Below are 72,089 nucleotides of genomic sequence, written 5' to 3'. Positions count from 1 at the left end.
GGCTGCAGCACTATGCTCAACATCTTTGAAAACACCTGCCAAATAGATGCGTGGCATGCACATCTAAAAACAGGTCGCTTAAAACACATTCATGTTTGTAAATTAAATTCTATCCATTTATGTAGCAATTTGTTTAATTTAAAAACCCACTATTATAAAAATTCATTAGAGGAATTCCTTCAACAACTAATGAACACTAATTTTAAAAGGCACACTTTTGAAGGCCCCTATTGCCATGAAGTACCAGACTAGAGGAAATCCAAAGGAAAGATTGGAGGCCAAAACTAGCGGTGAGTGGTGGAGTTTTATGTGAATTCCAATTCAGTCACCATCTTCTTATCCCTCACCATTCTCTTCATCCTTGTAGCTATTTCGAGACATCCACTGAGAGGGTTAGTTTAGACACTTCTAGAGTATTCTAGTGTCTTCTTCAACAGCAGAGATAGCACTATGTTTATGGTATCTCATCACCTAGAGATTTCTAAAAATTTGTTATTTTATTGGGAAAATATCCTCCTGTCTCACTAATTGCACATCCATCATCTTATATATTTCTCTCTTTTTATTTGGTGAGAACATTTAAGTTTTGCTCTTAGCAAATTTTACCATTCTTTATGTTAAATCCTTAGATTTTATTCATTTTATAGCTGAAATTTTATCATCTTTTATCAACTTCTCCCTGTTTCTTACATCACCCACTGACAACCACTTCTTTAACTTATGCATATATGAGTTTAATTTTTTTTCCCAAATAACACATATAAGTGATACATTCCAGTATTGGGGTTACCAGACATTTGGTTCTGTCCAAATATTGAACATAAGACATCTGGCCCACACTAAAAGATCCTTGAAATTTGGTTCTATCAAAAATGCCCATGAATAATTTGGTCCATGGCAAATGGTTTTGGACAGGACTGAATATTGAAGACTGTTTGGCCTGGACCAAATACAGTAAGCCCTCTACATACAAACCATCAAGTTGCGACCTTTCAAAGATGTGAACATGTGTTTGTATGTCCAGTTATGTAAAGCATGACTGAAGTTGCAGCTTGTCTTCCATCTGTGATTGCTAATGATCCTTCGGCTGTGCAATCTCCCAGCCCCTCTCCCTCCTCCAAACAGTGACTCTTCTTGCCTGTTCACTAGATACCAGCCCCTGGGCGCCGGTTGTCATACTGTCCTACTGTACTTTTCAAGGCACAGTAAGTTTAAAAGTGCTATCTTTTGTTGTTGGTGTGTGTGTTTTATGTGTTATTTGTCCAAAAAGTATTTCAAACCTATTACACTATAGTACCATATAGCTGATTGTGTTACTTGGGCACCTCAGCTAACTTTTTGACCTTATGAACAAAGTTAGACTTAAACATGTACTCTCAGAATGGAACTCATTTGCACATAGGGGACTTACTGTAGCTATCTTATGGATATTTGGGACAGGGCAAAATGTCCTGCAAGGAGCATTTTCCTTTTTCTTTCTGACCTATTTTATTTAGCATAATGCCCTCAATGTCTACCCATGTTGTCACAAATGGCAGGCTTTGTTTTTTCTCACAGATGAGAAATATTTCACTATATATATATATATGTGCACAAATTTACTCTTTTATTAAGCGATGGTCCACACAGATTTTCTCCATTAGTTATTTATTATGAATAATACTGTACAAAGTTATCATCATTTCAAATTAATATTTCTTTCTCTGAACTAAGTTATCAGTTTCACAAAACATTTTGAATTTATTGAACACCTATTGGATGAGTGCTTCACTTGAAAATACACAGAGCAATTTTATTTTACTTCACAGAACTTATTGTACATGTTATAGCATCACCAACTCAATGGACATGAGTTTGAGCAAGCTCTGGGAGTTAGTGATGGATAGGGAAGCCTGGCATGCTGCAGTCCATGGGGTTGCAGAGCCAGGCACGACTGAGCAACTGAACTGAAACTTTACTATAAAACATGCTATAATTTGAAAAGGGATCAGTCACAGGGAAAACAGGACTAGGAGATAAATGTATCAGAGAAGAATAGAGAATTTTTCTTAGATGTGGGGTCTCCATATTCCTGTCCAGTTCATATATGAACCAATAGTACTTAGAATGTTTTCATGTGTAAATGGTCCTGAGGGAGTGTACTGTAGCAGATGTGTTATGGTAACCAGGAAGCCAAGATCTTATGTCAATGAGATATGTTTATGATGTATTGGCTTTGTATCCTATATGTGGTTCTAGTAGCTGCTTTTGCTTTTAGGATTATAGGAAATTGAAGTTCCTTGCCCAGAGATGTTGGGCCATGTGACTTGTTAGAGATTGTAGTCAGGCTCTTGAATGGAAATGGTAATTTTCTCTCTGTAGTTAACTGTGTATTAGCCTGAAAGCCTGGAAAGCAAGAATGTTCCTTGACTTCACTTTTTTTTAGAAGGAAGGAAGACACTTGGAAGCCCCCTGCTTCCTCTCCCCAGTATCCTGGCTCCATGCACTGAATATCCCCAGGGTTGGCCAACAGTACCCTACTCCACATTCACAAGTTCTTTCTAACTGGATTCTCAAGTATTGTTAGCATTTTATGTTCCCCAAATTCCTTAACTTTCATTACAATTTTTATGGTAAATTTATAGCATGTATTATGATTTAATTTCATTCACCACAACTACACCTAAATCTTAAGAATGGGCAGGACACAATATACTTTGATAAAGATATTTATTTTCTTCCAACTGCAAAAATTTTGCTATTGTGTTCAGACTTTCTTGAAGCTTCTTTCTTTTCTTACAATTAGTTATTTTCTAAGCTGCTTCTTATTCTGCATGCAAATATTTCTTATACATTACAACCATCATGTTTAAAACTATACTCACCATATTTTACTTAAATCTTCAGACCTTATACTTCTTATAGCTGAAAATATATGTGCTTTTACTAATCTCACACTACCCACCCCCCACCCACAACCCTGGGCAACTGCTTTTCTACTTTCTGCTTTTATGGGTCTGACTTTCCTTTTGCTGTTGTTGCTGTTTTTCTTAGATTCCACATATAACTTGTATTTAAAGTTAATTATAAAAAACATAAAGAGCCTAGAGCCTGTTCCCTAAAATCTTCTATCTTTCTCTATCTGAGCTTTCCTGGTAGCTCAGTTGGTAAGGAATCTACCTGCAATGCGGTGACACTGCTTTAATTCCTGGGTCAGAAAGATCCACTGGAGAAGGGATAGGCTAACCACTCCAGTATTCTTGGGCTTCTCTTGTGGTTCAGCTGGTAAAGAATCTGCCTGCAACGTGGGAGACCTGGATTCGATCCCTGGGTTGGGAAGATCCCCTCGGGAAGGGAATGGCTACCCAATCCAGTATTCTGGACTGGAGAATTCCATTGCCTGTATAGTCCATGGAGTCACAAAGAGTCGGACATGACTGCACGACTTTCTATCTGGGGTTCCCTGCTGGTTCAGATGGTAAAGAATGTGATGGCCATTCAAAACACTTGGGTTCAGTCCCCAAGTCAGGAAGATCCCCTGGAGAAAGGAATGGCTACCCACTCCAGTATTCTTGCCTGGACAACTCCATGAACAGAGTAATTCACGGGGGCCACAAAAATTCAGACACAATTGAGTGACTAACAATTATTTTTCACTTAGTTTTCTATTTAATCCTGTTAAAACAATAATTCACTTCTATCTTCTGTTATATTTTACCTTCCATTAAAATGATAAATTGTATTCTCTGAATAAAATAAAATACTTTGGTAAACATGCACAGTGAGCATTAATTAAAAACTAGAAATTTCTATACTTATATTTTAAAATCCATTTTATGATGAAAACAGATAGCACACACTGGGTTGACCCAGAGGGGTGGGAAGTGGAGGGAGGTGGGAGAGGGGTTCAGGATGTGGAACACAGGCACACCCATGGAGAATTCAAGTCAATTAGGTCAAAACCAATACAATCTTGTAAGGTAAAATTAATTAATTAATTAATTAAAAATAACGAAAAAAGAAAACAGATTGCACATATTATATGATTTTGTTTAATTAAAGTTCATTATATATATCGTCTTGATGCGCCCTCATAACAAGTGAATAACATAAAAATTATTATTATTATTATTTTCAGTCCCATTTTACAGAAAAACATTGAGACCTAGGATTTCATCTATCTTTCCTGAAGCTACAGGGCTGTAAAATTGTAGAGCCAGGGTTTGGATTAATGCAGTCTGAGTCCAGAGATTCTTCTATTAGTTGTTATAGTCTGCCACCCATCTTGAAGCTAGCTAATGTAAGTGCAGTTCATGAACACTGCATCAATTCCTAATGTTTCCTGAGTATTAACCCAAGTTGCAGATATTCGAAAGAAAAAATAAAGTGAATTAGAGGTATTTATTACTGGCTTAGAAGACTTATATAAGAGGTTTAAAACTTTTCTTATGGTATTTCTTAGCAGAACAATGTCAAATATTTGTTTACTTCTCTAATCTTTATATTTATAATATGTACACTTTAAATACACAGACATAATTTTGTACTATTTTTGTGAGATAGAGGGATGATAACAAAAAGCACTGGGAACATATCAGGCATTCTATTTCTTAAAATGAAATGACACTTAGAATTTCCATAGTTTCTCATTTAGGTAAATCACTTTTGAATTTGGATGCTAACTGCAATGGTATAATTGGATGGATATTGTATCTCAGGAAATTAAAAGAATCATGCATTGTTTTCAGTTTCAGCTTGACTACAAGTACTTTGAGTGACAGAGGATGAGACAGTTGGATGACATCACCGACTGAATGGACAGACCTGCCTGCTTGTGTGCATGCCAAGTCACTTCAGTTGTGTCCAGATCTTTGCAACCTTATGGACTATAGCCTGCCAGGCTCCTCTGTCCGTGGGATTCTCCAGTCAAGACCCAGAGGAATCGGGTGGAGAGGGAGGGGGGAGGGGGGATCGGGATGGGGAATACGTGTAAATCTATTGCTGATTCATGTCAATGTATGACAAAACCCACTGAAAAAATAAATAAATAAATTAAAAAAAAAGAATACTGAAGTGGGTTACCATTCCCTTCTCCAGGGGATCTTCCAGACCCAGGGATTGAACCCAAGTCTTTTATGTCTCCTGCATTGGCAAGCAATTTCTTTACCACTAGTGACCCCTGGGAAGCCCCAGTGGACATGAGTTTGAACAAACTCAGGGAGATAGTAAAGGACAGGGAAGCCCAGTGTGCTGCAGTCACAAAGAGTTAGGCTTGGTGACTGAACAACTTTGAGCCCTATAAACCTTCTAAGTATTTTTTTTTCATGTTTAACTTCTATATAACCTATTCCATTAACTTACTTCACATTTCCAAAAAGCTATTAGCTTGTTTTATTTTCTTTTATAGCTGCTACCTTCATTCATTCATTCCTTCATTCCTCTGGAATCCAAATAATCTTAAACCCTTGTATAGTGGTGTGTGTGTTTGTGTGTATTCATGCTAGTGTTATAGAGGTGTAGATAAAATTCATTTTATGAGGGAATCACACACACACACACACACACACACACACACATCTCCTCCCTCAAGCATGACATGTAAACACTGAACTTTGTAATTTCCTAGAAATTAAAATAAATTAGAATAAGAAAACTCATTTCATTTTACTAAATTCATTTCAAAATAAACTTTACAAGGGGACATGGGTTAGAATTGATAGATTTGGAGGACTAGCCCCAAGTCTAGGACCAAATGAGATTGTGACTACAATAGTGATTACTGCAGTGTTTGTGTAATGATCTTCTGGGTTGATGAACTCATGAAGGTGCTGGGATAATTGCACCTGGAAAGGTCATAGATGTTTCACACCCTCTCTCTACAGGATCTCTAAATATCTCTTTTATCTGGCACTTGTAGACTTCCATATACTATACTTCTGTCAATCAAATTTATTTGAGGAGAGCTGCCCAGATGAGAGTAAAAGGATCCTCAAAAATTCACCTCCTCTCATAAAAACACCAAAATCATGAGTAATTGCAGAACAAACTGGAACCTATCATAAATCACGTCTCAGCACCGAGACCTGGCCCCACCCAACAGCCTATAGACTCCATTGCTGGGACACCCTAGGCTGAACAACAAGTGAGTATAAGACACAGCAGACAAGCTGTCTAAAGACTTTATGAGTCCACAGCCACCTCTGGACTTGCTCTCTAGACATAGTTCTGCACATCAGAGGTCCAAGTCCTACTTTGACCCACCAGTCATCAGGCACCTGCTCCTCCCACCAGGAAACCTCCAGGAGCCTCTAGACCACGCTCACGCAGTCTGGTGTAACAGTCTAACAGTCCTGAGACCACTGGCTTCCAGCCCTTGGGTAATGAGATTCGAGTCCACTGCTGGGACACAAAGGACATCTTCTACAGAGGACCACTCCTCCAAGGTTGAGAATCCTCACTGACCTACTACATATAAAAATATAAACAGAAATTTAGACAAAGATGAGGTAATGGAGGAATATGTTTCCAATGAAAGCACAAGATAAAACCTCAGAAGAACAACAAAGTGATGTGGAAATAAGAAACCCATCCTCAAAAGAGATCAGAGTAGTGACAGTAAAGATAAATAACTTGAGAAGAAAATGAATGCACAGAGTGAGAAATAATAAATTTTTAACAGACAATTATAAAATATGAAGACCAGTCAAGCAGAATTAAAGAATGCAATTAAGGAAATGAAAAATACACTAGAAGCATAAAGACTAGACTGAATGAGACAAAAGAATGAATCAGTGGGTCAGAAGAAAGAGAGGTAGTAATCACTGCAGCCAAACAGAAAACAAACAAGCAAAAAATAATGGAAAGAGATGAGGACAGTTTAAGAGTCCTCTGAGACAATATCAAGCATGCTAATATTCACATTATAGGGGTCCCAGGACAAGAAGAGTGAGAGAAATGGCCTGAGAAAATATCTGACATTAAAATGCTCTTTTTATTGAAATCACCACTCTTACTGATGGCTTTCTGAGCCTAAGTTTGTGATATGAACAATGGAGAATGATACTTAATGTTCAAAGAAAATTTATAAATAATGTAATACTTGTCATTTACCTTTAGAGGTTAAATGGCTTATTGTTTTTCATTCTAAAGTAGTTTCATACCATAGTGTTATTGTCAATTACCACCAAAAATGCTGTGTACAAATTTGTAAATATTTAATTTAAAAAAATAGAATTTAGTTATATGTAATGGGCTTCTCAGGTGGCTGAGTGGTAAAGAATCTGCCTGCCAATGCAAGAGATGTTGGTTCATTCCTGGGTGGGGAGGTACCCTGGAGAAGGAAATGGCAATCCACTCCAGTATTCTTGCCTGGAAAATCCCATGGACAGAGGAGCCTGGCAGGCTACAGTTCATGGGGTTGCAAGAATCAGACATGACTTAGCGACTAAACTACCACCATGCATAATAAAATGGTGTGTGCATATCTATCTATCTATCTATTTATACTATTGTATATATAACTAATGTATATATGCCAATTTTTATTAAAATAGCATATATGTGTATATAGACAGAAAGATGGATATATAGTCACTTACAGTCCCTGTCTCAATAAATGGTAACTGGTATAATCATCCCACCATTTTATCATCATTGCCTGGCCATAGACTACAGCAGTTAATAACATGATCTGGAAAAAAAAAAAAAAAAAAAACTTGGTCTGAGAGGTCAGTTAGATTCCAGTTACAGGTTTTTCATTATATTTCTGTTTTGGAACATAGTCCTTTCTATTTGCTTACACACCTGTAAAATGGGGATGATAGCAGTGTCTACCTCTTTATATTGTTATAGAGATTGCAGCTGAATATTAATATAATAATATTTCTATTGTGATGAAAGCTTATGAATCCATATACAATAATGAAGCCAGTAAAACTAGAATACAATTTGGCAGAACTTTCCAAATACGCAAACACTAGTCCCAGGTTAGGTTTGTCTTTCTTTACCTGAAACCATTTCTTCTCTTCACCTTGCAGAATGTATGATTTGTAGGTTTTATTTATTTTTTTTTAATCTCATAGGTATTCTTAGCCTAAGTTACAAATAATATCCTTTTGATCCTTGCATCAGCTGAATGAATGTTGGGTTTCTCAAACATCTTATTGATCACCTGAAATCACTTTCCTACTACACAATTTCCTAATGGCATTTTTCATCTGGTCATTTCTCAAAGTATAGATTAAGGGATTTAACATGGGCGTTATCATAGTGTAGAATACAGCAACTGCTTTATCAATAGGTAAGCTAGTTGCTGGTCTCAGGTACTCAAATATGCAAGGTAAAAAGAAAAATACGACTGCTGTGATATGGGAGACACAGGTGGAGAGAGCTTTTTGTCGAGCTTCCAAACTCTGGGTTTTTAAGGAGTGCAGAATGACTGCATAGGAGCCAATCAAGAGGAGAAAGTTTAGCAGACAGATGAAACCACTGTTGGCAGCAACAAAGAGCCCTAGAGTGTGGGTATCAGTGCAGGCAAGATCGAGCAAAGGGTTCAGATCGCACATAAAGTGGTCTATGACATTAGGGCCACAGAAAGGTAATTTGATGATGAAGAGAATCTGTATAGTTGCATGAAGAAAGCCTCCCACCCATGACACTCCTACTAAAAGGCCACAAACTTGCCAGTTCATGATAGTAGTATAATGCAAGGGCTTACAGATGGCCACATAGCGGTCATATGCCATCGCAGTAAGCAGAATGATGTCAGCACCTGCAAACAAATGTTCCCCAAAGATCTGCATCATGCATTCATAGAAAGGACTCGTTTTCTTTTCATAGAGTGAATCTATGATCACTTTAGGGGTATTGACACAGGAATAGCAGGCATCAATGAACGAGAGATGAGCCAGGAAATAGTACATGGGGGACTCCAATAATGAACTGGCTTTGATGGTGACCATAGTGAGCACATTTCCCACAATAGAGACAATATAGACAATCAAAAACACAACAAATATGGTTTTCTGCATCTTTGGATTCTGTGAGAGCCCCAAGAGAACAAACTCTGTCACATTGTTTCTATTCTCCATGTATCTCAGGTTAAGATTAATTCATGTTACTTGAAAAAGTCACATTTCATTAACTCAACCTTGAATTCATTGTCTGTCAACGTTATAAACAGTAAATGCCTAAATTCTATTAAGTACATAATGCTTATGAAATTTTTTTGAGATAGAAAAACTGGTCTGATCTCTTGAAGATTACTCAAAGTCTCTCCTGGGTAATGGGATTTTTATAGTATAGACATAAGATCGTGATGCAGAGGCAGGAGTTGATCTGTGGACACTTAATTATGTAAGATGACTCTGAGCGTAAGGTGAAACAGTAGATCTTCCACATAGTGGGAGACTGAAAAGAGAGGTAGAAAATATGTGTGTAAGGCTATGCATGCAAAGCTAAGGAATTTTCCTTTTATTTTTAGGAAAGGGGAAATCAGAAATGGTAATTGATAATATGAGTATAAAAACAAAGAGGGGCTGAAAAAGTGGAAATCACCAATATAACTTCCATGTTCATGTGACTAAATGAAGTGGGCTGAGATTCTGTTTGGAGATATAAACCAGAGAAAGGAACCCCAGTACCATACTCTTTATACGTGTTGACATAAAGTGTAATAGGTTATTGCTGTGTGTTTTTTGTGTGCCTAGATGCCTCAGTTGTCTGACTCTTTGTGACCCTATGGACCATAGCCTGCCAGGCTCCTCTGTCCATGGGATTCTCAGGCAAGAATACTGGAGTGGGTTGCCATGCCCTCCTCCAGTGAATTTTCCTGACCCAGGGATTGAACCTGTATCTCCTGCATGGCAGGTGGATTCTTGACCACTGAACCACTGGGGAAGCCAGGGTATTGCTGATGGGAAAGTAATGAAAGAATACAGGAGCTACTGCAATAGATTTGATGAAGCATGTTGCCTAAACCCAACAACTTTATAAGAGCTAACATAATTTTAATGATAGATTGCTATATGCACAGCGTGGTAGAAACCTGTATGGGTGATATTATTTCACTGTTTTGCAAGTGAGAAGCAATGTCAGAAAATCATGATGATGATAATAATAATTGAAACTTACTGAGCAGTTACTGTGCTTTCAGTTATTGAAGACATTGAGGGTTTAATTCTTATAACAAACTTCTTAGACAGTTACTACTGTCACTTTATGCTCATTTTACACATTAAGAAATAGAAGCATAGAGAACTTAAGGATCTTGCCCAAGAGCAAGCAAATAATAAAGACTTAACCATGATTAGATCTTTTTCTTCTACATTCTTAACCCATGCTCTGTATTATTATGTCATAATAAACAAGACTTAACTAGTGAACTAAATTTTATATGACCACATTGACTAAGTGCTTTAGTAAAATTTCAGGGGCAAGTATCTAGGAAGCAAATTCATCAACAGATACACAAATACCCATACATACACACAATGCACACACACAGAGCAGAATATTTAACCTCAAATGTTAGTAACCATGTGGTGTTGCTTTTGTGGTAGATCCATTTTATCTCTGTTTTCCTTCACCTCATTTCTTCTCTCTCCAGTTCCCTTCCAAAGCATAATCCTCCAGACTCTTCTGCAAAATATGAAAAATGACAATCTCAGTGCTGAGATGTGTTGTTCTGTGAATCAGAAAGGCCAGATAAGAATCTTGCTTTTCCCCACTTTCAACTTCTTGTATCTAAGATGTGTTTCTTGGCACTTTACATCCTTTTTTTGTCTAAAATAAAGTGAGCACAGTATCCACCTCATTGGCTATAATGAGAACTGACTGAGGAAACATATCCCCCACACTGCTGAGGACAGACAAAGGAACTTCACTTATTTTTATGACTGTTTATTCACCCAGGAGTGGGAACAATTGACATTCTGAGCAATAATACAGGGAAACATCTAACCATGTAACAAACTAAGGAAGAATCATCTTCAATTTTACTTTTCACTCAGTTGTGTCCAACACTTTGTGACCCTGTGGACAGTAGCCCACAAGGCTCCTGTCTGTAGGATTCTCCAGGCAGAATACTGGACTGAGTGGATTGCCATGGCCTCTTCCACGGGATCTTCCCAACCCAGGGATCGAATCCAGGTCTGCCACATTGCAGGAAGATTTTTTACCTTCTGATCCACCAGGGAAGCCCCAAAGAAGCCACAGAGATCCATACTGTTCACAACAGTTGATCTCAAGAAAAGTTCTTCATGTTTGGGTTTCAAATAAACAGGTTATGATTTCTATCATTTAATATTCACATTATATATTTTTGTGTGGGAAAATATTTTTTGTATTTATATGTTTTTGATTCTCCTAATTGGTTTCAGTTACTAAAGGCAGTATCTTAGGATGAAAGAAAGGTATGTGGTGTTAGGGAGCTGGATTTTAAAATTTCTTAATCTCTATGAGTCCCAACATTTTCATTTGTCAAATTAGTTTATGTATATTTACCAACTATTTCTTGAAGAATGGGGTAGAGGTAAAATGCTCTATTAGTATATTTGAGAAGTGTGGAAACATAATGCTAACTCTGTATGAAAGCTAACAATCTTTTATAGTCTTCAGCACTGTTGAAAATCTTACCTTTTACTGCTAGAAGAACTTATGGATAATTGTGAGTGCTCAAATATAATCCCATCTTCAAGCTGACCTCCTCTTGAGATAAGTAACTTGCAGTATTTAGATAGTTCAGTTCAGTCACTTAGTTGTGTCTGACTCTTTGCAACCCCATGGACTGCAGCACACCAGGCTACCCAGTCCATCACCAACTCTCTGAGTCATCTAAAGATATTTAGATAATTTCACATCAAATCAATGGTTGAAAAATGTCTTTTTGTAAGTCTAAATATTTTCTTCTAGCCCAAAGCCTCAAAAAGTTTTTTACAGAAAACCCTGGACTTGCATTTAGAATGGGCTTATTTGGAACACTGAGGAGAAATGATCTTCCATAGATGACTCTGGACCCATAGGCAGGAGGTAGTATATGTGGTGAAAACACATTCAAATGGCTCGCTCTACCTGTGATGAATCTCTCTCTGTAGATGTAAACAGTCAAAGAAAACATTTTAACATGTAATGCATGGATATTTAAAGAAGTTCCACTAAGGTTCAAGAAGCTTGTCTTGTAGCTTCTACTTTCCCTCCCAGGAATAAATTATATCCATTGATGGAATGGCTTTGTCTTAGAAGCTAGTATTCTGGAGAGACATACTTGAAAAACATTCATTCTTGAGTGGGGAATTGTATTCCCTGCACTTGCAACCAAAATGTGTGAGTTCCCTTTCTCTATCTGAACCAGGCTTTCTAAGAAGGCTGAATGTTATGTGAATAGTAATTATGGCATAATTCCAGCATGGGGGCCTGTGATATAGTTAAACTGTGCACTCATGTCAGAGAGAGAACTTCTATTTTATTCATATTAGAATCTAGTATCTACTAGCTGAGAGCCCAAGTGGTGAGGGCACAAATTAATGGCATCAGTTTTGTTTCTTTAATTTACTTTTAATGGGAGTAGTTGCTTTACAACATCATGTTACTTTCTGCTATACAGTAAAGTGAATTGGGTATGCATACACATATCCCCACTTTATTTATTTATTTACTTTTAAATTTCCTTTCCACTTAATATAGATATGCCCTTCTGAATTTCCCAATTCAGCCCACCATCCCTTCCCCTCCTTGGTATCTGTATGTTTGTTTCCATGCCTATACCTCAGTTTCAGCTACTTATTTTGCAAATAAGTTCATCTGTATTATTTTTCTAAATTACACTCATAAGCAATATTATATGATATTTGTGTTTCTCTTTCTGACATACTTCACCCTATGTGACAGTTTCTAGTTCCATCCATGCCTCTGAAAATGGCACAAGCTCATTCCTTTTTATGGCTGAATAATATTCCATTGTAAATATGTACCACATCTTCTTTATTCATTCTTCTGTTGATGGGCTTCCATGTCCTGGGTATTGTAAATAGTGCTGCAAGAACATTGGAGTGCCTGTCTTTCAGAATTATGGTTTTCTCTGGGTATAGGCCCAAGAGTACAATTACTGTGGTAGGTCTATTTTCAGATTTTTATGCAACCAGTACACTGTTCTCCATGGTGGTTGCATCAATTTACATTCCCACCACATCCTCTCCAACACTTATTTTTTTGTAGATTTTTAGGAGATAGCCATTTTGACTAGTATGAGGTGAGAACTCATTGTAGTTTTGATTTGCATTTCTCTAATAATTAGTGCCATTGAGCATTCTCTCATGTGTGTGTTGGCCATTTGTATGCCTTCTTTGGAAAAATATATGTTTAGTTTTTCTGCTCATTTTTTGATAGAGTTGTTTGCTTTTTTGATATTGAGTTGCATGAGATCTTTGTGTATTTTGTAGATTAATCCTTTGACAGGTACTTCATTTGTGAACATTTTCTCCCATTTTGAGAGTTTTTGTCTTTTCATCTTATTTATGATTTCCATTGTTGTGCAAAAACTGAAGTTTAATTAGGTTTCATTTGTTTATTTTTGTTTTCATTTCCATTAATCTGGGGGGGGGGTGGCGGTCAAAAAAGATCTTGCTGTGATTTTTGTCAAACAATGTAATGCCTATGTTTTCCTCAAAGAGTTTTATAGAGTCCAGCTTTTCATTTAGGCATTTGATCCATTTTGAGTTTATTTTTGTGTATAGTGTTAAGAAGCATCCCGATTTCATTCTTTTACAAGAAGTTCCCCAGTTTTAGCACTACTTAATGAAGAGATTCTCTTTTCTCTGTTGTGCATATTCTTGCCTGCTTTATCGTAGAGTGACTATGGTGTGTGGGTTTAACTCTGAGCTTTCTATCATATTCTATCTATCTATATTCCTTTCTTGTGCCAGTACCATGCTGTGTTGATTACTGTAGCTTTGTAGTGTAGTCTGAAGTCAGGGAGCATGATTCTTCTCACTTTGTTTTTCTTTCTCAAGTTTGCTTTGGCTACTCAAGGTCTTTTGTGATTCCAGACACATTGAATATTTTTTTTTTTTTCTAATTCTGTGAAAAATGCCATTGGTAATTTGATAGAGATTGCATTGAATCTGAAGATTCCTTTGGGTACTATAGTTATTTTCACAATACTGAAAGGTTGCTGCTGAACGATAAGACGCAGGATTCTTGGCCTCCGGAGGAGACGAATTCAATCCGGGGCCAGAGACGAGGCTGGATCGCTCAGAGCTTTTGTGTAATAAAGTTTTATTAAAGTATAGAGAAAGCTTCTGACATAGGCATCAGAAGGGGGCAAAAGAGTACCCCCCTCCTAGTCTTTAGCTGTATGTTATATAGTCACTCACAGTCTGTTAATGAAATGAAAGGAATGTGATAAAATTTAGAATGGCACCAGATAATTCATCCCAGGCCATAAAACGATTGACTTGAATCTTGTAGAAGGGCAGAATACCAACAAATAGTTCCATTTACATAGATTAGTGGAACAATACCTGAGTAAGTAAGTTAGGCCGTTTGGCGGAACCAACTTGAAGATAGAGTCTGGGGTTCATTAACATAGCTTAAGACAACATTTCCATAAGAAAAAGAAATGTATTGGTTAACTCAAGGTTTGAGAATAGTTAGCTTTAGGTGAGACCAGGTGTCATGGCAACACAGAATGTTAAGAGAAACCTCCTTTTAAATTTGTATAGAGAAGGAAAAACAGATCGCTGGTTTGTTTCTTCCTGCCGCTTAAGAGAGATAAAAATGTCTGGCACTTACAACCTCTTTCCTCCATTTGGAGACCCCTGGCCTTCCTGCCTGTTACCCTCTCAATACTGATTCTTCCAATCCAAGAACATGGTATATCTCTCCATCTGTTTGTGAATCTTGATTGCTTTTATCAGTATCTTATACTTTTCCGAAAACAGTATTTTTGCCTCCTTAGGTATTTTTATTCCTAGATATTTCATTCATTTTGTTGCAGTAGTAACTGGGATTGTTTCTTTAATTTCTCTTTCTGAACTTTCGTTGTTACTGTATAGGGATGCAAGAGATTTCTGTGTATTAATTTTGTACCCTCAACTTTACCAAATGTATTGATTAGTTCTAATACTTTTCTTTTGGCATCTTGTAGATTTTCTATGTACAGTATCAAATCATCTGCAAACAGTCCCAGGTTTTCTTCTTTTCCCATTTGGATACCTTTTATTTATTTTCTCTCTGACTATCATGGCTAGGACTACCAAAACTCTGTTGAATAATAGTGGTGAGAGTGGACATCCTTGTCTTGTTAATGATCTGAGAAGAAATGTTTTCAGTTTTTCACCACTGAGAATGCCTTTTACTGCATTTTGTTTGTTTGTTTTTTGTATATGGCCTTCATTATGTTGAGGTATATTCCCTCTGTGGCCACTTTCAGGACATTTTTTATTGTAAATGATTGCTGAATTTTGTCCAAAGGTTTTTTCCTGCATCTTTGGAGATGACAATATGGTTTTTATTCTTCAATTACTTTATATGTTATATCACATTGATTGATTTCCATACAGTGAAGAATTCTTGCATTCCTCAGATAAACCCACATGATCATGGTGTATAATCCTTTTAATGTGTTGTTGGATTTAATTAATGAGTATTTTGTTGAGGCTTTATTTAAAATTTAACAACTGGAATATAGAGTACAATGGAAAAGAGAATTTAGAGGGGGCAGACTTGTCTTATTTCCAGATGCTCTTTATCAGATTGAGTAAATTTCCCTTTCCCCACTTGGTAACATATTTTTTTTTTTTTTAATTCATAAATCTAAATAGAACTACAGTAGCTAGTAAACATCTATTGAAATTATCTTGCTATTCTTCTCCTTTATTCTATTAGTTTAGTGAATATAATAGTGGTAAAGAATCCACCTGCTAATGTGGGAGATACAAGAGAGGTGGGTTGAATCTCTGGGTCAGGAAGATCCCCTGAAGAAGGAAATGGCAATGCACTCCAGTATTCTTGCCTGGAAAGCTCAGTGGACAAAGGAGCCTGGAGGGCTAGAGTCCACAGGATCTCAAAGAGTTGGACACCACTGAGCACACATGCACACACACACAGAGTGAATATATTTGATTATTTTTCTCTATTTATTTTCAGCAATGTTTTATTTTTGGTATAACCTATTTGGCTTCCCTGGTGGTTCATATGTATACTTTACTTATTATGTATTCCAGACACATGTGTTTTGTCATATTTACTATACATATATACAAAGTATGAGGTATTTGTATACAAAATGTTATGCAAGATTGATCTTTTATACACAAACACACTTTCCCCCTAGTCTGTGAATTTACTTTAATTTTTTAAAGTCTTTCATTTTTTTGGGTAGTTTTATGGTTCATGCTTCTCATGTCATATCTAATAAATAGTGATCAACCTCTACATCTCTTTGCCTTTTCCTACTGTTCATGGGGTTCTCACAGCAAAAATATTGGAGTAATTAGCCATTCCCTCCTCCAGACTACCTTATCTGCCTTCTGAGAAATCTGTATGAAAGTCAAGGATCAACAGTTAGAATTGGACATGGAAAAACAGGCTGGTTTAAAATTAGCAAAGGACCATGTCAAATCTGTATATTGGTACAACTTATATGGATGTACATCATGAGAAATCTGGGCTGGACAAATCACAGACTGGAATCAAGATTGCTGGAAGAAAAAAAAATCAATAAGCTCAGATATGCAGATGATACAACTCTAATGGCAGAAAGTGAAGAGGAGCTACAGAGACTCTTGAAGGTGAAAGAGGAGAGTGAAAAAGCTGGCTTAAAACTCACCATTCAAAAAACTATGATTATGGCATCTGGTCCCACCATTTCATGGCAAATAGATGGGTAAACAATGGAAACAGTGACAGATTTTATTTTCCTGGGTCCCAAAGTCATTGTGGATGGTGACCATAGCCATGAAAATAAAAGACACTTGCTCCTTGGAAAGAAAGCTATGACAAATCTAGTCAATGTATTAAAACACTGAAGCATCACTTTGCCAACAAAAGCCCATATAGTCAAAGCTTTGGTTTTAAAGTAGTCATGTTCAGATGTGAGAGTTGGATCATAAAGTAGGCTGAAGGCCAAAGAGTCATCGCCTTCAAATTGTGGTGCTGGAAAAGACTCTTTAAAGTCCCATGAACAGCAAGGAGATCAAACCAGTCAATCCTAAAGGAAATCAACCCTGAATATTCATTGGAAGGATTGACGGGGAAGCTCTAATACTTTGACAACCTGATACGAGAATACAACTCATTGGAAAAAGCCCTGATCCTGGGAAAGATTGAAGGCAAAAAGAGAAGGGGACAGCAGAAAATGTGATAGCTAGGTAGCATCACTGACTCAATAGAGATGAAACTGTGGAAATCTCTGGAGTTTGTCTCACTAAGGACATGGGAGCCTAGTACGCTGCAGTCCATGGAGTCGCAAAGAGTCCAACAAGACTTACCAACTGAACAACAACCTCACAATGAAAATAGTTCTTCTAGAATTTTTATGGTTTAGATTTTGCATCTAGTTCACTGACTTATTCTGCATCAATATTAGTGTATAGTGTGAAGTATTGTTGAGGTTCACTTTTTTGCAAGTGGATATCATATTGATCTGGCATTTGTTGAAAGATCTATTATTTCCACACTGAATTTCTTTGATATCTTTGTTGGAAAATTCATACATTTAGATTGTATGAACATTCTAATATATTTAAATAGCACATAACTTGTTTTGTGGTAATTTTATACTATGTCTTGAATTTAGGTTGAATAATCTTTTTTGGAGAGTGATTTTCTACCATGAGCTTCCAGACCAAACCAAGTCTCTAAAAGATCAGCAAGAGTAGGAAATGGATCACTTAACTCAGAAATCTGATTTTCTGTGTAGATTAGTAAATGCTTCTTATTGTAGGATTCATCTGGTGTAAAAATACAGCATTGCATTTGAATTATTTCACAAATTCCCCCTGGATATGGCCATATGTTTTCTGTAATTTAGTTTTCTTATCATGTGCTGTTGGCTTGCTCACTCAAGTCAGAGTCTTTGTGACACTGTGGACTATAGCCCACTAGACCGCTCTGTCCATGGGGTTTCCCAGGAAGGGTACTTCAGTTGGTTGTCGTTTCTTTCTCACAGAGATTCGAGAATTCAGTAAGTTTGTGGCTTGATTACTGTCATTCTAGGCCTTATATGTGAATTCTGAAAAAGTTTCCATATAGACAATTATATCTTTCCATCCTCATGAAGGCATAAAAATAGCTGTTAAATACCAGTGAAATACTGACCTCTTTGTCCATCAGGCTCATATAATGGCAAAATTACTGGGGTCATAACTAAGTTAGTGCACAAATGGCCTTGAGCACAAGAGTACTTCTTCCTATCCATCCAAGTAGAAGCCAGGGTCATACATTGGTATAACTAATCATGACCTGAGATACAGGTATAATAGAAACAACATGACAGAATCTGTTCTACTGGGACTCTCACAAAATCCAAAGATGCAGAAAATCATATTTGTTGTGTTTTTGGTCATCACATTGTCTCTATGGTAGGAAATGTGCCCACTATGGTCACCATCACCACCAGCTCTTTATTAGGTTAACCTATGTACTAGTTCCTGGCCCATCTCTCTTTTGTTGATGACTGCTACTCTTATGTAACTATTCCCAAACTGATCATATATTCACTCTATGAAAACAGAATCAGCCCTTTCAATGAATGCATAATTCAGATCTTTGGGGAACATGTATTTGCAGATGCTTATGTCATCCTGCTCACCGCAATGGCCTATGACAGCTATGTGGCCATCTGCAAGCCCTTGCTCACCGTGATGGCCTGTGACCTCTGTGTGGCCATCTGCAAGCCCTTGCTCACTGTGATGGCCTGTGACCTCTGTGTGGCCATCTGCAAGCCCTTGCTCACAGTGATGGCCTGTGACTCTATGTGGCCATCTGGAAGCCCTTGCACTATACGACCATCATGAATCAGGGAGTGTGTGGACTGCTAGTGGAAGCGACATGGATGCGAGGCTTTATTCATTCAACCCTAGAGCTCCTCTTTATCATGAGATTACCCTTCTATGGCCCTAATGCTATAGATCAAAAACAGTCTAGGACTACTCTTAAGTATTTGACGCTTTATTAAAACCAAATTCGAACCTAGTTTTACAAGCTTGATTATTGTATATGTAGTCATAAGATTTCATCCCAGTAAAATGCATTTAAAAAAATTAAAAATATAGTGATGAAGCTTCCCTGGTAGTCCAGTGGTTAAGAATGTGACTGCTAACGAAGGGGACAATATTTGACCCCAGTCCAGGAGGATTCCACATGCTGCAGGGCAACTAAGGCTGCTTGCCACACTATGGAGCCCATACCCCACAATTACTGAAGCCTAAGTGCCTACAGCCTGTGCTCCTCAACAAGAGAAGCCATCACAGTGAGAAGCCCACACACTATCACAAAGAGTAGTCCCAGGCTACCACAACCAGAGAAAGCCCACACGCAGAAGTAAAGTTGCTAAGTAGCAAAGATTAATTAATTAAAAATAAATGCACAAAAAATAAGCAAAAAAAAAAAAAAACAGTGATATTCAGCAGTAATATTTACAGCAATACAAAAAGCAAACACTTATATTATCTTCATTTTACAGGTGGGTAAACAAATGAAAGGAGTGCATTCCGAAACAGAAATATTGAAGAACATGTAACCAGAATCTAACTGACATCTCAGATCATGCACTTAAGTGCTGAGAGAGATGGCCAAGGCAATGATGATCGAAAGGCAGCATAACTATACTAATTAGTACTTATTGGTTTAGGGACTTGATGGACTACCTATCCATTTCCCTGTCCATATACATGCATACACACATATATATGTTGTATATGTATATATATTTTTACATGTGGACACATATAAATAATATTCATACATTTAATTACTTATACAATGTACATTTATGTTCATTAACTATAAATAATTCTAACAATTATATGAAAAATATAATATATATACCCCAAATATATATATATGTGTATACATATATATATATATATATATATATATATAAACTTGCAATTATTTTCTCTCATTCTAAGGGTTGTCTTTTCATTTTGTTTATGGGTTCCATTGTGGTGCAAAAACTTTAAAATTTAATGAGGTTTCATTCATTTATTTTTGTTTTTATTTTCGTTACTCTAGGAGGTGGATCCAAAAAGATCTTGCTGTGATTTATGTCAAAGAGTTTTCTGGTTATGTTTTCCTCTAAGAGTTTTATAGTGTTTGGCCTTACATTTAAGTTTTTAATCTATTTTGAGTTTATTTTTGTGTATGGTGTTAGGAAGTGTTCTAATTTCATTGTTTTATATATAACTGTCCAGTTCTCCCAGCACCACTTATTGAAGAGGCTGTTTTTTTTCTCCATTATATATTCTAGCTTACTTTGTCATAAGTTAGGGGACATAGGTGCATGGGTTTGTCTCTGTGCTTTCTATTCTTTTTTCATTGATCTCTAAATGCTGGAGAGGGTGTGAAGAAAATGGAACCCTCCAACACTGTTGACAGAAAGGTAAATTTATGCAGCAGCTATGGAGAACAGTATGAAGGTTCCTTCAGTTCAGTTCAGTTGCTCAGTCATGCCCAACTCTTTGTGACCCCATGAACCGCAGCATGCCAGGCCTCCCTGTCCATCACCAACTCCCAGAGTCCACCCAAACCAATGTCCATTGAGTCAGTGATGCCATTCAACCATCTCATCCTCTGCCGTCCCCTTCTCCTCCTGCCCTCAATCTTTCCCAGCATCAGGGTCTTTTCAGGTGAGTCAGCTCTTCACATCAGATGGCCAAAGTATGGGAGTTTCAGCTTCATCATCAGTCAGTCCAAGGAATATTCAGGACTGATTTCCTTTAGGATGGACTGGTTGGATCTCCTTGCTGTCCAAGGGACTCTCAAGAGTCTTCTCCAACACCACAGTTCGAAAAGCATCAATTCTTCGGCACTCAGCTTTCTTTATAGTCCAACTCTCACATCCATACACGACTACTGTAAAAACCATAGCCTTGACTAGACGGACCTTTGTTGACAAAGTAATGGCTCTGCTTTTTAATATGTGGTCTAGGTTGGTCATAACTTTCCTTCCAAGGAGCAAGGGTCTTTCAATTTCATGGCTGCAATCACCATCTGCAGTGATTTTGAAGCACAAGAAAATAAAGTCAGCCACTGTTTCCACTGTGTCCCCATCTATTTGCCATGAAGTGATGGGACCAGATGTCATGATCTTAGTTTTCTGAATGTTGAGCTTTAAGCCAACTTTTTCACTCTCCTCTTTCACTTTCATCAAGAGGCTCTTTAGTTCTTCTTCACTTTCTGCCATAAGGGTGGTGTCATCTGCATATCTGAGGTTATCGATATTTCTCCCGGCAATGTTGATTCCAGGTTGTGCTTCCTCCAGTCCAGCATTTCTCATGATGTAAGCTAAAAGTAGAACTACCATATGACCCATCAATCCCACACGTGTGCATAACTCTAGGAAAAAACAATTTGAAAAGATACATTCACCATAATGTTCATTACAACACTATTTATAGTAGTTAGGACATGGAAGCCATCTAAAGGCCCATCAATAAAGGAATGGATAAAGAAGTTGCGGTACAAATATAAAGTGGAATGTCACTCAACCATGCTGTGCTGTGCTTATTTGCTCAGTCCTGTCCGACTCTTTTTAACCCCATTGACTGTGGCCCACCAGGCTCCACTGTCCAGAGGATTCTCCAGGCAAGAATACTGGAGTGGGTTGTCATGCCTTCCTCCAGGGGATCTTCCTAACCCAGGGATCGAATCCAGGTCTCCCGCATTGCAGACAGATTCTTTACTGTCTGAGCCACCAGGGAAGGCCTACTCAGTCATAAAAAGAACAAAATAATGCTATTTGAGTAAACATGGATGGACCTAGAGATTGTCATGCTGAGTAAAGTAAGTCAGACAAAGGCAAATGTCGTATGATATCGCTTATATGTGGGATTTCTAAAAAGAGGGTGTAAATGAACTTATTTGTAAACCAGAAATAGAGCCATAGATGTAGAAAATAAATTTATGTTTACCAGGGAATAAGGAGGGGCAGGGATAATTTGGGAGCTTGGGATTGACATGTACACACTACCATTTATAAACTAGATAGCTAAAAAGGACCTGTTGTATACACAGGGAACTACTCAATACTCTGTTATAGCCTATATGGGAAAATAATCTAAATAAAAAAGTGGATATATGCATATGCATAACAGATTCACTTTCTATATACCTGAGACTAACAGAACATTGTAAATTGACAATGTACCAGTATATTTTAAAATATCAGAACAACACATACACACAAAACCAATGCTTGATGGATATCTTCAGTTTTACTTTTCTTCCATTATAACTGTAACTTGTATTCTCTGAATAAAATAAAATATTGCTGGCAAACATATTTGGTGGCCATTAATTAAAAATAGAAACTTTAATAATTATATTTAAAATTCATTTATGATAACAATAGCACATACTAGAGTTTGTTATGTATGCAATCTTGAACTCTTATGACAATCTTGAACCCTTATGACAAGCCAATAACATAGAGATTATTTTAATTTCCATTTTATAGACAAACTCTGAGGCCTAGAAGTCCATCTATCTTTCCTGAAGTTACAGGCCTATGAGGTGATAGAACAAGGATTTGGATTCATAAAGACTGAACCCAAAGCTAATGCTCTTAATCATTATATTCTTCTCCCCATTTCAAAGCTAGAATAAAACAAGTTCATGACCACTTCATCAATTCCTAATGCTTCCTGTGTTGTAGTTCACACTGCAGATGATTAAATAAAGTGGATTAGAGGAATTTATTATGGATTAGAGATAAGGAAAACATATGAAGCTGTTTTGAAACCTTCCTTCTTATATTTCTTATATTTCTCAGCAGAACAATCTTGAGGATGGGTTTACTCTGGGAACTTCTGAGAATTGCTATTTGTTCTGAATTTGCTATTTGTGTTTTTGAAAGACACATTCAACTTTATAGTATATTTGAGACATAACTGAGATAGCAAAACAGGACTGGAAACATATCAGGAATTCTACTTCTTCCTGAGAGAAATGAAAGTATACTTAGAATTGAGAGTTTCTCCTTTAGGTGAATCACTTTTGAGGGCAGATGACTATTCACAATTATACACTCTATTTATATTAATAGCATCTTCCAAAAATCATTTAAAATTACACCATTTCCCCTAGTTAATTTGGCTGCAAGTACTTCTGAACCACATAAAAACTTCTAAGTAGTCTTTCCCTGTATAACATCTTATTCTAGTATCTAAACTTTATGTTTTCATCTGCATGTGAGCTTATTTTCTTCTCTTTTATATCTCTTACATTTGTTCATCCATTCAATCATCTGAAGTACAAATAACCAGAAACCCCTCTACAGTAAGTGTATGTGTCTGTGCCTGTTTGAGTATTGGCATGAGGGCTATTTAAACTAGATGAGCTTGTACCAAAATTATGACAGTTCTCTTCTCTTTTATATATATGGGCCTCCTAATGCATACATGAAACTTTTGAGCCACCAGTTTAGACAATGAACTTTGCAATGTCCCAAAAAGTACAAATATATGAGAATTTTTTTTAAAAAATGTTATTTTTACTCTGTTGCTGATGCACAGGGAAGCCTGGTGTCCTGCAGTCCATGGGGTTGCAAAGAGCCGGACACAACTGAGGGACTTAACTGAACTGAACTGGCTGAAAAATAAACTCTGACAGGGGATCATGATTAGAATTGGCAAGTGCAGTCCATGTTAGTATGAGAAGCCTTGGTATTCATCTTGCCTGTGAACTAAAAAAAAATAAATAAATAAAGCAAAGCATGCTTTGATTTTATTTATGCTATTCCCACAAGAGTCAAGCATTGTCATATATGATAATTTGTACAGATTCACTAAAACCATGACTCAATAAACAATCAATCCAGGCCCAAATTCATTTTTTGCTTTCTGAGGTAATTCTGACATGCCATAACTTTTCATGGCATTTTTCATTTCTGCATTCTTCAGTGTGTAGATGAGTGGATTGAGGAAGGGTGTTCCAATTGTGTAAAATACTTCCATCATTTTGTCCATGGGGAATGTGGTTGGGGGCCGAGTATATATAAACATACACGGACCAAATGATAAGACAACTACAATGACATGGAAAGTGCAGGTGGAGAGGGCCTTTTCCCTCCCTTCTGCAATGTGGTTCTGCAGTGAATGTAAGATAACAATGTAAGAGATCATCAGAATTATAAAACTGCTTGCACAAAATGCCCCACTATTAATCACCACCAGTAAGTTCATCACATAAATACACATGCATTCAAGTTTCAACAGTGGCTGCATATCACAGCAATAGTGATCAATCAAATTGGATCCGCAGAATGGCAATCTCAAGGCCAGAATAATCTGAACCACAGAATGTGTAAAAGACCCTATCCATGCAAGAGTAATCAGGATGATGCAGACTTGCTGGCTCATGATGGTTGCATAGCTCAAGGGCTTACAAATAGTCACATACTGATCCATGGACATGAGGACCAGGACAAAGATCTCCATGCATCCAAATAAATGCAGTGCAAAGACCTGAGTCAGGCACTCATTGTAAGATATGCTTTTCTTTGCAAACAGGACATCCATGATTAATCTCAGGGCTATTGAAGTTGAAAAGCATGTATCAACCAAAGACAAATAGAACAGGAAGAAGTACATGGGACTCCCAAGTGTCCGGCTGAATTTTATGGTCATAATAATAAGCAAATTGCCCATCAACGTTCCTACATAGAAAATGAAGAAGATTACATATACCATTTTCTGTCTCTTGGGATCTTGAGTCAATCCTAACAGTATGAACTCGGTTACACTATTTTGCCATATTGTTTCATGTGGTGAGGGCAAAGCTCTGATGAGAAAGTATCTGCAAAGGAGAAAAGAAGAAAGAAAATGGCATGAATGCTACATGTGTGATAAGTCACTTTAGTCCTGTCCCACTCTTTGTGATCCCATGGACTGTAGTCACCAGGGCCTCTGTCCACGGAATTCTCCAGGCAAGAACACTAGAATGGATTGCTATTTCCTTCTTCAGGGTATCTTCCTGACCCAGGGACTGAACCAGTGTCTGTCTCCTGCTTTGGCAGGTGTTTTTTTTTTTTTTTTTTTTTTTTTACCACTAGCACAATAGAGCCCTAATACGTACACATGATCATGGGGTTGCCACCTTCCAATGCATAATCATTTGTCTGCAGTGCAATGCTTTATCTGAATTAAATGGAATTCATAATACTCATTCAACCTGTTTCTTAAATGCATCTGAAAATAATAATATAAGAAATTGAGAATAATAAAAAGTAAATAAATCTTCAGATGCCATGAATATTAATTTGAGTTATTTCACAAGAGTGAATAACTTTTTAGCTGAAGGTTATATTCAATTTCTATCAAGGACATATTGATATTAATGTTCCCTATCGCAGAAGTAGAAAAACAGTTTACCTAATTTACTCAATATGCTGTCACATCTTCAACAAAATGTCTAGTGATAAAATACTCTTCTAATCAATATTGCCTTGAGTAATGTTGTCTAAACATTTCAGAATGTCTTTCATAATAAAACCTGAAGATTCTTGAGAATCTCTTGGACAGCAGAGAGATCAAACCAGTCAATCCTAAAGGAAGTCAGTCCTGAATATTCATTGGAATGACTGATGCTGAAGTTGAAGCTCCAATGTTTGGCCACTTGATGAGAAGAACTGACTCATTGAAAAGACCCTGACGCTGGGAAAGATTGAAAGCAGGAGGAGAAGAGGATAACAGGATGAGATCACAGCATCAGATAACAGAGGCATTACAGACTCAAAGAACACGAATTTGAATAAACTCTGGGAGATAGAGGAGGACAGGGAAGCCTGGTGTGCTGCAGTACCTGCGGTTGTAAAGAGTCGGATATAACGTAGTGACTGAACTACAACAAAGCACACATACAAATATATGCACAAGACACACTGCATTACACACGTAGACACACGTGACAGACTGAGTGGATTACACATGTAGACACGTGTGATAGATTGAGTGGATTATACACACAGACACGTGATAGACTGAGTGGATTATACACACAGACTCATGTAATAGACTGAGTGGATTATACACGTAGACACATGTGATATACTGAGTGGATTATACACGTAGACACATGTGATAGACTGAGTGGATTATACACACAGACACATGTGATAGACTGAGTGGATTATACACACAGACACATGTGATAGACTGAGTGGATTATACACACAGACACATGTGATAGACTGAGTGGATTATACACACAGACACATGTGATAGACTGAGTGGATTATACACACAGACACATGTGATAGACTGAGTGGATTATACACACAGACACATGTGATAGACTGAGTGGATTATACACACAGACACATGTGATAGACTGAGTGGATTATACACGTAGACACATGTGATAGACTGAGTGGATTATACACGTAGACACATGTGATAGACTGAGTGGATTATACACACAGACACATGTGATAGACTGAGTGGATTATACACACAGACACATGTGATAGACTGAGTGGATTATACACACAGACACATGTGATAGACTGAGTGGATTATACACACAGACACATGTGATAGACTGAGTGGATTATACACACAGACACATGTGATAGACTGAGTGGATTATACACACAGACACATGTGATAGACTGAGTGGACTATACACACAGACACATGTGATAGACTGAGTGGACTATACACACAGACACATGTGATAGACGGAGTGGATTATACACACAGACACATGTGATAGACTGAGTGGATTATACACACAGACACACGTGATAGACGGAGTGGATTATACACACAGACACATGTGATAGACTGAGTGGACTATACACACAGACACACGTGATAGACTGAGTGGACTATACACACAGACACATGTGATAGACTGAGTGGACTATACACACAGACACACGTGATAGACGGAGTGGATTATACACACAGACACACGTGATAGACGGAGTGCATTATACACACAGACACACGTGATAGACGGAGTGCATTATACACACAGACACACGTGATAGACGGAGTGGATTATACACACAGACACGTGTGATAGACTGAGTGGATTATACACACAGACACATGTGATAGACTGAGTGGACTATACACGTAGACACATGTGATAGACTGAGTGGACTATACACATGTGATAGACTGAGTGGATTACACACGTAGACACGTGTGATAGACTGAGTGGATTACACACGTAGACACGTGTGATAGACTGAGTGGATTATACATAGCAATGAGTACACAGCAAGTCGGTCCAGTCTATCACTAAATTTATTTTAATCTGTTGCCTTGACTAAGTTTAATATTTACTTTACTTCTTAAATATTTCTAGTTGTTTACAATTTTAATATTTTTCCATTTTAATGTGGTTTCTTTTAGTATTTTAAAGTCTTCATTGAATTTATCACAACATTGCTTCTGTTTTTTGTTGTTTTTCCTGGCTGCAGGGCTTGTGTAATCTTAGCTCCTGACCAGGAATTGAACCCACACCCCCTACATTGGAAGGCAAAGTCATTTTTTTTTTCCTTTTTTTTTTTTTTTTTAGGTGGAGGCTAATTACTTTACAATATTGTAGTGGTTTTTGCCATACATTGACATCAATTAACCATGGATTTACCATGGATGTATTCCCCATCCCGATCCCCCCTCCCACCTCCCTGTCCACCCAATCCCTTTGGGTCTTCCCAGTGCACCAGCCCCAAGCACTTGTCTCATGCATCCAACCTGGGCTGGTGATCTGTTTCACCCTAGATAATATACATGTTTCGATGCTGTTCTCTTGAAACCTCCCACCCTCACCTCCCACAGAGTCCAAAAGTCTGTTCTGTACATCTGTCTCTTTTTCTGTTTTGCATATAAGGTTATCGTTACCATCTTTCTAAATTCCATATATATGCGTTAGTATACTGTATTGGTGGTTATCTTTCTGGCTTACTTCACTTTGTATAATGGACTCCAGTTTCATCCATCTCATTAGAACTGATTCAAATGAATTCTTTTTAACGGCTGAGTAATATTCCATGGTGTATATGTACCACAGCTTCCGTATCCATTCGTCTGCTGATGGGCATCTAGGTTGCTTCCATGTCCTGGCTATTATAAACAGTGCTGCGATGAACATTGGGGTGCACGTGTCTCTTTCAGATCTGGTTTTCTCAGTGTGTATGCCCAGAAGTGGGATTGCTAGGTCATATGGCAGTTCTATTTCCAGTTTTTTTAAGAAATCTCCACACTGTTCTCCATAGCGGCTGTACTAGTTTGCATTCCCACCAACAGTTTAACAGGGTTCCCTTTTCTCCACACCCTCTCCAGCATTTATTGCTTGTAGACTTTTGGATAGCAGCCATCCTGACTGGCGTGTAATGGTACCTCATTGTGGTTTTGATTTATATTTCTCTGATAATGAGTGATGCTGAGCATCTTTTCATTTGTTTGTTAGCCATCTGTATGTCTTCTTTGGAGAAATATCTGTTTAGTTCTTTGGCCCATTTTTTTGATTGGGTCATTTATTTTTCTGGAATTGAGCTGTAGGAGTTGCTTGTATATTTTTGAGATTAATCCTTTGTCTGTTTCTTCATTTGCTATTATTTTCTCCCAATCTGAGGGCTGTCTTTTCACCTTGCTTATAGTTTCCTTGGTTGTGCAAAAAGTTTAATTAGGTCCCATTTGTTTATTTTTGCTTTTATTTCCAATATTCTGGGAGACGGGTCATAGAGGATCCTGCTGTGATTTATGTCAGAGAGTGTTTTGAGACAGCTCAGGCCTCTACCATTTCATACCCAGATAATTATGGTAACCTTCTAACTGCTCTACTGCTGCCTGTCTTGCTCCCTTCAATTTATTTTCTGTACTGTATCTTGAGTCATCACCTAAATCTCAACTTTAACTGCATCATTCGCTAACTTAAAAGACCATTCAGTCATTTCCACATAGTACATATAGCATCAAGCCTTGACACAATTATGAGACCCTTCTTTAACTTCCCTATTTCTGTCTCTTGCTATTTTCCCTTTATAAGCTAAATTCCCAGTGTGTTTCCTGGCATATAGTGGGAATACAATAAATAATTTTAAATGAATAGCTGATGTCACAACCACAACTCTATCAAAATTATTAGGATTCCTGCATTCTTATATTCACCTTCTAGCCTTTGTTATATAGTCCATCTCCAAGAACACCCTTACTTCAGTTGGTGCCTATTTACTCTGGTAACATTTTCTCATACTTTGAGTTTCAGTTTTGAGATTTTCTTCACTCTGTAAACTTTTTGATTCCAAAGTCTTTGTTGTATATCCATCAAGCATGCTCTCATAGCATCCTGTACTTCCACTGTCTTTTTTTTTTTTTTTGTAAAATTGCATTGTAATCACCTATACTTTTGGGGGTCTCTCAGTGGTCCTGAATTTTGTGAAGGCATCTCTTGAATTTCTCTTTATCACTGCTGCTGCTGCTGCTGCTAAGTTGCTTCAGTAGTGTCCGACTCTGTGCAACCCCATAGATAGCAGCCCACCAGGCTCCCCCATCCCTGGGATTCTCTAGGCAAGAATCCTGGAGTGGGTTGCCATTTCCTTTTCCAATGCATGAAAGTGAAAAGTAAAAGTGAAAAATGAAAGTGAAATCGTTCAGTCGTGTCCGACTCTTCGCAACCCCATAGACAGCAGCCTACCAGGCTCCTCCGTCTGTGGTATTTGCCAGGCAAGAGCACTGGAGGAGGTTGCCAGTTCCTTCTCCACTTATCACTGAAACCCAAGCAAATATTAATGTGCTTTATTCATTCCTTGGACCCAAAACTATTTGTTGTTCAGTGAACGGAGGATGAAAGTGATAAATGGAATACATTTATAGTGAAATTACTTTGTATGTAACTGAACCTACTTATTAAAAAAAAAAAAAAAAAACTTTTCATAATATAATGCTACCCAAAAGCAAACTGGTATTAACAAATAACAGAAAAAGCCCACAGTAACAAATAATGAAATCTTGGTAATAGCACAAAGAATAAAAGGTACATAATTTGCTCATTTGATAACAGAAACAGCTTTAGTTTCTTTCTTTTCATAGTTCAAGTGGGAATAAATAAAAATTGTGATTTCCAAGGAGATAAGACTAGAATTCATCCCAGACTCTGAAACACGTAAAAGTAGAAAAAGTTTCCTAATCTCTTTCACAACCTTATTTATCTTCATTTTATTAATGTTATTCATCTCTCTTTAACTTATATTATTTATTCAGCATTTATTATGAACCAGCCATTGGGATAATTGTAAAAAAGTGTTTGCAAATAGGCAATACTTTATGCAGTATGACTATTTATATACTTAATAAATTGAAATTCCCATCTGACATTAAATAGTATTTTATTTGAATCATCCCTCCTTCTGATTCCTTATCAGGATAAGATCATAACATGAGTGATTCGAAGTGATTCTGAATGCAATAGGAAATTTTGAAATATAGTATATCATTTATTACTTAGATATTAAATGGTCCATTGCTTTTATATTCCTAGGATAGTTACACACCACAATAACACACTACTTGACATAAAATCATCAGCTCTGACTCATAAAAAGTAGTCAGCATTATTAATTAAAATCATTAGCATTTATTCATATATAACAACAACTAAATATATACACATTATGATAGTATATATACTAAGGTATAATATATATCTATATCAATATATATTTCAGCAGAACTGTTTCTATAAATGTTAACAAATATAGCTATGTTGCTTGTTGATCATTATGGCCTGGTCGTACCTCACAGCATTTAAGAACATGGTCTGACAGTTCAGGTAGGTTCTGGTTACTGGTTCCTCAGTATTTTTGCTTTGAAACATACTCCTTGCCGTTTATTGGCTCACTTGTAATAGGGCAATAATAGCTATGTCTACACTTTGGATTGTAATTGAAATTATTAATAAATATCAGCATGTCTTGTTACTTTTGTTTTATTAGAAAAATAACTTTGAGTTCATAAACATTAATGAAGTTAGATAAAAACATAAAAATTTAGTAGTTTTCCAAATTTACAAAGGCTTATTTTTTTGTCCCATCTCTACACCTATTTATTATTCCCCCTTTTGTATAATTTATGATTTATACTAGTTTCTTTCTTTGGTCAAAAATATCTTTTTGAAGTTCGCCTCTCTTCAATTGACTTTGGTGTCCAGGCACATTTATACTACACCTGAAATAGCATTCCTACTAAACAATTTCCAAATGGCATTCTTCATCTGGTCATTTCTCAAGGTATAGACTAAGGGATTTAACATGGGAGTTATCATAGTGTAGAATACAGCCACTGCTTTATCAATAGGTAAAGTAGCTGCAGGTCTCAAGTACACAAATATGCAGGGCACAAAGAAAAAGATGACTGCTCTGATGTGGGAGATGCAGGTGGAGGGCTTTTGCCTTGCCTCCAAGCTGTAGGTCCTTAGGGAGTGCAGAATGACTACATAAAAGCCCATCAAGAGGAGGAAGTTTAACAGACAGATGAACCCACTGTTGGCAGCAACAAAGAGCCCTAGAGTGTGGGCATCAGTGCAGGTAAGATCGAGCAAAGGGTTCAGGTCACACATAAAGTGGTCTATGACATTAGGACCACAGAAGGGTAACCTGAAGATGAAGAGGATCTGAATGATTCCATGAAGAAAGACTCCCAGCCATGCCACTCCCACTAGAAGTCCACACAGCTGCTGAATCATGATGGTCATATAGCACAAGGGCTTGCAAATGGCCACATAGCAGTCACAGGCCATCACAGTGAGCAGGATGACATCAACACCTCCAAAGAAATGTTCCCCAAATATTTGAGTCATGCATCCATTGAAGGGGCTGTGTTTGCTTGTTTGTTTGTTTCTCATAGAGTGAATCTATAATGAGTTTAGGGGTATTGACACAGGAATAGCAGGCATCAATAAAAGAGAGAGGAGCAAGGAAAAAGTACATGGGGTACCCCAATAATGAGCTGGTGGTGATGGTGACCAAGGTGAGCACGTTCTCTACCATAGAGACAACATAGACGACCAGAAACACGGCAAATATGACTTTCTGCATCTTCGGATTCTGTGTGAGTCCCAGTAGAATAAACTCGGTCACATTATTCCTTTTCTCCATGTATCTCATATTATGGTTAATTGCATTACATGAAAAAATATCATTTTTTTGTAATGCAACCTTGAATTCATCATCTCCAGTAATAAATACCTAAATTCTATTGAGTTCTGTATCCTTATGAGTTTATTTGAGATTAAAAAAAAAAAAAAAGCTTCTGATATCTGAAAAATTACTCAAATTCTTTCCTGGGAGAAGATAATGTTTAGAATCATGAGGAACTTAGTGAACACAGAGGCAAGAGGGGATCTGTGTGCCCTGAATTATGTGAGATGAATTAGGGCCTTAATAGAAGCAGTAGGTCTCAGGTATAGTGGCAACCAAGCCTGAAAAAAGAAATAGAAAATGGATGCAAAGGCTATAAATTCAAAGTTAAAGAGTTTTTCTTTTAATCTTAGAAAATAAGAAACCAGGGAAATACTAGTGGAAGGATGAAGAAGCATTTGAAAAAGAGGGAATGCAGAATATAACTCTAATAGAGGTCTTTGTGTGAGTTGTATGAAGCAGGTTGAGGTTCAGGAAAGTGAAGGAGGACAGATAAAGGAACCTCAGGATCAGACTAATTGTAATAGTTGGCATAAATTGTAACAGAGCATTGTTGATGAGAAGAAAATTAAAGGATACAGTTACTGTAATTGAATGAGCAATGTGTTGCCTAATTCCAGTAAATTTATAATGCTAACAAACATACTTTCAATGACTGACATCATCATGGCATGATAGCAACCTATGTGGATAGTATTATTTCATTTTTTGCACAGGATTAAAAACTGTAAAGACTACTTTTAGTCATAATAATCATCATTAACTAAAACTTAATAAATACTGACTGTGCTTCAGATTTTTAACTCATGCTCTATATTATGTCATAATAAAATATTTAACTAGTAAACTCTTTTGATATGACCATGATGACTTGAATTACTCTAATAACTTTAGAGGCAAGTGTATATCAAGCAAATACAACAGACACACAGGAACATCCACACACACACACAGAGTATACCTTTTTTGAATCCTCAAATATTAGTTAATTACTGAGTTTTATTAAGCTCCAGGAGATGGTGGAGGACAGGGAAACCTGGCATGCTGCAGTCCATGGGGTCACGAAGAGTTGGACGTGACTGAGCAACTGAACAACAACAGCAACAACAGCATATGGGGCTGCTTTCTTTATAGATCCATTTTATTTTTGTGTTCCCTTAGCCTTTTTGTTCTCTCTCCAAGTCCCCTATAAAATATAATCTCACAGATTCTTCTGCAAAATGTTGAAAATCACAATCCCAGTGGTAAAGTATGTTGTTTTGAGAATCAGAAAGACCAGATAAGAATCTTGTTTTCCCCTACTTACAGCTTCTTGATCTGGGGTACATTTCTTTGCAGCTTCCATCCTTGTTTCCTCCAATCAAGTGAGAACAATAGTGTCTACCTCACAGGTTGTTATGAAAATGGACAACGGAAGAAGTGGACAAATTCTTAAAAAGTATAACTTTCCAAAACTGAACCAGGAAGAAATAGAAGATCTTAACAGACACATCACAAGCACGGAAATCAAAACTGTAATCAGAAATCTTCCAGCAAACAAAAGCCCAGGACCAGAAGGCTTCACAGCTGAATTCTACCAAAAATTTAGAGAAGAGCTAACACCTCTCTTACTCAAACTCTACCAGAAAATTGCAGAAGAAGGGAAACTTCCAAACACATTCTATGAGGCCACCATCACCCTAATACCAAAACCAAAGATTCGACAAAAAAATAAAACTACAGGCCAATATCACTGATGAACATAGATGCAAAAATCCTTAACCAAATTCTAGCAAACAGAATCCAACAACATGTTAAAAAGATCATACATCATGACCAAGTGGGCTTTATCCCAGGAATGCAAGGATTCTTTAATATCTGCAAATAAACCAATGTAATACACCACATTAATAAATTGAAAGATAAAAGCAATATGATTATGTCAATAGATGCAGAAAAAGCCTTTGACAAAATTTAGCATCCATTTATGATAAAAACTCTCCAGAAATCAGAATAGAAGTACCATACCTCAACATAATAATATGACAAACCCACAGCAAACATTACCCTCAATGGTGAAAAATTGAAATCATTTCCCCTCAAGTTAGGAACAAGACGAGGGTGCCCACTCTCACCACTACTATTCAATATAGTGTTGGAAGTGTTGGCCACAGCAATCAGAGCAGAAAAAGAAATAAAGGGAATCCAGATAGGAAAAGAAGAAGTAAAACTCTCACTGTTTGCGGACGACATGATCCTCTACATAGAAAACCCTAAAGACTCCACCAGAAAATTACTAGAGCTAATCAATGAATATAGTAAAGTTGCAGGATATAAAATTAACACAGAGAACTCCCGTGCATTCCTATACACTAACAATGAGAAAACAGAGAAATTAAGGAAACAATACTATTCACCATTGCAAAAAAAAAAGAATAAAATACTTAGGAGTATATCTACCTAAAGAAACAAAAGACCTATACATAGAAAACTATAAAACACTGATGAAAGAAATCAAAGAGGACACAAACAGATGGAGAAATATACCGTGTTCATGGATTGGAAGAATTAATATTGTGAAAATGACTATACTACCCAAAGCAATCTATAGATTCATTGCAATCCCTACCAAGCTACCAATGGTATTTTTCACAGAACTAGAACAAATAATTTCACTGTTTGTATGGAAATACAAAAAACCTCGAATAGCCAAAGTAATCTTGAGAAAGAAGAATGGAACTGGAAGAATCAACCTGCCTGTCTTCAGACTATACTACAAAGCCAGAGTCATCAAGACAGTATGGTACTGTCACAAAGACAGAAATATAGATCAAGGGAACAGAATTGAAAGCCCAAAGATAAATCCATGAACCTATGGACACCTTATCTTCGACAAAGGAGGCAAGACTACACAATGGAAAAAAGACAACCTCTTTAACAAGTGGTGTTGGAAAAACTGGTCAGCCACTTGTAAAAGAATGAAACTAGAACACTTTCTAACACCATACACAAAAATAAACTCAAAATGGATTAAAGATCTAGATGTAAGACCAGAAACTATAAAACTCCTAGAGGAGAACATAGGAAAAATACTCTGACATAAATCACAGCAGTGTCCTCTATGACCCACCTCCCACAATATTGGAAATAAAAGCAAAAATAAACAAATGGGACCTAATGAAACTTAAAAGCTTTTGCACAACAAAGGAAACTATAAGCAAGGTGAAAAGACAGCACTCAGATTGGGAGAAAATAATAGCAAACAAAGCAACAGACAAAGGGTTAATCTCAAAAATATACAAGCAACTCCTGCAGCTCAATTCCAGAAATATAAATGACCCAATCAAAAAATGGGCCAAAGAACTAAACAGACATTTCTCCAAAGAAGACATACAGATGGCTAACAAACACATGAAAAGATGCTCAACATCACTCATTATCAGAGAAATGCAAATCAAAACCACAATGAGATGGATGAAACTGGAGCCCATTATACAGAGTGAAGTAAGACAGAAAGATAAACGCCATTACAGTATACTAACACATATATATGGAATTTAGAAATATGGTAATGATAACCCTATATGCAAAACAGAAAAAGAGACACAGCTGTACAGAACAGACTTTTGGACTCTGTGGGAGAAGGCGAGGGTGGGATGTTTCGAGAGAACAGCATCAAAACATGTATATTATCTATGGTGAAACAGATCACCAGCCCAGGTTGGGTTCATGAGACAAGTGCTCAGGCCTGGTGCACTGGGAAGACCCAGAGGGATTGGGTGGAGAGGGAGGTGGGAGGGGGGATCGGGATGGGGAATACATGTAAATCCATGGCTGATTCATGTCAATGTATGACAAAAAACCACTACAATATTGTAAAATAATTAGCCTCCAACTAATAAAAATAAATGAAAAAAATTAAAATTAAATTAAATTAAAAAAACAAAACAAAACACCACAATGAGGTACTATTACACACCAGTCAGGATGGCTGCTATCCAAAAGTCTACAAGCAATAAATGTTGGAGAGGGTGTGGAGAAAAGGGAACCCTCTTACATTGTTGGTGGGAATGCAAACTAGTACAGCCGCTATGGAGAACAGTGTGGAGATTTCTTAAAAAAAGTGGAAATAGAACTGCCATATGACCCAGCAATCCCACTTCTGGGTATAGACACCGAGGAAACCAGATCTGAAAGAGACATGTGCACCCCAATGTTCATCGCAGCACTGTTTATAATAGCCAGGACATGGAAGCAACCTAGATGCCCATCAGCAGACGAATGGATATGGAAGCTGTGGTACATATACACCATGGAATATTACTCAGCCGTTAAAAAGAATTCATTTGAATCAGTTCTAATGAGATGGATGAAACTGGAGTCCATTATACAGAGTGAAGTAAGCCAGAAAGATAAAGGCCATTACAGTATACTAACACATATGTATGGAATTTAGAAAGATGGTATTGATAACCCTATATGCAAAACAGAAAAAGAGACACAGATGTACAGAACATACTTTTGAACTCTGTGGGAGAAGGCGAGGGTGGGACGTTTCGAAGAACAGCATCGAAACATGTATATTATCTAGGGTGAAACAGATCACCAGCCCAGGTTGGATGCATGAGACAAGTGCTTGGGCCTGGTGCACTGGGAAGACCCAGAGGGATTGGGTGGAGAGGGAGGTGGGAGGGGGGATCGGGATGGGGAATACATGTAAATCCATGGCTGATTCATGTCAATGTATGACAAAAACCACTATGATATTGTAAAGTAATTAGCCTCCAACTAATAAAAATAAATGGAAAAAAATGATAACATCTGTACCTTATTTTTGCTTTTCTTCTCACTTTTGTTTAAATCCTGTTTTAACCACATCTATCCATCCAGGAGTAAAAGTGCTCTCTCAGTGCATAAAAACCATTCCCTGTGTTTTTCATTTTGAAACATGTCCAGCATACAGAAAATAAACGACCCAATCAAAAAATGGGCCAAAAAACTAAATAGACATTTCTCCAAAAAAGACATATGGATGGCTAACAAACACATGAAAAGATACTCAACATCACTCATTATCAGAGAAATGTAAATCAAAACCACAATGAGGTACCATTACACGCCAGTCAGAATGGCTGCTATCCAAAAGTCTACAAGCAATAAATGCTGGAGAGGGTGTGGAGAAAAGGGAACCCTCTTACACTGTTGGTGGGAATGCAAACTAGTACAGCCGCTATGGAGAACAGTGTGGAGATTTCTTAAAAAAACTGGAAATAGAACTGCCATATGATCCAGCAATCCCACTCCTGGGCATACACACCAAGGAAACCAGATCTGAAAGAGACATGTGCACCTCAGTGTTCATCGCAGCACTGTTTATGATAGCCAGGACATGGAAGCAACCTAGATGCCCATCAGCAAATGAATGGATAAGGAAGCTGTGGTGCATATACACAATGGAATATTACTCAGCCATTAAAAAGAACTCATTTGAATCAGTTCTAATGAGATGGATGAAACTAAAAAAACATATTTTTATAAATTAAAAATAAATTTATATATATATATTTATGAATATTAAGTACATAACATTTTACAATATGCAAGACACATTCATGCTTTCCCAAATTTTTAGATCTAATATTCGGTAACATTCATCTTAGAATAGTCTGCAAGCTCTGTTTAGTATAGCATATCACATAACTGTTTTTTCAAATATTTTGATTCATATTATTTAAAATCTGAGATCCTTGAATTTGACTGAATTATACAACTTTTCATATTCTTTCTCTCTTGTAGGATTTCACTTCTTAAGAAAGCTAATCTGCTTCTTTATTTATAATTGCATAACTAATAAGCATATATATGCATATGCTCTGTATATATTTACATATCTATGGATGAAACTCTACAGCGGTATGTTCATTCTCTCTTTATAAGTAAACAAATTGTGTTTAGCAAATTTAAGTATCATGTTTACTATTACAGAATTAAGACACACTATTCTTTCACTTGTATTGAAGTCTCTGTCTTGCTCCCATCACATGTTCAACTTTAGAAAGATTGTAGGTGACTGAAACAATATATACAGTGTACGTTTGGGGATGTGCCCATTGTATTTTGTTTGCTTGCCCGTTAAATACTTTGGATTCACCTTTGATTCCTCCCTCCCTCACCATCTTACCAGGTCTCTCATCAGTATATATCATTTATTTGTTTTCTCACAATTTTCACCATGACAGCGCTGGTCTAATGTACCATCAACTCTTGGTTAAATCTTTGTGCAGACTCCTGCCTGGATTTCTGCCTTCCATTTTGCCATTCTATGGTCTATGCTTGAACCACTAGTGCAGGCAGAGTGAGTTTCTTAAATTGTAGTTTGGATCATGTCACTTTTCCATCTGACTCCCGCTGTGCCTTTTCTTCACTCAAATTCTAAGCCTGTACATATACAGACATGGTCTGCACCTCTTTTCCTCTCTGGAAACATCTCCTATTTCACCTCTCTTTCCCTCTGTATTCCAGTTCAGATCTTTCTGTTATTTCTTGAACATCCTAGGAGATCTTTTTTTCCCAGAAAATCTTCCTTTAGAAATTCTTATGCTATGAGGATCTTACATCTATTGTTTTTTTCTCTTAACCAATTTATCTGCTAGTGACACAGGTTCGGTTCTTCTTAGTCATGTCAAACCTCTTTTTCTCAAAAGAAAGAGGAAGAAACCTTAATCTTTTCTCAAGTCTTGTGGGTAATTTTCATGAACTATCTCTTGAATATGTCCCCTTCTCTGTATTACTCTTCTTATCTATTTCAGAATAGCTTTTTCCTAATTTGTTCTTTTACTTTCCAAAATGTTGGTAACAGTGATAGCCTGGGAAATTTCTTAAATAATGTTATTTGCGACTGATTCATATCAATGTATGACAAAACCCACTGAAATGTTGTGACATAATTAGCCTCCAACTAATAAAATAAATAAATAAATTAATTAATTAATTAAAAAAATAAAAAATAAAAGAACAAGTAAGGCACATTAGCTGTCATGGAAAGATGTCTAAGACATATAATACATGTGGAGGAGTTGAAATAGACAATGTATCATGATTTATGTAAAAACAAACAAAGCAATTAAAAAAGAATGGATTGGAAAAAAAAAAGAATGTTATTTGCACGTCATTGATATTCTCATTTATTAGCCATTGAGAGGGTATAAAATTTGTTACACTGTTATTAAAGGCCTTCATATATATGGCAGAAAATAGCTTGCTAGACCTATTTTCTACAGCTTTTGCTTTAGAATTCTAGCCTAGAACAAAATTCACATATTTGTTTATATGTTAATAGTCCTTCCCACTTACCTTAGTCCTCCATTACCAGATCCTCTAGCAAGCTTTAGTTCCATATATTGAATCTCTTTAGGTTTGGACCAAACAGAGTAACTGGTATGATAAAAAGTACTCAGTAAAAATGTGTTGAATGAGCAAATTCTAACTAATAAGCATTTTCTTAGCCATTTTTCTAAGCTATGTTTCTAAGATATTATAAGATATACAATGTAAGCATAAAATTGAAGATATGGTGAGACTTGAGTGATGGCATTTTTAGAACAAAAAACCATGCCAATGAAACATTTCAATTTTTGTCTGCAATAGCAATGCATTTGCAAACACCTGTAGTTGGAGTTTTCTATTGATTTGAGTCAATGACAGTTTCTTCTAAATTCATGGTGAGTTCTTTCACAGTTTATCATGAGAATTTGTTAGGAAAAAAAAATATCAGTTTTTCAAGAATGAAGTTGCAAAACAATGAATGCTGAAATAGAGTGATTTTTAGTCTCCTTGTCAAACTCAACACTTATGTATCAAATTGCATGAGTCTTGATTACAGTTGTGTTTGTTATTGTATTTGTTACACAATGTTCAAAAAATATATTTTCAGATCAATGTTAGATTGGCAAAGCCACGGAAAAAACTGCATCAAGTGGAGGTTCTCTTCTGCCATATTGACCATTTTGCTGCATCTTTCACATCCTTATTCCTCAGACTATAAATCAGTGGGTTTAGCATGGGGATCACCAATGTATAAAACACAGCAGAGACCTTCTCCTGTTCCAGAGAATACTGAGAGCTTGGCTGGATGTAGCTGAAGGTCACAGACCCATAAAATAAGGTCACAGCTGTCAGATGGGAGGCACAAGTGGAAAAGGCTTTGTACCTTCCCTCAGCTGTGCTGATTCTCTGGATGGCAATCATGATGTGAATATAAGAGACCATGATGATAATAAAAGTGAACATTGCAATGACTCCAGAGAATATCAAAAGCAGCATTTCATTGTTATGAGCATCTGAACAAGAGAGCTTCAGAAGAGGGGGAATGTCACAGAAATAATGATTCACGATGTTAGGACCACAGAAGTCGAGTTTTAACAAACCTATTGTGTGTGTCAGGGAGTTAATGAGCCCTCCCAAGTAAGATAAAAGAACCATCTGAATACAAACCCGTTGGGTCATAATGACTGTATATAATAGGGGCTTGGCTATTGCTACATAGCGGTCATAAGCCATCATAGACAGGAGAACGCCTTCTGTGGTTACATACAATGCAAAAAAGAAACTCTGTAGAACACATCCAGTAAAGGTGCTGGACTTGTGTTCTGAAAGGAAATTGACTAGCATTTTAGGAGCAAAGACAGTAGAGTAGCAGATATCACAAAAAGAGAGGTTGCTGAGGAAGAGGTACATTGGAGTATGCAGCTGGGCATTTAGGCAGATCAATATGATCATCCCCCAGTTGCCTATCAGAGTGATAGAATAAATAAAGAAAAAAAGCAGAAAGAGAGGGACCTGCAATTTAGAATTTTCAGTTAAACCTACCAGAAGGAATTCCTTCACACCTGTGTGATTCCAGTCTGCCATGCATTCAGGTTTATATAGCTCTTTAACTGCAGAACAAGATGGTATCACTCAGACAAATATATATTATATGTATTTTATATATATAATGATTCCTCCATGATCTGGTGTCTGTAATAACAGGAAGCATCTAGGTTTAGCCTGTAATTAGATGAAAAAAGGAATTAGCTTCAGCAACAGACCATGTGTTTGCTAGACATTACATTTATAATGACTCACATTTTTGAAACTAGAAATTATTTTATTCCTTCCTTCTCAGTTTCCACATAGTCAACATTGCAATAAGGAAACTATCTTAGATCATGAAACTGCTAATTGGTAAAACTGACATTCTAACCCATATTTGGCTTATATCAACCACCTGACTTGGCCAATGACACATACAAGTTCTCTGCTTACAAGGGCTACAAAGTCTGTAATAGAAATGATTTCCTTACCTGTGGCTAACCTATTCCAATTTTTTAAAATATCCAGTTAACTTTGGACACTCTTTCATAATATTCAACTCCTTTTGTTTACAAATCTTAAACATCAGAAACTTTTGCCTCACCCATGCTCAGATTCCTCACTTTGACAAACAATGGCTGTGCCTTCCACGATATTTGAAACAGGAGTAAGTGATAGAGACATATTTTCATTTGCTATTTAGTATTAAAGCCCATCAAAAACTAGCAGTGTAATTTACTTGATAAATTTTTATATCACACTTTTGTATTTGCCTTCCCATCTTTTTTATTATTATTATTTTTTAATCAACAGGAAAACAACAAACCCAAAAACTTCATGTAAGGAGGTAGGCTGTGACTGTGAAGTGTCAAAACTATTACCTTCACATCTCTGAGGGTTTTTGATTGTTTTTTGTTTGTTTGTTTGTTTGTTTTTACTAGGATTAAAATAACAAAACCCAAAAAACTTCATGTGAAGTGGCAAGGTGTGAGTGTAAAGTACCAAAATTATATTGGTCAGATATGTGTTGCTTTTAAAAAATGTAGGCTGTCACTCAATTTCACTTGCATTTTTGGCATGATATAATATTAACTCAATAATATTTATGATTCAATATCAATAAATTAACCATTTGTATATATTTTCATATATTTAATATATGCTGTTTACTACATGAAGCCTTCCCAAAGAGCACCACTCTAAAGAACCTTGTTTTATTGCAGGGGACACTAAAGATCCTGGTTTGATCACTGGGCTGGGGAGATCCCTTGAAGGAGGGCATGGCGACCCACTCCAGTATTCTTGCCTGGAGAATTGTGATGAACAGAGGAGCCTGGCTAGACATGACAGAGGAGACTTAGCATACATGCACACACACTTACTACATATATATTACTACTTTCTGCCAAGAAATGTTATATTTATTAGAGATGAACAAGAAAAATGTCATGCTCTCAAAGTGTTTACATGTTATTAGAGAAATGAATCAAATAAGCATCTATTGATATTTCACATACAACAAGGGTGAATACTATGAAGAAAAGTAATGAAGGAGAGGGTGAATAGAAAGAGTTGGTAGTTACTTTACTCTGTTGAGTATTAGTTTCTTATTGCTGCTGCAACACGTTCCCAAGAATTGGTGGCTTAAAATAACAAGCATGTATTTTATGCAAGACACTGGGTTAGGCGTTATACTCAGGAGGGATGTTTGAGTTGTGCTCTCAAGGAACTTGAAGTTTATGGAGATCAGGATATGGATAAGCCTGGGGTGCAAAATTCAGGTATCGTTAAACAAAACCAAAATCTCCATTCTATTAGTACAGAGGTTCATCACTCACAAACTGAGATTATAAGCTTCATCTTGTCTATATTTTAGATCAATGAATTTGTGAATCCAAGTTTACTATATCCAGGAAAAAGAAGAAATAATTTGTTGGAAAATATAAGTATCTTTTTTTTCCTGTTAAAATATCTAGATTGTAAAATACAGAATGGTTTATTATAATTTGGTACTAGGTATCCAATCGTTTGTGACCTCATGGACTGTAACCCACCAAGCGCCTCTGTCCATGGGATTATCCCAGCAAGAATACTGGAAAAGATTGCATTTCCTCCTCCAGGGGATCTTCCAGACCCAGGGATAAACCCCTGTGTCTTGTGTCTCCTGCATTTTGGGGAGGATTCTTTCACCAGTGTGCCCCATGGGAAACTCAAAAGCACATTGATGTCGTTTTTAATGGGATTTTTTTTTCCCCTGTGAGGATTCTTAGTGTAATGGAGACATCACGTCACTGGTGTGTTAGGACTAGGATTGAAACAGGCTGGAACTTGAGATTTGGGACTCTTTGCTACAGTGCTTGCATGTGGACAAATTTCTCCTTGAGCCACAAAATACAAAGAAACTATGAAGGACTCAAAGATAACTGTGCACATTCACAGTTGGGGCCAATTGTGGACAACAAGACACAAAAATACGAACCCTGTCCCTCCCCACCTCAAAAATAAAAATAAAACCAAGAACCCAACTGCCACTTCTAAAGATCTGGGAGCAAAACTATGGTGTTGGGAGCAAAACCAGGTTACTTTGTGTGCCCCCTGCATTTACACCACCAAAAGGGTGGGCAAGCCATGTAAGTCATCCCTCCAGCCTGACTCTTGGGACCCACCTCTACTCTCACCCCATCAAAGGAACAGCTTGTCCCGCTTTGAGGAGCAAGCAAGGGAACCTATAATTGTTTTCACTCCCCCCACCCCACTGCATCAGGGTCACAATAAAGCCTTGCCAGAATTTCTTGTCTAGCCTCATCAATTTCTATTGATTAAGGAGGGTCAAAATTCTGATTGGTGAGAAGATGGACTGAGTTCCAATATAACTCTTCCTTTGACCTGTTGCATATTCTATATAATAATAAAAAGAAACAAAGAAAACATATGTGTATAAAGTTTCCATTCATTATTCAGAGAAAGAGGGAAAAACGAAGTTCTGTGCCAGTTTAATTAGCATAAGTCTTCACATGGAGGATGCAGCAGTGACCTGAAGCACGATACTGATAGACGTGCCTCAACGCCAGGACACAAGATAACCAGGTGAGAATCCAACAGGTTAAGCAGCGAGAGTTACAGCAACAGCTTTATCAATGGAAACCATGATGGAAAACTCTAGATAGAGAAAAGTGCTACATTGCACGAAAGTATGATTTTCTCTCATGCTGTTAGAATTACAGCTAGAACACAGAGTCATTCTGTCACTAAACTCAAGATTTCTGATATCAACCAATATCATTTATCTGATAAAATTAGAGTCTGCTTTTGAACAGTAATAATGGTGAGCATTCCCTTAGGAAAAAGAACTACTGGAAACATTTTTGTGACCGAAAGACATACTCGAATGCAATTCTTCCAAATCTCAGAAAGATATCCTGAAAAGTGAAGATTCCCCAGAGAAAAATATTTGTTTAAAAAATATGAAATTCCTTCACTGTGGTTTACTTTTTACTTGTAACTCCAAATGTACATTAGAAAAAACACAATCAACAATGATCAAGGTCACAATAATAAAGGTAATGGTGAGAGAAATCACAAAGTTAAAAGCATTTTTCAGGATAATAAAAAAGTGATCCCAGCCAAGTACCAAAACAGTCAAAACAATTTCAAAACAATGGGATAACTATGCTGTAAAACAAAACTGAACTATCTCACTATATTCTCTCATGAAGCTTTGCTTCCTAAATATGATTATGTTTTTACAATATTTACAACTGAAATTGTTAAATATTATGTGTCAGCATTGCATTTCATTTTTATTTTGTTCTTGTTGCTACAGAATATTGTATACAGGTACATATAGAATTGATTGCATGCTATGTGAACTATTTGTTATTTATAAATTCATAGCTATGCAAATTTATAAGTATAAAAATATGCATTTCCATGTTTAGCCACTCAGCTGAATCCAACTCTTTGGTGACCCCATGGACTGTAGTCTACCAGGCCCCTCTGTCCTTCGGATTTTTCAGGCAAGGACACTGGTGAGGGTTGCAGTATTTCCTTCTCCAGGAATTCTTCCCGATTCAGGGATTGAACCTTCATCTCATGTGTCTCCTGCACTGCAGGCAGACTCTTTACCTACTGAGCCATGGAGAAGCTTGTATATAAATATACTTATAGCTTAAAGTAATATTAACTATAATTTTATGATTAAAGTTGTTTATAAAACATCAATCCACACACACACAGAAACTTAAATAGCAGTCATTAATAAAAATTTAAAAAGAAATACTATCAACAACCACCACCTTGACATAATGAAAGACTCAAAACTACATAGATCATACTGTCTAATTTTAAAATAAGACATATTGGGAATTTCCATGGTCCAGTGGCATTCTTACTCCCAGGACTCCAGGCTGGACCCCTTGTTGGGGAACTAAGATCCTGTAAGCATCACAATGAGGTCAAATAAAATAAAATAATAAAAAATAATACGTATTTATTTGTAGACAACTTTATCCAGGCACACTGGATTTGCAGTGGGAAGAAGTAGCAGCTTGTAGCAAAAGCAGTCCTGAGCTCTGGAGATCAAGTGTCTGTGTACATCCCAGCTTTTGTTACAGACAGGATGCAATGATAAACTCAAGAAAAATAGAAAGTAATTCTTTAAATAATATTATTAGAACTATAAAACAAAGGTAGAATAAAATAGTTTTTTATTAACAAAACTATTGCTAATAACATTAGGAAGAAATGCTTTTTCTTGTATTATAGCCAAATAAATTAAAATTCTGAGATATAATATTCTACTTTCCATAGAATATCTAATTTACTGCAACTGTGAAAATGGCTTTAAGTTACCATGTGTTAAAATAAAAGCTTTAAAGTGTTAATCTTCAGTTGTGTCTGACTCTGCGAGTCCATGGACTGTAGCCTGCCAGGCTCCTCTGTCCATGGAATTTTCCAGGCAAGTACTGGAGTGCATTGCATGTCCTTCTCTAGGAGATCTTCCCAATCCAGGAAATGAACCCAGGACATTGTGGACAGATTTTTTACCATCTGAGCTCCCCGGGAAGCCCTACATTAAATACCATAACAGTACATAGACACATGAAAATATTGAACATGTGTACCAAATAAATAGTTCCCATTCTCCAAAAAAAAAAAAAAAAATGAGAAGAAAGCATTTAAAAGATAAATGAAACACAGACTAGGACATTGTTATTTGGCTGTTTGAGAAAACTACTAAAATCACACAGATGGTAAGAGATTTTTAGTGTGAAGTAACAGGAAATGTCAAACTTTTAAATAAAACTATTGCCACTTCCTAAACATACTCACAGTTAAGCAAAGTCCAGAGTAAGCAGAAGATCTAGAAAAGACCAAGTTTTCATGATCTTAATGGACTGATTATTGAAAGTAAAGCTTAATTATGTTTGCTTCTTTTTCTTTGGGGCCACAGTTAGTATTAATAACTCCTTGTGTAGATGTGAATCTCAAATGTCCACAGGCTGAATCATTAGCATCCTTTCTATTCTCTTGAGACTGAAGCTAATCCAAACTGCAAGCTGTCTCAATGGTTGTTCAGTAGGTGCCTCTGCTCTCACTTTTTATGTAAAATAAATTTATTTTTTAGATAAAGCAATTTAAAAAACATGTTTTCTAAAACTTAAACATCTTGGGATATGGTGCAACACAAATGCAATTGCAATTGCATCTAAATGACATTGCAGAAACTAAAGATGTGTGTTTCAATGACATAGACACTACTAAGACAAATGTTCAAGTATTCTATTAGTGAAACAGCTGCAGTTGTCCTCTTCCCTGTAAAATGGAGCCATTCAAACATACTTTATTTACCTCATTGATTCATTATGAAATTGACCCAGTGACTCAATGGTAAAGAATCCACCTGCAGTGCAAGAGACACGGTTTGAACACTGGGTCAAGAAGATCCCCTGGAGTAGGAAATGGCAACCCTCTCCAGTATTCCTGCCTGGGAAATCCCAAGGACAGAGGAGCTTGGTGGGCCACAGTCTATGAGGTCGCAAAGAGTCAGACATGACTGAGTAACTAAACAACAGTTCACATCATACTCCAAAATTTCAACAATCATTCACATTTAAGTTTTATGAGAGGTTACACATCACACATGAAATTAATTCAATTGTATGCTCTGTTTTTGGTTTATTAGTATAATCAGTTCAGTTCAGTCACTCAGTCATGTCTGACTCTTGCAACCCCATGGACCGAAGCATGCCAGGCCTCCCTGTCCATCACCTGCTCCTGGAGTTTACTTGAACTTATGTCCATTGAGTTGGAGATGCCATTCAACCATCTCATCATCCATCCTCATCTTCTCCTCCTCCTTCCAATCTTTCCCAGCATCAGGGTCTTTTCAAGTCAGTCAGTTCTTCGCATCAGGTGGCCAAAATATTGGATTTTCAGCTTCAACATCAATCCTTCCAATGAATATTCAGGACTGATTTCCTTTAAGATGGACTGGTTGGATCTCTTTCCAATCCAAGGGACTGTCAAGAGACTTCTCCAACACCACAGTTCAAAAGCATCAATTCTTTGGTGCTCAGCTTTCTTTATAGTCCAACTCTCACATCCATACATGACTACTGGAAAAACTATATCTTTGACTAAATGGACTTTTGTTGGCAAAGTAATGTCTGTTTTTTAATATGCTGTCTAGGTTGGCCATAACTTTTCTTCCAAGGAGTAAGTGTCTTTTAATTTCATGGCTGCAGTCACCATCTACAGTGATTTCAGAGACTAAAAAAATAGTCTCTCACTGTCTCCATTATTCCTCCATCTATTTGCCATGAAGTGATGGGACCAGATGCCATGATCTTAGTTTTCTGAATGTTGAGTTTTAAGCCCTGCCAATGCAGATAGATGTAAGAGTTCAACCCCTGGGTTGGGGAGTTCCTCTGGACAAGGTCAAGGCAACCCACTCCAGTGTTCTTGCCTGGAGAATCCCATGAACAGAGGAGTCTGGGAGGCTGCAGTCCATAGGGTCTCAGAGAATCAGATATGACTGAAGTGACTTAGCATGCATGTATGCAAGATATGATAAAACCATGTTTTCATTTGTTTGTTTGTTTGTTTTTACCACACTGGTGACTAATTTTGTATAAAAATACAATGAAGCATAGGCATATATAGTTAGGACTAATAGTGATGTATCAGTTAAAAGGACTACATGTACTCACTACCATACTTAACAGTGTTTGCAGTTACTAAAACAAAATATGGATTCTCAATGTTATTTCTGAATCTCCACTCTTATCAAGGTGGCAAATGTTACCTCATGGTTTTCAAAAATATATATTTTTATTTACTTCTGAGGAAAAAATTAGTTATGGATAAATTGTTTGAATGAGAAACTACCCTACAATTGCACTCACTTCAGATTCTAACAATGTAATGTTCAAAATCCTTCAAGCAAGGCTTTAGCAGTATGTGAATCAAGAACATTCAGATGTACACGCTGGGTTTAGAAAAGGCAGAAGACCAGAGATCAAATTACCAATATTTATTGGATCATAGAAAAAGCAAGATAATTCCAGAAAAGCATCTACTTCCGCTTCATTGAATACACTAAAGCCTTTGACTGTGTGGATCACAACAAACTGTGGAAAATTCCTCAAGAGATGCAAATACCAGTCTATCTTAACTGTCTCCTGAGAAACCTATGTGCAGGTCAAGAAGCAACAGTTAGAACCTTACATGGAACAACGGACTGGTTCAAAATTGGAAAGAGTATGTCAAGGCTGTATATTGTTGCCTTGCTTATGTAACTTATATTCAGAATATATCATATGAAATACCAGACTGGATGGATCACAAGCTGGAGTCAAGATTGCTGAGAGAAATACCAACAACCTATTAGATATGCAGATGATATCACTCTAATGGCAGAAAACAAAGAGGAACTTAAAAGGCTCTTGATGAGGGTGAAAGAAGAGACTGAAAAAGCTGGTTTAAAACTCAGAATGCAAAAAGCTAAGATCATGGCATCTAGCCCCATCATTTCATGGCAATTAGAAGAAGAAAAAGTGGATACAGTGACATGCAGTTTTATTTTCTTGGGCTCCAAAATCACTGCGGACAATGACTGTAGCCATGAAGTTAAAACATGCTTGCTGCTTGGAAGGAAAACTATGACAAATCTAGACAGTGTATTAAAAAGAAGAGACATCACTTTGCCCACAAAGGTACATATAGTCAAAACTATGTTTTTTTCAGCAGTCATGTATGGATGTGACAGTGGTCCATAAAAAAGGCTGAGCATCAAATAGCTGACGGTTTTGAATCATGGTGCTGGAAAAGGCTCTTAAGAGTCCCTTGGACTGCAAGAAGATCGAACTGGTCAATCCTAAAGGAAATCAACCCCTAATATTCATTGGAAGGACTTATGTTGAAGCTGAATCTCCAATACTTTGGCCACCTAATGTGAAAAACCAACTCATTGGAAAGACCTGATGCTTGGAAAGGTCGAAATAAAGAAGGAAATGGGGTGACAAATGAGTTGGTTGGTTAGCATCACCAACTCGGTGGACATGAATTTGAGCAAACTCTGGGAGAGAGTGACGGATAGGGAAGCCTGGTGTGCCTCAGTCCATGGAGTCACAAAAAATTGGACTTGACTTATTGACTGAACACCAGCTACAAATTCCTTTGAAGATATCTAATTTGCCCTTTAAATATATTTTTTTGCCTTATGTCATAGAAAAATTGGTATTTTTTAACTCATGCCATAAAACTAATTAGCCCCTGATCTCCAAGACTCAGTATAAGGGCAATCAAGATTAGAATTGGAACATAGATTTTAATTCTGACCTGAACTGAAGATATTCATCAAGATGCAGATATTTTCTATAGAGGGGACCTGAATTTAGTATTTTAAATTTGTAATGTTACATTACCTTTTTATGACTGAAATGAAATATATCTTTTCAGTATTCTCTTTCTCTGACCATAGATAGGCAGAAAAGTAAATCTAATTGAATATAATTGTTACAAATATTCTACTTTATTCTGAAACGTGGCTTTTCATTATATATATATATATATATTTCTCATTTTGTGTGTTAATTAAAATTATATGATGACTTCCTGTGTGTATAATATCAAGCCAGATGTAAATTAGGGAAATACTTCAGACCAAAATAAATAAAATAACATCTGAGTTTTTCTTACCAAATTATTATTCTGGATTAAGTTCAGGCAGTGACCTTGCTATTATGGGTTTCTCTTGTGTTGTGGACAGAGAAATACAGTTGAGAAAGATTTTTAGTTCTCATCTAGGTATAATTTGCCTCCAGTGGGACATTGGCAAGGTTTGCATACGTTTTTGGTTAACCTAAATAGGGAGGATGCTACTAGTATCAAGTGAGTAGAGACCAGGTAGGCTGCTAAAATCCTAAACTGTACAGGGTAAATCTCTCCTCTTCTTCTCCCAAAAATGGGTATTGACCCAAACTGTCAACAATGCTGCTTTTAGAAACTGAGCTGATTAAACTTCTACAGTTTTATAGTTTACATGGAAATTGTAGTTTACTTATTTTAGACTAATTTATTTTTGTAAATGAAAAACATCTTAAATTTAACAGGTCCCTATTAAAGAAGCTGACATGCTTCTTTGAGCAACCTTATGTTTATGAACACAACAGATAGATGTTTAGAAGAAATCAGCTCATCCCTTGAAAATCTCATTAGCTTTTTGCAGCAGGAGGAAACACTAATATTAAAGGAACAATGTACAATAACCCCTACGTTTCAGAAACAATTCAAGAATAAGATCAAATGAATGACATTGTACTCTGTACTCTGATAAAGTTTTCATTGAGGACAAATATTTCAACAAGATGAAGGGACACTGAGTCGAATCTTTGGTTCCATTTTTTTTTTTTTAACCTCTCACAGTATCTCAAAATCTCCAGAATGCTTCATGGATACTGTTAAAATTCATTGTTTCTTCTAGGAAATCAAAGCCAGCTGTTATCTTAAAGTCACATAATAATGGCAAAATAATGAACAAGTGCATGCCATTACATTGTAACAGGCAACAAGAGCTTTACATATATTGTAGGAGATTTTTATGTATTTGATCATTCAATTCTCAAATTATCCATATACTAGGAAGGTTAAATATATTAGTTCATTGATACTTCAAAACAGCCCATATCATTGGCAATATTTTATTGTCTTTATTTGCAGGGTTGTAATCCTGCCATTTATAACTCTATAAATCCAGTCATTTATAGCTCTACAATTACTACCAAATGCACAGTATTATATATTCATATCTACACAGTGTTTTCCTTCAACTCTGTTAAGATAAAACAAAAAGGAAAGTAGGACTCAAGAATTTAAAACAACCACAGAAAATGTCTGATAATTTAATCATCAAAGCTGATCCCAGAGAAAGAAGGATTCATATTTCAATTGATTTACATGGTCAATTTACAGAATACAGTGATCAAAGCAATTGTTGACCTCTTCCTGAAGATAGAGTCAGTAACTTATGTGTAAATAATTAGTAATGTATATAGTTAATAGTCTACAATCTTCACAGACTTGTTTGGTTTTCCCAGGTATCCACAGTTAATGAAAGAGTCTATTATGATAATCAATCTAGCCTAAAGAGAAAATACATGCTATAAGTTCACTCTCTCCTAATATGAATGTGACTATCACTATATGTGCTTCTATCTGATTTTCTGAGAGCCATTGTAATCACCATTATCCATCATGAGTAATGTCAAATTTCTCTGATGGTAAATGTTCTTTAAGTGCAGAATCTAGCTTATTTTCCCAAACACAGAAAACTGGATTTACTTACTAATTATCCATTCATTCATCCTATCCATTCAATCCATTTATTCACTAAATATATATAATGAGGATATGCCCTACACCAAGATGTAGAGGTGTTGGAAAAATCAACCAAGATTCATATTCCCAGCTTCCAAGGACTTTCTCATATGGATATGTTGACAGACAAGTCAACAAATACCTTCAATATTAGATGATAAAGAATATTTTAAAAATCAGTGTGCAAAGAGCAACTATTACTTGTTTTAATTCAGAAACATTTCTCAGATCAGAATTTTGACAAGTCTGTTTTTGTAAGAGAGGATAAAAGCGTTTTACAGAATAGAGGATGAAAAGTTATTTTTATTTCTGAAAGGTGGGGAAATGTTTAAAATATTTGACATATAGGGTGATGTACAGCTCCTTATCAGATTGGAGGGATAAGTTATGCCTTAAATACTCTTAAATGACTTCAATTCCTATTGTTCTGAAAGTCCAGTTTCTGTCCAATGGTTTTCTGAGGGCATATTTTACATCTTTGTTTCTGAAGCTGTAGATTATTGGATTAAACATGGGAAAGACAACCGTATAAAACACTGCAAGTACTTTGTCAGTGTCTGGGGAGTAGCTGGTAGTGGGAGGCAAGTACATAACCAGAAGTGCTCCGTAGAATAAGGTGATTGCTATGAAATGGGAGGCACAGGTAGAGAAAGTTTTGCTTCTTCTACCTGAGGACTTGATGCTCAAAACAGTGAGGAGGATACAGAAGTACGAGATAAAGATGACCACAGAAGTGATGGTCTGGATGAAGCCACACAAGGCAAAGAGCAGAAGCTCACTGATACAGGTGCCTGTACAAGATAAAGCCAGGAGAGGCGGGATGTCACAGGAAAAAATGGCTGATGATGCTGGAACCACAAAATGGCAGCCTGAATGTGAGACAGACGTGGACCGTTGAAGTCACACCCCCACTGAAGCAGGCCAACACAACGCAGCAGACACAGACACTCCGAGACACAAGAGCAGAATAGAGCAGTGGCTTGCAGATGGCTGCATAGAGGCCGTAGGCCATTGCTGCCAGGATAAGGCATTCAGCATCAGCAAAGCAACCAAAGAAAACATCTGTAGTGCACAGCCAGAGAGGGAAATGCTTTTCTTGGATGCTAAGAAATTTACCAGCATTTTAGGAGTGATTGCTGTTGAGTAGCTAATGTCTAAGAAAGACAGGTTGCTGAGAAAATAATACATGGGGGTTTGAAGGCTTGAATTGAAATTAAGTAGGATTATTAAACCTACATTTCCCACCACAGTTAGTGTATAGACTATGAGAAATACCAAGAATAGTGCAACTCTGAGAGGTAGATAATCTGTGAATCCAACAAGTAGGAACTCAATCGGCATGGTATAATTATTCTCCAACATCTTCTTGGTTTTCCTGTCTTTCTCATCTGAAATAAATGGTATCAGGATACATGAATTGATTTGAGTGATTGATAAACCAAGGATATTTTTATTATTCCTACTAAAGAGGCGAAGATTAACACAGAATAACCATTAAGGCATTTTCTGTGATGTATTTGGTTTGTTTTCTTTTTCTGTCACTTTATTTAAAAAACAATTAAAGTCGTCATTGATGCTAGAGAATGTTATTCAGGTATGATGCTTCAAGAGGCAGCAATTCTTTAAGGACTGTGCACAGAGGGGAGGAGCCAAGATGGCGGAGGAGTAGGACGGGGAGACCACTTTCTCTCCTACAAATTCATCAAAAGAATAACTGAACGCAGAGCAAACTTCACAAAACAACTTCTGATCGCTAGCTGAGGTCATCAGGCGCCCAGAAAAGCAGCCCATTGTCTTCAAAGGGAGGTAGGACAAAATATAAAAGATAAAAAGTGAGACAAAAGAGCTAAGGACAGAGCTCTGTCCCGGGAAGGGAGTCTTAGGCGGCATTGCTTGCAGTAGGGTCTGGGCCTGAGTGCCCTGAGGACAATCAGAGGGAGCTTCTGTGAGTTGCCAACTTGAACTGTGGGAGACCAAAAGAGAGAGAGAAAATTAACCGGCCCAAACACACTGCTGGCCGTTCACAGAACAAAGGGACCGAGAAAGTCCAGAGAAGAGCTCGCAGGCTGCGGACTGGCCCCGCCCCGCCGGGGGCAGGAGGCAGGGGGGAGGGGAAGGTCGCGGTGAGACACAAGGCGCAGGCACCCGACCGGCGTGGGCGGGGACTGGGGCTGGGGACGCGGAGGGCAGAAGGTGCACGCACCCGACTGGCGCCAGCGGAAACTGAGACTGGGTCCGTGGAAGGGAGTGGGCGCGCCACACCTGGGGAGAGTGCGCCCATCAAGCCCCTCGCTGCCTGGACCGCTCTGACGGAGAAGGCACAGAGAGCAGGCTCAGCTTTTTGCTCCGCACTTTTGTGGAACACCCGAGGGCTGGAACCTCGCGCAGCACGGGGCGCACTCCATATAGAGCAGCCGGGAGCCTGAGCAGCGCAGACGGAGAAAGCAGTGTCAGCCCCTCCCTGCAGCGCCAGCCCCTCCCCGCAGCGCCAGACCCTCCCTGCAGCGCCACCCCTCCCCGCAGTGCCAGCCCCTCCCCGCAGCGCCAGCCCCTCCCTGCAGCGCCAGCCCCTCCCCGCAGAGCGACGGAACTAGCTACCTGAATAAGAATCCACCTCCGCCCGCCTGTGTCAGGGTGGAAATGAGGCTCTGAAGAGACTGGCAAACAGAAGCCAAATAAACAAAGGGAACCGTTTCAGAAGGGACCGGTGCAACAGATTAAAATCCCTGTAGAAAACACCGACTACACTGGAAGGGGCCTGTAGATATCGAGAAGTGTAAGCTGGAATGAGGAGCTATCTGAAACTGAGCCGAACCCACACTGACCGCAACAGCTCCAGAGAAATTCCTAGATATATTTTTACTTTTTTTTTTTTAATTAAGAAAAAAATATATATATATTTTTTATTTTTTCTTTTTTATTTTTTCTCTTTTATTTTCCTTTAAAATTCCCTATTACTCCCCCATTACTCCTTAACTTTCATTTTTATAGATTTTCACGATTTTTTTAATTAGGGGGAAAAAAAGTTTTTTTCTTTCTTTCTTTTTTTTCTTTCCTTTTTCTCTTCTATTTTCTATTTTTATTTTTCTCTTATTTCTTTTAAAGTCCTCTAGTACTCCTCTACTACTCCTTAATTTTCATTTTCAATACACTATAACCTTACAAAAGAAGAGAAGCCCTATTTTTAAACCGAAGATTATTCTCTCCCAATCTTGACTCTCTGTTTTCTACCTCAGAACACCTCTATTTCCTCCTTTCCCCTTCTCTTCCCAATCCAATTCTGTGAATCTTTGTAGGTGTCTGGGCTACGGAGAACACTCTGGGAACAGACAGCTGCGTAGATCTGTCTCTCTCCTCTTGAGTCCCCCTTTTTCTCCTCCTCCTCATCTCTATCTCACTCCTCCCTCTCCTCTTCTTCATGTAACCCTGTGAACCTCTCTGGGTGTCCCTAACGGGGGAGAATCTTTTTGCCATTAACCTAGAAGTTTTATTATCAGTGCTGTATAGTTGGAGAAGTCCTGAGACTACTGGAAGAATAAAACTGAAATCCAGAGGCAGAAGACATAAGCTCAAAACCTGAGAACACCAGAAAACTCCTGACTACATGGAACTTTAAGTAATAAGTGACCATCCAAAAGCCTCCATACCTACACTGAAACCAACCACCACCCAAGAGCCAATAAGTTTTAGAGCAAGACATACCATGCAAATTCTCCAGCAATGCGGGAACATAGCCCTGAATGCCAACATACAGGCTGCCCATGGTCACCCGAACACATAGACCCATCTCAAAACTCATTACAGGGCACTCCATTGCTCTCCAAAGAGAAGAAATCAAGTTCCACACACCAGAACACCGACGCAAGCTTCCCTAACCAGGAAACCTTGACAAGCCAATCCTCCAACCCCACCCACTGGGTAAATCCTCCACAATAAAAAGGAACCACAGACCTCCAGAATACAGAAAGCCCACTCCAGACACACCAATCGAAACAAGATGAAAAGGCAAAGAAATACCCAACAGGTAAAGGAACATGAAAAATGCCCACCAAGTCAAACAAAAGAGGAGGAGATAGGGAATCTACCTGAAACAGAATTTAGAATAATGATAATAAAAATGATCCAAAATCTTGAAAACAAAATGGAGTTACAGATAAATAGCCTGGAGACAAAGATTGAAAAGATACAAGAAATGTTTAATAAAGACCTAGAAGAAATAAAAAAAAGAGTCAATTAAAAATGAATAATGCAATGAATGAGATCAAAAACACTTTGGAGGGAACCAAGAGTAGAATAGCGGAGGCAGAAGATAGGATAAGTGAGGTAGAAGATAAAATGGTGGAAATAAATGAAGCAGAGAGGAAAAAAGAAAAAAGGATCAAAAGAAATGAGGACAACCTCAGGGACCTCTGGGACAATGTGAAACGCCCCAGCATTCGAATCATAGGAGTCCCAGAAGAAGAAGACAAAAAGAAAGGCCATGAGAAAATACTCGAGGAGATAATAGCTGAAAACTTCTCTAAAATTGGGAAGGAAATAGCCACCCAAGTCCAAGAAACCCAGAGAGTCCCGAACAGGATAAACCCAAGGCGAAACACCCCAGGACACATATTAATGAAAGGTTGTTGCTGAACGATAAGACGCGGGTTTCTTGGCCTCTGGAGGAGACGAATTCAATCCGGGGCCAGAGACGAGGCTGAATCACTCAGAGCTTTTGTGTAATAAAGTTTTATTAAAGTATAAAGGAGATAGGGAAAGCTTCTGACATAGGCATCAGAAGGGGGCAAAAGAGTACCCCCCTCCTAGTCTTTAGCTGTATGTTATATAGTCACTCACAGTCTGTTAATGAAATGAAAGGAATGTCATAAAATTTAGAATGGCATCAGATAATTCATCCCAGGCCATAAAACGATTGACTTGAATCTTGTAGAAGGGCAGAATACCAACAAATAGTTCCGTTTACATAGATTAGGGGAACAATACCTGAGTAAGTAAGTTAGGCCGTTTGGCGGAACCAACTTGAAGATAGAGTCTGGGGTTCATTAACATAGCTTAAGACAACATTTCCATACGAAAAAGGAATGGATTGGTTAACTCAAGGTTTGAGAGTAGTTAGCTTTAGGTGAGACCAGGTGTCATGGCAACACAGAATGTTAAGAGAAACCTCCTTTTAAATTTGTATAGAGAAGGAAAAACAGATCACTGGTTTGTTTCTTCCCGCCGCTTAAGAGAGATAAAAATGTCTGGCACTTACAGCCTCTTTCCTCCATTTGGAGACCCCTGGCCTTCCTGCCTGTTACCCTCTCATTAATCAAATTAACAAAGATCAAACACAAAGAACAAATATTAAAAGCAGAAAGGGAGAAACAACAAATAACACACAAAGGGATTCCCATAAGGATAACAGCTGATCTATCAATAGAAACCCTCCAGGCCAGAAGGGAATGGCCGGACATACTGAAAGTAATGAAAGAGAATAACCTACAACCTAGATTACTGTACCCAGCAAGGATCTCATTCAGATATGAAGGAGAATTCAAAAGCTTTACAGATAAGCAAAAGCTGAGAGAATTCAGCACCACCAAACCAGCTCTTCAACAAATGCTAAAGGATCTTCTCTAGACAGGAAATGCAGAAAGGTTGTGTAAACGTGAACCCAAAACAACAAAGTAAATGGCAACGGGACCACACCTATCAATAATTACCTTAAATGTAAATGGGTTGAATGCCCCAACCAAAAGACAAAGACTGGCTGAATGGATACAAAAACAAGACCCCTATATATGCTGTCTACAAGAGACCCACCTCAAAACAAGAGACACATACAGACTAAAAGTGAAGGGCTGGGAAAAAATATTTCACGCAAACGGAGAACAAAAGAAAGCAGGAGTAACAATACTCATATCAGATAAAATAGACTTTCAAATAAAGGATGTGAAAAGAGACAAAGAAGGACACTACATAATGATCAAAGGATCAATCCAAGGAGAGGATATAACAATTATAAATATATATGCACCCAACATAGGAGCACCGCAATATGTACGGCAAACACTAACGAGTATGAAAGAGGAAATTAATAGTAACACAATAATAGTGGGAGACTTTAATACCCCACTCACAGCTATGGATAGATCAACTAAACAGAAAATTAACAAGGAAACACAAACCTTAAATGACACAATGGACCAGCTAGACCTAATTGATATCTATAGGACATTTCACCCCAAAACAATCAACTTCACCTTTTTCTCAAGTGCACACGGAAGCTTCTCCAGAATAGATCACATCCTGGGCCACAAATCTGGTCTTGGAAAATTAAAAAAAATTGAAATCATTCCAGTCATCTTTTCTGACCACAGTGCAGTAAGATTAGATCTCAATTACAGGAAAAAAAAAAAATTGTTAAAAATTCAAACATATGGAGGCTAAATAACACGCTTCTGAATAACCAACAAATCATAGAAGAAATCAAAAAAGAAATCAAAATATGCATTGAAATGAATGAAAATGAAAACACAACAACCCAAAACCTATGGGACACTGTAAAAGCAGTGCTAAGGGGAAGGTTCATAGCATTACAGGCTTACATCAAGAAACAAGAAAAAAGCCAAATAAATAACCTAACTCTCCACCTAAAGCAATTAGAGAAGGAAGAAATGAAGAACCCCAGGGATAGTAGAAGGAAAGAAATCTTAAAAATTAAGGCAGAAATAAATGCAATAGAAACTAAAGAGACCATAGCAAAAATCAACAAAGCTAAAAGCTGGTTTTTTGAAAAAATAAACAAAATTGACAAACCATTAGCAAGACTCATTAAGAAACAATGGGAGAAGAACCAAATTAACAAAATTAGAAATGAAAATGGAGAGATCACAACAGACAACACTGAAATACAAAGGATCATAAAAGACTACCACCAGCAGCTCTATGCCAATAAAATGGACAACTTGGATGAAATGGACAAATTCTTAGAAAAGTATAACTTTCCAAAACTGAACCAGGAAGAAATAGAAGATCTTAACAGACCCATCACAAGCAAGGAAATCGAAACTGTAATCAAAAATCTTCCAGCAAACAAAAGCCCAGGACCAGATGGCTTCACAGCTGAATTCTACCAAAAATTTAGAGAAGAGCTAACACCTATCTTACTCAAACTCTTCCAGAAAATTGCAGATGAAGGTAAGCTTCCAAACTCATTCTATGAGGCCACCATCACCCTATTTCCAAAACCAGACAAAGATGCCACAAAAAAAGAAAACTACAGGCCAATATCACTGATGAACATAGATGCAAAAATCCTTAACAAAATTCTAGCAAACAGAATCCAAGAACATATTAAAAAGATCATACACCATGACCAAGTGGGCTTTATCCCAGGAATGCAAGGATTCTTTAATATCCGCAAATCAATCAATGTAATACACCACATTAACAAATTGAAAGATAAAAATCATATGATTATCTCAATAGATGCAGAGAAAGCCTTTGATAAAATTCAACACTCATTTATGATTAAAACTCTCCAAAAAGCAGGAATAGAAGGAACATACCTCAACATAATAAAAGCTATATACAACAAACCCACAGCAAGCATCACCCTCAATGGTGAAAAATTGAAACCATTTCCCCTGAAATCAGGAACAAGACAAGGGTGCCCACTCTCACCACTACTATTCAACATAGTGTTGGAAGTTTTGGCCACAGCAATCAGAGCAGAAAAAGAAGTAAAAGGAATCCAGATAGGAAAAGAAGAAGTGAAACTCTCACTGTTTGCAGATGACATGATCCTCTACATAGAAAACCCTAAAGACTCTACCAGAAAATTACTAGAGCTAATCAATGAAGGTAGTAAAGTTGTAGGATATAAAATTAACACACAGAAATCCCTTGCATTCCTATATACTAACAATGAAAAAACAGAAAGAGAAATTAAGGAAACAATACCATTCACCATTGCAACAAAAAGAATAAAATACTTAGGAGTATATCTACATAAAGAAACAAAAGACCTATACATGGAAAACTATAAAACACTGATGAAAGAAATCAAAGAGGACACAAACAGATGGAGAAACATACCGTGTTCATGGATTGGAAGAATCAATATTGTCAAAATGGCTATTCTACCCAAAGCAATCTATAAATGCCCTCGTTTATATAGAAGATGCAGCTTCCAAAACTGAAAGCAGTTTATTAATATCTTCTATCTTTTATGTAGGAGGGAACAAAGTTTGGAAAAGCATGCTTTCTCTTCCAGAGGATATCCCAGCATGTTCCATGTGACTAGACTTGGAAACAAGGTATCTAGATCCTGACATTTCCAGTTGTTCATTTTATAGTCTATTTTCAACATTGTGGATCTATGTATACTTTGTGACATGGTGAGAAGAAATTTGTTAGTTTTTTTTTTTTTCCTAAAGACTTACATATACACATTTAGAGACAAAATACAGAAAGTTATTTGATAGCCTTGCTAAAAAGGAAAATTATTTGGGAGGTTTCTCTTTTTTTGTAATTTTTTTTCCATTTATTTTTATTAGTTGGAGGTTTCTTTTTAATTTGTGGGGTAGAGAAGTTGAGGAAGTACATTTGTACACATTAAAACAAGCTACATAAAGGTTTACCCAGATGCTCAGTGGTAGAGTCCACCTGCCAAGCAGGGGACACAGGAGACATGAGTTCGATATGTGGATCACAAAGATCCCCTGGAGAAGGATACAGCAACCCACTGCAGTATTCTTGCCTGGAGGATCCCATGGACAGAGGAGCCTGACAGGCTACAGTCCAAGAGGCCTCAAAGAGCCAGACATAACTTAGGAACTAAACAGCAACGGCAGAGGCTGACTATGAGCTGCACTTTAAGAGTACCATACTTGGGTTTGTGGTTATAAACAGAGGGACTTTATGATCAAAGTCATAAAGAATAGCTAGCTCCTATTTGGAAGATTCAGTCATTTTCTGTATTGGCAAAACTAGAAAGTCAATTCCAGTCACTGATGAATCACCGTCACCACGTTTTTTGTATTAGTACCATGTAGTAGAAGACCAACTCAGCCATCCTGGGCTGCTCAGACTCCATGTATTTCAGAGGTCTTCAAGTCTAGCTGTTGACTGGCTCCTGGGAGATTACATGTAAAACCTTGAAATATCCTGTCTGATAAGAGCAGTTTTTGTTGTTGTTGTTGTTGTTGTTGTTTCAGAGCAGTTTTCTATCCTGGGGTCCACATCAGTTTATGCTGACATGGTTCACAGCTAATGCCTGATTATATGCCTGGGACTTTGAACGAGGCTGTGACATAAACTGTTTTTACACCTGGGTGGTGAATTTCTAGATGAAGTAGCTAAGGATAGTTTGGGGGATTCCCCATGCCTATGAAATGAGCCTTAATAAAACCCTGGCCACTAATACTTGGCTAAGCTTTTCTGGTTGACAATAATTCCTAAGAGCCATCAGACAACATTGCTGGGAGAATTAAGTTCTCTGTGTGACTGGCCCAGGAGAGGTCAGTGGAAGCTCGTGGCTGGTTCTCCATGACACAGTTTATACACATTTTTTTCTATTGCCACTTTCAATCTGTATCTGTAGCTGTAGTAAACCATTATCATAATGGTTTTTAGAGTTTTGTGATACCTTCTTTCTACTAAATCACAGAATCTGATAGTGGTCTTTGGCACCTCTGACACAAGCCCAAAATTTGAAAAAGTTTCTCAAGCATTTTTCTTTCTTTAAGATTTTAAACTTTCTTGCATTTATATTACATAAAATATAAAATTGTTATTCTAAGAAATAAAATAAATATGCAAATTAGGAAACAATAAGTGAATACATGTAAAGTTACTTCCTGACTTAAATAAAAAAACAAACAACAACAAAGAAATGAGTATTGCTGAAATCAGAAGTTCTCTGTGATCACCACTGTTATACTTTCTTGAAAATTACAACCACCATAAGATATTATCTCAGACCTGTCAAAATGGCTATCATCAAAAAGACCACAAATAGCTAATTGACAAGGATGTGGAGAAAAGGGAACCCTTGTACACTGTTGGTGCAAATGTAAATTGCTGCAGCCACTGTTGAAAGCTGTAGAAAGATTTCTCAGAAAACTGAAAGTACAACATGGCCCAGAAATTTCATTCCTGGGTATATTTCTGAAGGAAACAAAAACATTGATTCAAAGACAGTGTTCATATCAACATCATGTACTGTAGCCAAGATATGGAAGCCACTTAAGTGTCCATCAACAGATAAATGGATAAAGAAGCTATGGAGTGCATACAGAGTTGAATATTAGCTAGCTCTAGAAAAGAATGAAATTTTGCCATCTGAAATAACATGGATGGACCTGCAGGGTATTATATTCAGTGAAATAAGTCAGATAGAAAAAGGGAAATACTGTATGTTACCACTTACATGTGGAATCTAATGGAATATTACTCAGCCATTAAAAAGAATATATTTGAATCAGTTCTAATGAGATGGATGAAACTGGAGCCCATTATACAGAGTGAAGTAAGCCAGAAAGATAAAGACCAACACAGTATACTAATGCATATATATGGAACTTAGAAAGATGGTAACGATAACCCTATATGCAAGACAGAAAAAGAAACACAGATGTATGGAACAGACTTTTGGACTCTATGGGAGAAGGTGAGGGTGTGATGATCTGAGAGAACAGCATTGAAACATGTATATTATCAAGTGTGAAACAGATCACCAGTCCAGGTTGGATGCATGAGACAAGTGCTGAGGGCTGGTGCACTGGGATGACCCAGAGGGATGGAATGGGGAGGGAGGTGGGAGGGGGGTTCAGGACGGGGAACACATGTAAATCCATGGCTGATTCATGTCAATGTATGGCAAAAACCACTACAATATTGTAAAGTAATTAGCCTCCAACTAATAAAAATAAAGGAAAAAATAAATAAATAAATAAAATAAAAAAACCCTAAAACACATAAAAAATATAAGAACACAGAAAGAAATGGACCGATAGAGAACAAATTAGTGGTTGTCGATGGAACAAGAGAAGGAGACAGGAAGAGGGCAAGAGGCAGAGAATTAACAGGTGCAAATGAGGGGCTTTGCTGGCGGTCCATTGGCTAAGATTTCACCTTCCCATGCAGGAGGTGCCAGTTCAATCCCTGGGGAGGGAGCTAAGGTTCCATATGCCTCATAGTGAAAACACCAAAACAGAAAGCAGAGGCAACATTCTAACAGTTTCAATAGACTTTTAAAAAATGGTCCACATCAAAAAATCTTTTAAAAAATACAGACTAATACAAACTAAATAACCTACAGGGATATATTGTACAGCATAGGGAATATATTCAATATTTTATAATAACTCAAATGGCATAGAATGCAATAAAACCTGAATCACTATGTTGTACAGTTGAAACTAATACAATATTGTAAATCAAATGTACCTCAGTTAAATATGAATAAAATACTCTTCTGTTTTTTGTTAGTCCATAGCTTTCAATTTTAAAAATAAATTCATCCATATCCTAAAACTACGTGTTTAATAAATCTGCTTGAATCACATTATAACGTGATGTCATATACTGTGGCTTCTACTTTGCTTGTGATTTTCTTCAATATTAGTTTCTAACATTTTCCCATGAAAATGTTATCATGAAAAGCTGTTACACATGAAAAGCTCATGTACTGTACTCTCAATTTCAAAATTGGATAGTATTATTTTCCTTTAATATGTCTAACTAGTTGTAGCTTTCCTTCCATCATGACCAGTGCTGATGTGAATATTACGCTACAGGTCACTCAGTGCACTCCTAGAGGGGTTTGTCTAGGTCCATCCCTAGATATGACATTGATTGGATACAGGATGTGCTTATGATCAGCTTTAAAGTGTAACAAGAATTTTCCTAATTTATGTTTCAGATCTATGTCCTCAAGAGCAGCATATCTGACCTTAGCTTCTACATCCTTGATGATACCTGCTCTAGTCAGACATTTAACATATTTTGCCATCATTATGGAGGTGCGTGTGTGTGTGTGTAGCCATGTCTCACTCTTTGCAAACCCAGGAACATAGCCTACTAGGCTTCTCTGTCCATGGAATTCTTCAAGCAAGAATACTAGAATAGGTTGCCATTTCCTAACCCAGGGAATCTTCCTGACACAGGGATCAAACTTGCATCTCCTGCATGTCCTGAATTAGCAGGCAAATTTTTACCACTGTACCACCTCTCAGATACTTAAATCTTTAACATATCTGGAACTATTTTTTTTTCCATTGTGTTATGTTAGAATTTTCTCTTTTGTGAATTCAGATAGCATGTTTTACCTACTGATTTGTTTTTTAAAGCATGTGTTCTCCATTTATTGTTAGTGACACCCTCAGTTCAGTTCAGTGACTCAGTCGTGTCCGACTCTTTGCGATTCCATGAATCACAGCATGCCAGGCCTCCCTGTCCATCACTAACTCCCCAAGTTTACAAAAACCCATGTCCATCGAGTCAGTGATGTCATCAGCCATCTCATCCTCTGTCATCCTCTTCTCCTCCTGTCCCCAACCCCTCACAGCATTAGGGTCTTTTCCAATGAGTCAACTCTTCGCTTGAGGTGAACAAAGTATTGGAGTTTCAGCTTCAGGACCAGTCCTTCCAATGAACACCCAGGACTGATGTCTTTTAGGATGGACTAGTTAGATCTCCTTGCAGTCCAAGCGACTCTCAAGAGTCTTCTCCAACACTACAGTTCAAAAGCATCAATTCATTGGCACTCAGCTTTCTTCACAGTCCAACTCTCACATCCATATACATGACCACTGGAAAAACCATAGCCTTGAGTAGATGGACCTTTGTTGGCAAAGTAATGTCTCTGCTTTTTAATATGCTGTCTAGGTTGGTCATAACTTTCCTTCCAAGTAGTAAGTGTCTTTTAATTTCATGACTGCAATCACCATCTGCAGTAATTTTGGAGCCCTATGATGTATCAAATCTTCATTTATTTGTGAATCCATTTCTGGACCTTGTTTTCTGATCATCAGTCTATGGTAAGCTTTGCTTTATGTAATGGCAGACATTGCTAGATAATTTTGCAGGAAAGGCTTGATCTTTTTTTCTGAGCTATTTCACCAAAACTTTAAAAAAGACTTGTCCCTCCTAGAACATTGTTGTGTGTGTCTTTTTTTTAGTTTTGGAGGGAATTTCCCTTACAGACCAATTCTGTAAAACTTATATCTTTCAAATATTGAGTCATTCTAGCAAACATGATGTCACTGTTTATTTATGCTATTTATTTAAAATCTTTTAGTTATGTTTTTATCATAAACATAAAAGTTTTGATTGAGAGATATATTTCCCTATGGGCCTTATATAATAAAAATTTATTGTTTAAAAATTATGATCTAAATATTTTCTGCAGTGATGAGGAAATACAACTAATTTTCCAATCAAATGTTGATTCTATAGTTAACAACTCACACAGACTATTTTATTAAAACCCATAGCTTTCACTTTACCCTTTTACATGAGTCTTTTCTTTATATATCTTACAAATCTGTAGTTTATTATTTTTGGATATCTTCCTCTACTAACAGCACCCTCCCATGAATTATTACCCAGAGTTGCAATGTTGAGCATTATTTTCCTTTACATAATTTTAAAGTAATGAACTTCTTGTTCATTAATTTTAATCAAAAGATATCAATTCAGTTTTAGGTCCTAATTAACTGTATATCTGAACCTCCAAATGCAATTTCTTCAGCTCTCCATGCATTATTATTAACATAAAGGAAGATGGAGGAAAAGCTTATTTGCAATAGTAAATCTTTTGGAAAAAATTCAGGCAAATAAATTGTAAACTTTTAACCATTAAATTGTGAAAGAAGATGTAACATTAAAGGTAACTGTCCAGCATTCTGGAAAGAATTTTTATTTCATCTTTTTAATCCATAATTTTGTTGTGCTAATGTTGCCATCTTTTGAGACAGACCTAACTCTGCAAAGTGAATGCCCAATGTGTCTCATTAACAATAATCTTTGGTGCATTTTTTTCAGCTTAAATGTAAACAGTATACAGTGCAATTATTGCTGAAAGGATAACTACCATAAGCAATGATTATCCTGAGAGATAATGGATGAATAAATTGTTAAGGATTGAGAACACTTTCCTGCCTTTTTTTTTTTAAGTGTAATGAAATCATTTTGAAAAAATGTTTAATTATGTTATGTTTTATTGAATCTCAAGAGAAATCAATAGACATTATAGTTACTTAATGAATCAACATTTTTCATTCTCCAATTAAAAAAAAACTGCAGATAGATCTTAGCAAAAGAAGTAGGCAAATAAAAGACCTGTTTTTCCTAGATTCATAAATTACAGTTTACTACATGTATTTGCTTTGTTATTTCAAATGAATGTATTAGAGTAACATATTAGCACACATTGAGGTTAATCCTTAGATAGATGGCATGCAGTAAAATGTTCACAATCTACAAAATAATGATTTTGTATTACTAACCTAATCATTAATCTATTCATTTATAAAATTGATTTTTTTTTTTTGTGGCTCAATAAACTTTTATTATTTTTTTGTTATTTATTTTTATTCAAAAGAATTTGTGTCCCTATCACAAAAATTAGATAAGCATACCACCAACAGCAGCAAAGTCTGTAGAGTTACATTGATGGTGGAGAGCTCACTGGGTATTCCCAATGTCCAGAAGGTCAAAAGGAGGAAAAATAGGGAAAGAAAAAAATACTCAAAACAAATCCAAAACCCATGGTGACTTTGGGGAGAGACATTGCAGGATCTGTCTTCTCTCATTGTCGGCTGCAGATGTATTTCAGCAGGGTCTAGTACCATTTAACTTGAGGAAACCCTTCATACCAACTCTAGCACCTTAATTGTACCCTGACTGTTAGCAGCAATCAGCACATTGGACTCCCCATCTGGAAGTGCCCTCCAGCACACAGCACTAACAAATTCATTTGTGTCATCTTCTTTTCGGTCTTTGTCCAGAACACTTTTGACTCTGTCGAACTTAAAAGTTAGCAAAGTCTTAGAAAGTCCTTTATAGTACAGGGTAAAGAAAGTTGTTCTCGCTTCCACAAGCTATATAATCTCCATTGGAAGCAAGGCCTACAAAGTTTTTTTCATTGATATGACCCTTGAAGGAGCGTAGGCAGTATGGCTTAAACTTACATTTTAAAGTATAATCAAGTATCTTCATTTATTTGCTCATCTATCCACAAATATTTAATGACTGTCTACTATGTAACAAACTGTTCTGCCAGCCTGACCAATCATTATAAAGATTTGTGCTCTAATAAATTTATTAGAAGAATGAAAACAAAAATATAAACAAATAACTGACAACAATGCTGTTACTAAAAAGTATTTTTAATATAATTTAATAGATTTTTGCAACTTAGGATTTCCTTCTATCTTTGATGTTCAAGTCTTTTAGAATGTTTAATTAAATACATGATAGTTTTATCTAATAAAATCATGATATGTGGAAAGCTGAACTGACAAAAATTGAGTATTATCTTTATGAGATAAATTGATAACTAACAAAAATAGCTATATCATTTAAACTTATCCTTTTCTAGAGTTTCTTCTGGTCATATTTGAGTTAAGTGACATGTGGTAATATAGATCTCATCCTATATCACATAAACTGCAATGTCCCTGTGATAAATACTCAATTTACACCTAAGCAAAAGATAATTATGGAAATGCAAAAGCCTATCCCTGGTGCAAATTAATTACATAATTTCTTTATTTCCTCACAGGATAATCAGAAATAAAAAACATACATACAAGAAAAGAAGTTTACAGAGATGTATAAAATTCTTAAAAGATATTAAGTTAAAAATAAAATAAATCTTCTATACTTGGCAAAAAGCAAGTCAATGATGGCATTGAACAGAATATCCATGGGAAAGACACTGTTCAGAATGTAACTCTATGATGCCTGAAAATCAACATGTAATTCATGGTTCCACTTTTTTGTGGCAAGTAATTCTAATGAGCTCAAAATTTATCCCTTGAAATATTTATTTGTATGTAATGCTAATGAATACATTATAAAATAAATAGCAAGAGCATGAGTTACTGAAATAAGTTTTCCAGCTACACTTTAAGCCTGCATAAATATTTTAAAAGCAGGTTTCCCAGGTGGCTCAACAGAAAAGAATCTGACTGCCAAGCAGGAAATGTAAGTGCAATCCTTGGGTTGGGAAGATCCCCTGGAGTTGGAAATGGCAACCCACTCCAGTATTCTTGCCCAGAAAATTATGTGGACAGAGATGCCTGGCCAGTTACAGTCCATGGGGGTCAGAAAGAATTCGACCCAACTCAGTGACTGAACAACAGTCTCCTCTTTGTTCTAAGAAGACATGGAAAAAAATGCATGAATGTAGTAAATCTGCATTCCAGAAGACAGCCCTATCTTTGCTATTTCTTAAAAAAAAAAAAAAAAAAAGGATTGGCTTCTGCATAAGGCCTCGTCCTTGAAGGATGACTATTATGAGCTCAGATGCCTCATTCTGGATATTGGTCTGCTGTTTAGGAGAGTGCTGAGAAACGATGATTACACAGAATCTGAAGATCTTGTGACCCACGGGAAGAGTCAACCATCTAGTGGAGAAGAGTGTAGATAGAATAAAAAGCCACTTGATTCTCGGGAAACTTTGAAATGACTCCTAGGTTAATAGTCACAAGTCATGCCTACTAATACTTTTTAAAGATATTTTTTAGGATGTTAGTGATCTAGATAATATGAAAAATGCTTCTTTGATCTTTAAACTTTAGTGAAAATTTAATTTACCAGTTTTACTGTTGCCATCAATCTCACAAGCCTTTATCATTTGTTCACAAGTATACCTACAGATCCTACTATTCCATCAGGGTCAAATATTATGCACATACATGTCTTAAATAAAATTGTAGTTATTCAAGTTTTTTTAGAAAACAGAAAATGATTAATTATGCATATCATGACAATCCAGATGTGGGTACAAAAGGATTGAGTCAAACTTTATCTTATGTTTTCTTGTTACACATAATGTTACCCACCAGTATGGAAACATATGTTGGTATAGTCATATATCTAGGGTAAGATATACACATGTTCAAAACTTTAAGAAAATGATTACTGTATTCGTAGGTTTGAATGTGTATCCAAAAGGAGTATAGGAGGTTTCTCTTATCAAAGTAGGGGACGAAGATTCCACATACAAGGGGCAACTAAGCAGGAGCATCACAGCTGCTGAAGCCCAGGAGTGGAGAGTCTGTGCTCTGCAACAGAGAAGCTGCCACAATAAGAAGTTCACACACAGTGACTAGACGGTAGCCCTGCTCTTTGTGGCTAGAGAAAGCTATGTGTGCACAGCAGTGACGACCCGGCAGGGGCAAAATAAACACATCATATATTTTTAAAAAGGAGTTTGTTGTGCATATCTGGTATTACTTGTACAAATGTTACTTAACAGAATTTCATTTATCACAGAGATATGGTGATTAAGGCTTGAAAGTTTAGCTGGGAACTGGGAACAATTCTACAGAATACAGAGCACAGAAATACACTCCTGCCACTAGGGTTAACTTTTCCTTTCTTAAGGCTATGGAAAAGGAGGGAAGAATATGCAGTGGAGAAAAGACAGTCTCTGTTCAATAATTGGGGATGGGAAAATTGGACAGCTATATGTAAGAGTGAGATAGAACACTGCCTCAACGAAAATGAAATCAAAATGGGTTAAAGACCTAAATATAAGACTAGAAACCATAAACTTCCTAGAAGAGAACAAAGGCCAAACACACTTTGACATATGTCACAACAATATATTTGGGATCTGCTTCTGAAGGCAAAAACAATCAGAGAAAGAAAGAGGGATTCACAGTTAGGTTCAATCACTCAGTCGTGTCCGGCTCATTGTGACCCCATGGATTGCAGCATGTGAGGCCTCCCTGTCCATCACCAACTCCTGGAGTTCGCCAAAACTCTTCTGCAGTGAGTCGGTGATGCCATCATCCAACCGTATCATCCTCCGTCACCCCCTTCTCCTCCTACCTTCAATTTTTTGCAGCATCAGTGTCTTTTTCCCATGAGTCAGTTCTTCACATCAGGTGGCCAAAATATTGGCATTTCAGCTTAAATACCATTCCTTCCAAAGGACATCCAAGACTGATTTCATTTAGGGTGGACTCCTTGGATCTCCTTGCAGTCCAGTTTCCTATTTAGAACCAGTCTGTTGTTTCATGTCCAGTTCTAACTATTGCTTCCTGACCTGTATGCAAATTTCTGAAGAAGCAAGTCAGGTGGTCTAGTATTCCAATCTCTTACACAATTTTCCAAAATTTTTTGTGATCCACACAAAGGCTTTGGTGTAGTCAATAAAGCAGAAATAGACGTTTTTCTGGAACTCTCGCTTTTCTGATGGTCCAGCAGATGTTGGCAATTTGATCTCTGGTTCCTCTGCCATTTCTAAAACCAGCTTGAACATCTGGAAGTTCATGGTTCACCTAGTGCTGAAACCAGGCTTACAGAATTTTCAGCATTACTTTAGTAGCATGTGAGATGAGTGCAATTGTGTGGTAGTTTGAGCATTCTTTTGGCTTGTCTTTCTTATGGATTGGAATGAAAACTGACCTTTCCCAATTCTGTGGCAACGGCTGAGTTTTCCAAATTTGCTGGTATATTGAGAGTGCAGCACTTTCACAGCATCATCTTTCAGGATGTGGAAATTCCTGCCTGGAAAATCCTCAACTGGAATTCATCACATCCAGTAGCATTTGCTTATAGTGATGCTTTTTCTAAAGCCTGACTTCACATTCTAGGATGTTTGGCTCTTAGTTGAGTGATCACACCATTGTAATTATCTGGGTTGTGAAGATCTTTTTTATACAGTTCTGTATATTCTTGCCACCTCTTCATATCTTCTACTTCAGGGTCCATGCCATTTCTGCCCTTTATCAAACCCATCTTTGCATGAAATGTTCCCTTGGTATCTCTAGCTTTCTTGAAGAGACCTCTAGTCTTTCCCATTCAGTTGTTTTCCTCTATTTCTTTGTATTGATCACTGAGGAAGGCTTTCTTTCCTCTCTTGGCTATTTTTTGGAACTATACAAATGGGAATATCTCTCCTTTTCTCCTTTGCTTTTCAGTTCTCTTCTTTTCACAGCTATTTATAAGGCCTTCTCAGACAACCATTTTGCCTTTTTGCATTTCTTTTCCATAGGGATGGTCCTGATTCCTGTCTCCTGTACAATGTCATGAACCTCCATCCCTGTCCATCAGGCTCTCTTCTCTATCAAACCTAGTCCCTTAAAACTATTTCTCACTTCCACTATATAATCAATCATAAGGGATTTGATTGAGGTCATACCATAATGATCTAGTGGTTTTCCCTACTTTCTCCAGTTTAAGTCTGAATTTGGCAATAAGGAGTTCATGATCTGAGCCACAGTCAGCTCCTGGGTCTTGTTTTTGTTGACTGTATCAAGCTTCTCCATCTTTGACTGCAAAGAATATAATCAGATTTTGGTGTTGACCATCTGGTGATGTCCATGTGCAGTCTTCTCTTGTGTTGTTGGAGGATGTTTGCTAGTCCAGTCCAGTGCATTCTCTTGGCAAAACTATTAGCCTTTGCCCTGCTTCATTCTGTACTCCAACGCAAAATTTTCTTGTTACTCCCAGTGTTTTCTTTACTTCCTACCTTTTGCATTCCAGTCCCCTATAATGAGGACACCTTTTTTGGGTTAGTTCTAAAAGGTCTTGTAGGTCTTCATAGAAACATTCAACTTCAGTAACCCTGAAGAAGTGTTACTAATTGGGACATAGGCTTGGATTACCATGATATTGAATGGTTTGCTTTGAAAATGAACAGAGATCATTGTCATTTTTGAGATTGCATCCAAGTACTGAATTTTGGACTCTTTTTGACCATGATAATGGCTACTCCATTTCTTCTAGGGGATTCCTGCCCACAGTAGTAGATATAATGATCATCTGAATTAAATTCACCCCTTCCAGTCCATTTTAGTTCTCT

The 72,089-nt window shown here is 37.1% G+C and overlaps 2 protein-coding genes and 3 pseudogenes across 2 annotated transcripts; all 5 read right to left on the bottom strand.

Moving 5' to 3' along the window:
• Positions 1 to 8,138: 8,138 nt before the first annotated feature.
• On the bottom strand, positions 8,139 to 9,071 carry LOC122674786 (olfactory receptor 4C13-like). Its single transcript, XM_043873336.1, has one exon. The coding sequence runs from the start codon at positions 9,066 to 9,068 to the stop codon at positions 8,139 to 8,141; it is 930 nt and encodes a 309-aa protein (XP_043729271.1). The 5' UTR covers positions 9,069 to 9,071.
• Positions 9,072 to 24,024: 14,953 nt separating this feature from the next.
• Positions 24,025 to 30,966, bottom strand: LOC122673947 (annotated as a pseudogene).
• Positions 30,967 to 31,365: 399 nt separating this feature from the next.
• LOC122674840 lies at positions 31,366 to 32,314 on the bottom strand (annotated as a pseudogene).
• A 7,983-nt stretch (positions 32,315 to 40,297) lies between these two features.
• On the bottom strand, positions 40,298 to 41,236 carry LOC122674037 (olfactory receptor 1052-like). Its single transcript, XM_043872045.1, has one exon. The coding sequence runs from the start codon at positions 41,234 to 41,236 to the stop codon at positions 40,298 to 40,300; it is 939 nt and encodes a 312-aa protein (XP_043727980.1).
• Positions 41,237 to 52,459: 11,223 nt separating this feature from the next.
• On the bottom strand, positions 52,460 to 53,419 carry LOC122673946 (annotated as a pseudogene).
• Positions 53,420 to 72,089: the final 18,670 nt, after the last annotated feature.

This window comes from Cervus elaphus, chromosome 18, assembly GCF_910594005.1.
Source record: "Cervus elaphus chromosome 18, mCerEla1.1, whole genome shotgun sequence".
Taxonomy (NCBI): domain Eukaryota; kingdom Metazoa; phylum Chordata; class Mammalia; order Artiodactyla; family Cervidae; genus Cervus; species Cervus elaphus.
The sequence above is the reverse complement of the archived record's forward strand: the minus strand, read 5'-3'. Positions and strand labels throughout refer to the sequence as shown.

Excerpts from the sequence above, each read along its gene's own strand:
- LOC122674786 (XM_043873336.1), bottom strand. The coding sequence starts at position 9,068 with ATGGAGAATAGAAACAATGTGACAGAGTTTGTTCTCTTGGGGCTCTCA.
- LOC122674037 (XM_043872045.1), bottom strand. The coding sequence starts at position 41,236 with ATGGCAGACTGGAATCACACAGGTGTGAAGGAATTCCTTCTGGTAGGT.